Source organism: Gossypium raimondii, chromosome 4 (assembly GCF_025698545.1).
Source record: "Gossypium raimondii isolate GPD5lz chromosome 4, ASM2569854v1, whole genome shotgun sequence".
Lineage (NCBI taxonomy): Eukaryota > Viridiplantae > Streptophyta > Magnoliopsida > Malvales > Malvaceae > Gossypium > Gossypium raimondii.
The window spans coordinates 5,004,804-5,076,892 of record NC_068568.1 but is presented as its reverse complement, the minus strand read 5'-3'; the positions used below and the strand labels follow the sequence as shown (position 1 = coordinate 5,076,892).

General features: G+C 33.1%; 3 protein-coding genes and 1 pseudogene across 3 annotated transcripts; 3 read left to right on the top strand and 1 right to left on the bottom strand.

The window, feature by feature from the left end:
* The first annotated feature begins 17,527 nt into the window (after positions 1-17,527).
* On the top strand, positions 17,528-20,345 carry LOC105780735 (probable terpene synthase 12). Its single transcript, XM_012605223.2, has 7 exons — positions 17,528-17,822; positions 17,904-18,171; positions 18,470-18,848; positions 18,940-19,158; positions 19,240-19,378; positions 19,469-19,717; positions 19,832-20,345. The coding sequence occupies exons 1-7, from the start codon at positions 17,559-17,561 to the stop codon at positions 20,126-20,128; spliced, it is 1,815 nt and encodes a 604-aa protein (XP_012460677.1). The 5' UTR covers positions 17,528-17,558; the 3' UTR covers positions 20,129-20,345.
* Positions 20,346-20,918: 573 nt separating this feature from the next.
* Positions 20,919-30,495, top strand: LOC128040400 (uncharacterized). Its single transcript, XM_052629138.1, has 4 exons — positions 20,919-21,110; positions 28,182-28,410; positions 28,684-28,770; positions 29,765-30,495. Exons 1-4 carry the CDS (start codon positions 20,919-20,921, stop codon positions 29,794-29,796), a joined length of 540 nt encoding a protein of 179 aa, XP_052485098.1. The 3' UTR covers positions 29,797-30,495.
* Positions 30,496-40,757: 10,262 nt separating this feature from the next.
* Positions 40,758-47,053, top strand: LOC105779106 (aluminum-activated malate transporter 2-like; annotated as a pseudogene).
* An 8,616-nt stretch (positions 47,054-55,669) lies between these two features.
* LOC105781044 (BTB/POZ domain-containing protein At3g22104) lies at positions 55,670-57,814 on the bottom strand. The gene is made up of 3 exons (XM_012605618.2): positions 57,458-57,814; positions 56,440-57,326; positions 55,670-56,357 (listed from the first exon to the last, which is right to left on the bottom strand). Exons 1-3 carry the CDS (start codon positions 57,534-57,536, stop codon positions 55,956-55,958), a joined length of 1,368 nt encoding a protein of 455 aa, XP_012461072.1. The 5' UTR covers positions 57,537-57,814; the 3' UTR covers positions 55,670-55,955.
* Positions 57,815-72,089: the final 14,275 nt, after the last annotated feature.

Below are 72,089 nucleotides of genomic sequence, written 5' to 3'. Positions count from 1 at the left end.
TATGGCTCTTTGGACCTTCCCTATTAAAGGCTCTTTCATGAGCTTCCCGATTAATGGCTCTCTGAAGTTTCCCAATAGTGGCTCGCTTGAACTTCTCGATTACAGCTCTTATGAGCTTCCCGTTACATGGCTCACATGAGCCTCTCGTTACATGACTCGAAAGAGCTTCTCGTTTATATACTCACATGAGCATTCCTGAAGATGAATTGATGGATTACAGTTGTATACACTTCATGTGTACTACCCGTGTATCTATCGATATTTTAAATGATTCAACGAGTAAAATCTTGACATGAGAAAATATATGAATTTGAAAGTGAATTATTACCCATATATACCTGAAATACATGGAATTTATATATGAACAAAAGATGTGGAAAGTTTATGCTCATAAATTTTCTTGATATTCATGTAAAATACATGACTAACATGCTTGATGAGGATATGTATTTAGGCATTTGGCCAAATTGGTTTGAGCATGTTTAGTTAGCTTACCTTGATTGTGAATTAAATGGTAAGTTAATTTCCTGTTATATAAACTTACTAAGCATTAAATGCTTACTCTGTTTTATTTCCTCTGTTTTATAGTACTTCGGAAGCTTGTTGGGTTGGAAGCTTAGCGAAGATATTTCACACTATCCATCAGCTCGTTTCGATATAAATAGTAAATTAAATTTTAGGTTATAATGACATGTATAAGTTAAAGGTGGAAAATGATGGTATGTATATGTTTGATTGAAATTATCCATTGGTATAGCTTGTAACTGGTATGTTTAATGTGTAAAAAGTGGGCTTAATATGTTAATATGTGTTTGAAATGGATAAATGATGGTAATCATATAGGCATGTTGATGATTGGTTTATGATAGTATAAATTTGGTAAAATATGCCTATATGTGTGTATCGTTAATTTGGTAAGTTTGGATTGTCAAACTTATGAATTAATATGTCATGCATAAGACTTAGTTTTGGTTTGGTTTGAGTGTTTTATATTGGCCTGTTAAAGAGTTAAAGTTTTAATGTAGGTGAAAGACAAAATAGGGTGAGAAATAAGGCTTAAAAATGAACTATTTTGTCTACACAAGCGGAGACACGGGCATTTGTCTCAGCCGTGTGTGACACAAGGCCTAGCACATAGGCATGTGACTTGGCCGTATGTCCCCTGCATCTTTAAAAATTGATAAACAGAATGCTTAAAATGTTCACACGGCCTGGCACATGGGCGTCTGGCTTGGTCGTGTGACCCAAGTCAGTGAGCACTTAATTTTGGACACGGGCTGGGACACAGCCATGTGCCCTACTTCGAATGCCTACACGGCCTTAGACACGTGCGTGTCTCTTAACCGTGTGAGCCACAAGGCCTGGCCACACGGGCGCGTGTCCCATGCATCTTGGAAATATTTTGAAGTTTTTCAAAAAATTCTCTTAGTACCCGGTTTTGTCCCGACTTGTTTCTAATGTATATTTTGGGTCTCAATGGCTCATATAAGGGACAATATGATTGATTATGATTAGTTTCTTATATGAATTTGATATGGTTTAAAATAATTGCATTTGATCTATAAATTTTTGGTAATGCTCAGTAACCCTGTTTCGGCGATGGATATGGGTTAGGGTTGTTACACAATCAACATCAGAAAAACCTGTTAAGGACACATTTGAAGGTTGAAATACTAGTCGATGATTAATTGTAGCTTAAACATATCTTAGGATCTATTTGATAGCAATCTAACGAAAACATCATGAGGCATATGCATGTGCTAATTGCCCTTGTTGACAACAAATACTATGTCAGATCTGGTTAAGCACAAGTACTACAAACCACCAACAACTTGCCTATATTTGGTATCATCAGTAATAGGTGAGCCAACCAAAGATGTTAGGGTGGGAGAACTCACCATAAAAGCGTTTATAGGTTTGGAATTGGCCATGTTAGCACGTTCCAATAACTCTCGAGCATAATTATATTGGGATATATGCACACACTCACCATTTCAGGCGATTTCAAGGCCAAGAAATTAGCTCAACTCTCTTAAGTCTTTTAAAGAGAATTTCTAATCAAGGTAATGGATCATTTCATCTAGTTTAGAACATGAGTCACCAGTCACAATTATATCATCAACATGAAAAAAAGAGAAGTACACAACCATATGAAGTCTATTTGAAGAACAATGATAGATTAGCTTGTGAAGTCTGAAACTTCAAATGCTAAACTAAGAATTCACATAATTTCTCAAACCAAGTTCTTGGTGCTTGTCTGAGACCGTATAGATATTTGTTCAGTTTACAAGCTAAAGGAGTCCCATTTTCATCTAGGACCTCGAACCAGGTGGTTGCTTCATGTTCACATCTTCAGTCAAATCTCTATGTTCACATCAACCTGGTGTAATTTTTATTTTTTTTGACACTGCCAAAACAAGACCTATTCAAACTGTGTTGGCTTTGACAACAAGACTGAATGTCTCTTTATAATCCATTCCAGCAACTTGAGAGAAACCTTGAGCGCTAAGGTGCACTTTATTACGAGCTACACTGCCATCTAGATTTTTCTTGACATTAAATAACCATTTGCAGACAACAAATGGTCGATTAGGAGGTGGAGAGAGTAAACCCCAAGTATTGTTTTTTACTAAAGCATGTAGTTCATCATTGACAACATCTTTCCATGAGGGAACACCCATAGCTTCATGGATGTTAGTTTGTTCAACAGAGTTAGTTGTGGCAGCCTTTTAGCTTGTAGATACCAACTTTGCTCCGGGTCACCATAGGATGAATGTTACCAAAATCAAGAAAATGATGATCTGCACCTTTATAGGAAGATGATGAAGGAGTCATAACATGTCCACTTGAAACACCGAAATTTGTTTCTGGTGAAACTAGGGCTTCAAAGTGAGTAGAAATAGGAGAACACTAAGGTAACAATGTGATAGAGCCAGAAGCAACAGACGTAGGTGGCATAGGATGAGTGTTCAGAATTGGGGGAATCATAACAACTGGGAGTGAGATAAATGAGCCAGAACTATTTGGTATTATACTGGAATTTGAAATTGAAGCTTTGGTAAAGGGGAAAACACTGTACACATGACCAATCTGAATCATGCACTTATAGCCTTTATGGTTAGGGGCATATCCCAAAAATATACAAGGTGTGGACCTATACTGGAGCTTGTGCCAATTATATGGTCGAAGTAGGGGATAACATAAATGTAACAACCCGTTTTTAGTGGTACAATAAATGGTGGTATTGGAACCCTATTTTCCAATGATAGAGTCAGTAAATATTATTATTTAATATTTAAAAGTCTATTTTAGTATTATATTGAATTTTGGTGGAGGAATTTTATTGAATAGTTAGTTATTTAAGGTACAAGGACTAAATCGTAAAAGTCTAATTTTTTATCGCTATTGTTATTTATTGGTTAAAAGGCTTGAAAAGTATTAAATAAAGGACTAAAATGATAATTAAACCATTGTGAGTATTAATAGACTATTGGTGGCCCTTTTATTGATTAAATTTGTTTAAACTTATGTTATTAATTAGTAAATAATGATAAAACATTATTATGGATTAAAAATTAAAAGAAAAAAAAAGGAATCATTCATTATCTTTTCTTCCTCCAAAAATCAATTCTAAGAGAAGAAGAAAACCTAGCTCACATCCAAACTTTTCCCTTCAATTAGTAAGCCAAATTTTCTTAGTTTTGTCATCATTTTTATGTTTTTTAGATCCCAAGAGCTTAATTCAGCTAGCTTAGGGACTATTTTGAAAATTTGTTAAAGTTTAGAAATGTTTTCGTTGTTGAATCTTGAGGTTTTTGGTACTAAATTGATAGATTTTGAGCTTAGATATGAAAAAGGACTAATTTGTAAAGTGAAAGTTGTTAGTTTTGAACATAGGGACTAGAGTGTAAATATTTAAAAATTGAGGTTAAATTTCTATAAATTTAGATATTAGATGGATATATAAGGATGAAATTGAAATCGATTTCAAATCAAAACTCAAATTTGAAAGTTATGACAAATTTTATTTTAGAGACTAAATTGAATAAAATGTAAAACTTGAGAGAATATCTGAGAAATAAAATTGAATTGATATATAGTTATAATATATTGTTAAATGATGTTTGGGATTGATAATTGAATTAAATTATTATTTAGATTGAGATTTAAATCAATAAGAGGATATTCGTGAAAAAAAAGGAAATTATGGATTAGTCCCTAATGCCTTATCGATTGCTATTTTTGCCAGGTAATCACCTATGGTGTAATGATTTTTAAATCCTTTTAAATGCTATATTACAGACCTATGTATGTTTTGTTAAACTTTGAATTAATTGCAACTTAATGGTATCAAATTTGGACTAAATTGTAAAATGGTTAAATATGAACTTACATGATGGAATTATCCCGATGAAACTTCGTAAATGCATCGTACACACAGTTACAAGTTGATTTTCAATGATTTTGAGACCAAGCATTTGTTACGGGCTCAAAGATATATGTGACACAAGTTTAGCTCAGACGAGTAACTTAATGTTGTTTTATAAGTTTAGCTTGGACGAGTAACTTGATGTCATTTTATAAGTTTAGCTCGGATGGCTACCCTTACATGTATATACAACTTTGACTAACTCTCTGATGTGTCAATAAAGAGAGTAACTTGACACTAATATATATTTAGCTCAGACGAGTAATCCAAGGTCGTTTAAAGGTTTAGTCCGGACGGGTAACCTGACCTATACATAGCAAATTTGGGCAAGCTACTTGACATGTCAATAAAAGGTTTTGTAACACCCCTATACCTGGTTCGACCTAAGGAACTTGGTATAGGAATATTACATTTGGTGCCAAAGTGATTTTGGCTAATCACTAATAAATTTAAACATAAAAAAAATGATTTCATTAAATTAATTCAATATTATCATTCTCAAGTTCATGGACATTACCGGATATCCTACTATGCCTGTAAATGCTTAAAATATGACTTTTGCACAAAATAGGGGCAAAGTATCGATACTGTTGGCCTAAATATCGATACTAAAAGTGCATTTTGTTTTGGACAAAACACTTGGAAAATTTGCTAAAACCCCCTGCATTGTTTTCAAGCCATTTCAAAGTTTAAAACCAATTCAAAGTAATCCCAAATTAACCTTATTTAACATATATTCAGTCAATTATGCATGTATGCATTTAGATTTTAATAATTCAATGGAAAGATCACAAAATTTCTTCTTTATACTCTAAAATAAGTAAAGTTTTCATAACTTATAATTCAGTCCCTACTACTTGGAAACACACTTGATCTTCCTAAGTACATGCCATTCTATTCCAAAATATGAAACATACCCTCTTGGCACTTGGAGATGTGATGAAACGGATGTCCACAACCTCAACTACGACTCTTCAAAATCATTGTACTTACGCGTTGAAAATAAATGTGTTAAGTCAGTGAAGACTTAATAAGTACCCATGCTATTCAAAATATATTAAATTCTTTAATTCCCAATGTATTAAATTCCTTAATTCCCAATTTCTTATTATCATATTCATTTGTAAATTTTTACTTATTTCATAATTTAATCCTTAAGTCCTCACATCAACCTATAGAAATTACTATTCTTTTAATACATTTATCATGTTTCACCTTTTAGTACAAATTTTCATAATTTCATCACTATTTCTTTCGCAATTTATTTTTACATATTTAACTTACTATTCATTGTCTTTCTTATACTCCTTCAAATACATTCAATTTGCTTATGTCTTCACTTTACTAATTCAATATTTTGAACATTAATTGGAGATAAACCTTTACCTTGTCACCAAAATTGTTTATCATTTTAGCAGACAGCCAGTAGACTAAATAGAACACTTAGGATATACAGAATTAATACAGAGGTGCACTAAAGTGCACTAATAGAATAGTAGGCATCGAAGTGCAAATTACTAAGCACTGAAGTGCAAAATAGTGACACTAAAGTGCAGAATGACAAGCACCGAAGTGCGAAACGGTAAGCGGTAAACCACAAGATGATAAGCGCGCTAAAATTTCCTTAACGTCATGCCATCTATATCCCAATAGTTCTAATCTCGTCTACTTGGGAAAATTATATCATGCACACATATCACTTTTACACTTCCATATAATACTTTTACATCTTTACAATTCAGTCATTGTAACAATAATCTATATACTTATATCTTACGTTATCTTTACTACATGTAATATATCTCTAAACTCAATATTCATCTATAATTCACTAATAATCCTTATCATGCATTTCACATATCACTTTTATATATTTTTAATTTAGTCCTTAGCACAATATTTCATGTAGCAATATATTTTACTTTTAATAACACATATAACATAATTCAATACTTATTAATATTCCAAAATTCACCACAACATCGAATTTTCTCATTTTAAGTGTTATGCACTTCACTTTTCTATTTCTAATATAAAATTTCCCAAATTTAAGATTTAACCCTTAATTTCCACAACTTAGGAAATAATTGTAGTTTGGATTACAAAATTCATATATTCTTTTATTTTTCACTATGTGCTTTATTATCAATATTTTCTTGTAAACTTTTATAACTTTCCAATTTAATCACCTTTTATCATAAAAGTTCTCGATTCATTATTAAATAAATTTTCTTTCACATCTCACTTAATTCACATAATTAATTCGACTATCTCATTTTCCACATCAAATTTCTATGTATTTCACTTGTATTATTTCCACCACATGTATTTCTCAAGTCTTTTTATAACACTCTGATTTTTGGGGTTAGAAGTTTTGAGGTTTTAAGTAAGGGTCAATGAGTAGGTTGAACTATTGTGTTTTCTTTCGCATTCTAGTGTCAAAATGAGCCTATTGATTTGGTGGTTTGATATGTGTTAGTTTACCTCTGGGTTTTGGGTTCGAATCCTCATGTGTGATTTAAGAAAGTAGTTTTATTTTAGATTTTTTTTAAGTTTTAAAATATTTATTTATTTTTAATTTCATTTATTTTGAGAGAGGAAGTTATTTTAAAAACACATTTTTATTTCACATTCTTCCTCATCTATTTTTCTGGTCTCCAGTATCCTCTGTTATTTTATTTTCTGTTCATTCCCAAAACTCAGTTTGCTTTTGGTTTTCTTGTTTTCTTTCATTTTATGCTTTTGCTATCCATCGATCTGTCAAGGGTGGGTGTTCTCGTGTGTCTCGTTGATCGGGTGTGAGTCAAGTTTCCAAGCAGATTGGTGGAGTGAATTGATCAGTTTTTGGTGCCGGTGTTCTAATTTAAGGTGTGTATTCTAAATTGTGTAACTCGGTATCGAAGTGTTGTGGAATTTGGTAACTTCTTGTGTGCTTCGATAATTGAGTAATTGAAGTGTTGTGTTGTTATTAAATTGCATGAAATTTGATATATTATGGATTATTTCTGAGTTACCAAGGGTTGGTGATCGTTTTGACAACAAAGACACTATTTGCAACCTGTTTCGGTGTGGTTTCGTGACCACACAGGTGGCCACAGGGGCGGGCGCGGTCCACACGACTGTGTGCTTTTGGGAAATTAGGGTTTTTGAAAATTTCTGTTGCCACATGACCGTGTGGCTATTGTTTAAGAAATTTTTTGATTTCATACGAGCATGTGCCTTGGACACACGGCCATGTCCCTTAACCACACGTGCATGTGATATTTCTACACGATCGTGTTTACTCTGCACATTATTTTGGCACTTTTGGATAGTGAGTTACGCGGGCTGCTTACATGGCCATGTAGCTGGGTCACACAGGCATGTGCAACTTACACATGGGCGTGTAGACCACCACACAGGCGTGTAGACCTCCACACGATTGGGGCACATGGCCGTGTGGCCCTACTTCGCAGGTTTTCGTCTTGTGTCATAAATTGATCCATTTCAATTCTTTTGTAGCCCAATGTTCTTAGAGGCCTCTGTATTTGTGTTAGGGATTCAGTTTCGGCTTGGAATCGTGTGAGAATTCGTAACTTTAGCGATAGTTTTATAGCATGTCTAAGTGTTAATATGATGTGATTTATGAAATTGAGACACCATTTAATGATAGAATCTGAGTTAATCTGATACTGATCCTGTGCAACTGAATAAATGTATTTATGTTTGCAAAATCTGTTTCTATATGTTTTTCTGCAAATAGTGTGCATTTTGCATTTGCATGAAAATTTTGGGATTTTGGTTGTAAAGAGAAAGGAGTCTATTTGGGCAGTTTAACTACAATACTTTTGTACAGCGGTACGTCCGCAAGAAATATATGTCAGCTTAGCTGTATATTATTATCAGAGTGGTTTAGTTCCACCATTTGTGGTGTGTAGGGTGGATGGACCTAACATGGTCCTATGTGGTTTGCAGGGTGGATGGGCTTGATATAGATCATGTGTGGTGTGCAGGGTGGTCGAAGTGGTGTACGGATGGTTGGGTGGGTTTTGACGTGTTGTATTCGGTTTGCATTTGAGCATATGTGTCTGATTAAGATTTTGTTAAAATTGTTTGCGAATGTTTATACTTATTTGATATGTCGTACCTCTGATTACCACTTCAAGGTTTTTATACACTAACTGTGGTTCTTGTTTGAGTTAATTGTTTTTGAAACCCCGCCTTTTTTCGTTTGTTTACGTTTCGAACTCACACTAAGCTCGCATAGCTCACCTTTTAGTTTTCTCCCTTTCAGGTACTCTCGTGTTCTATAGTTGGACTAGGCAGCTGGAGGTCTTAGATGGGTCTGATTTGAATTAATCAAATAAAATGATTCTTCAAATCTTAATTCGTAAACTATTTTGAACTGTTATTAATTATAAGAACTGTGGTATAATTTAATTTTGGGCTTTCGTAAATTGATACGCTAATTTGTTAAATCCTAAATTGTTAAACTATCTAGTGCGGTTTTAGCAAACTGTTTTGTAAATGAGTTTTGAACAAGCCTTTGTTTGCAAATTGCTTTTAGATCACTTCGGTGGTCAATGTGACCTCTGAGATTCGGTCAAAACTTCTAGGCTAGGTTTTGGGGTGTTACACTTTCAATTTAGTCCTTGTTTCCATAAAATTTCACATTTTCCCATAATTTCACTTATCCAATACTTTGTATATTTTTCACTATCAGATAACCCAACTTTTATACTTTTATTATAATTTCGCACTTCGCATAATAAATTATTTCACACTATTTTTTTACTTAATTACCACCTAGTTTACAAAGATCACATTTAATCCTTAAATAACAAGGAAGTTCATGGGTACTTATCTCTTTTCTATCAAAATCTCTTGTTTTATTCTTATCCTACCACTTGATTCACTTACTCAACCTCCTTCTTCATCAACATGTCAAAAACACAATATTTCCTCATGAGAAATCTTTACTTTAACACCATTTTTATGCTTTTCTATCACTACTAAACTTAAAAATAACATAAAACCTTAAATTCATACCTTATGCTCTTAAAACCAAACTCTAACTTGACTTTCTCTCTCATCCAACTTCTATTTTCTTGAATCTAACTTGGTATTCTAGCTCTCCATAGTCTCCTTATTATTTTTATCTCTTGGTGGCTATGGAAATTCTTTTGATTTCTAAGTGAAAATGGTGAATTTTTTTGTGAAAGGACCAAATTGTAAAAAAACAAATTTTCTTTCTTTCTTTCTTTTCTAATCACGTTGGAAGCATGGAAAGATGAAGATTTCCTTCCTTATATACTAAGTAAAAATTAATAAAACATAAATAAATGTCAAATTAAAATCTTAATAAACTAATATTTATCTATTTAATTAATCTAAAATATCACCAACATCATCATTACTCTTCAAAATTATCTTTCTTGCTAAATGACCATTTTTCCCCTTATGATTCTTCAAAATTCCTCCATTGAATCATCACTCATTTTAGTAAAATTGTGATTTAGTCCTAATTATTTGCAATTTGGTCCTAATTCATCCATTTTCCTTAGTTTCTAGATCCTTCCACCCTTAAAATATTTGCACCATTGGTCCTTCAACTTTTCCATATTTATACTTTAACCATTCAAATTTTGAGTATTTACTCTTGGGTCACAAAAATTTTCTCACTTTTACGATTTAGTCCTTTTTTGAATTAATACATCATAATATACTTCCTAAGCAGATTTTGTTGACAAAACTCAAATTTTCCTTTTTTATCACTTTATTTCCTTATTTTACTATATTAAGAATAGTATCTCACTTTCTTACTGTAGCAACTTTCGGGGTGTTACAGGTTTAGCCCAAATAGGTAACCTGACATAGATGGATATATATATGTTCAGTTCGGACAAGTATCAGACGTGATTGGTATCAATGTATTGAGTTCTTTTATGATGTTTCATCAGATAACTTATATGATAGGAAAGGGAAATTAAATGTTACAAATTAAATTATTAAAGATAGCAAAGTGAAGGATTTGATAACAAGTTTGAATAAATTTATATAATCGAATATGAATCAAGCTCACCTTGTTGTTATTATGTTTGGGTATGTTAGGTGAAATTGGTTATACACATTAGTTTAACCTTTGTACTTGTTATATGAGGTAAGTTAACCGTTTATATTCATATGAGCTTACTAATCATTCTATAATGCTTACCCCATTGCTTTTCATTTTTCTGTATATTTTGACTTGCGTAATATGTCGATTGGATCCTCAAGGAGCTTACACTATCCATCTCTTGATTTGGTAGACTTTTAGTCGTTTTAACTAGGTTATATGTGGGATGTACTTAGGAGTGTCTAGTTGTTTGAAATGTTAAATATGTTTTGTGGCATAGTTAATTTTGAACACCTTTGGAAACTTATGGTAATGTTGAATTGCTTATGTTCATAGTTTTGGTACATTGTTGTGCATAAATGGATGGACAATTATAATGATTTATGTGCATATGAACCAACATGTGGTATGGATTGGATAAGTGTTATGGGATGTTATAAATAGGTGGAATGGTTTGTATTGATTCATGTTACATTGTTGTGATTTGGTATGGATTAGATGATTATGTTATGTTTTGACATGGAATTGGTATGTTTTGAACAGTTTTAAATGAGGCCAAAAACATTATTTAGCCTATCTGGTTGGTTGGTTTGAAGCAAGTACCAAATGGTCAAATTTTGCTAAAAATAGGTTTCTTGTCCTGACATCGATCTTCACTCGTCATAATGTCGATCAATAGATTGTGACATCTCGACACTAAGTGGTCCAGAGTCCTGATGTGACATTCTGTTTGGTGATGCCACGATGTGTAGAAAATCTCATCATGACATCGACCCTGTATTTTTTAAACTTTGCAATTTGGTTCTTGTTTGATCCTGTGTTAACTCTAGAGCTCATGAAAGCTTGTATTAATCTCAAGAAAAGTTTAAAATTGTTTAAAATGAATTATATTATGATTAATAATGATTTTTATTCAAATTTACAGTTAAAGGTCTATAATTTTTCGTTTTCTACTGTAGCATTTTGTACTTTAGACCCGACAATCGGGACGTGTTAGGGATGTTACAATAAACACCCGAAAACTCTAAGCAACTGATACTTAGGTTGTTGACCAAAAAATCTCTCTACTAAGGACATCCCACTCAATGCCTTTGTAGAAAGCAAATTCATGAGGTAAACTGCAGAATAAAAAAGCATCAGTCCAATCAGAAAGGGGCAGAGATGCCTATGCAAGTAATACCAGACTAGTTTCTACAATCTGTTTATGATGTCGTTCCACCAGTCCATTTGTTCAAACGTGCTTGGGTAAGAGAGGTGATGTGCAGTGCCAAAATTCTTAAGATATGGATCAAAGCTTCTAAATTTACCTCCATCATCCATCTAAAATTGTTTAAGCTTAGCTCCCAACTGTAGTTCAACATGTGTTTTGAAAGAAAAGAAGGCTTGCAATGCATCAAAATTTTTCCTAAGAAAAATAATCCAAGTATGAATTGAAAATGCATCCACAAAGGAGATATAGTATCGATAGCCTGAAAAGTAACAAGGGGCCAGACCCCACAAGTCAGCAACAATGAACTCAAGAGGAGCAGAGTGCACTGATTTAATGGACATAAATGGTAGTTTGTGTCTATTACCAAGCTCACAAACATTACACAAAGAGAATAACTTATTTTTGGGAATTCTAGCATTCGAAGACTTCAATACTTGATTTACAACATTGAAATCTGAATTTGACTTTTGTAACGACTCATCCGCAACTGTATTTGTAGCAGTTGATGCAAGTTCAGTGGTGGCAGGTAGGAACTGATATAACCCGTTTGACTCAATGCCTTGAAGCAATATTCAAAATGTTTCCAAGTCCTTTACATAGGAACAATTCAAATAGAATTCAAAAAACACTCTATTATCATTTGCAAACTTTGAAATAAATAATAGATTTTTTTTGAATATCAGGAACATACAACAAATCTTTAAGAAGCAAAGTGTTAGAATCAAAAGATAAAACAAATTTTCCAACATAAGAGATAGCTATAGTATGACCATTACCTATACCCACCTTCCTTGACCCATTATGCAAGTTGCACTTAGTGAAATTTATAGGGTCACTGGTCATTTATGTTGTAGCCCCACTATTAATGTGCCATGCTTGGTCAGAAACAACAGATAGAGTGGTTGTCACTGATGCAACATTGGCTTGTATTATGTTTGAAGCACTTGTAGAAGCTAAAGAACTCTTGGAGGGGCTAGAAAAGGATAAATTAGGATAATGAGGATGAGCCTCAGACCGATAACACTCAAACAGTCCATGATCAGTATAACACATGTAGGCTAAAGCAGTCCTGTAACTCAAGTGAGTAGATGGCCTAATGGAACATGAGCCCATGTCCTCAGATCTAAAACTAGGGTTTTCATTGTCATCATCATCATAGGTTGAGTCATACCTGTAGAAGCACTAACGAGTAATGCGACCGATCTTGCCATAGGAGATATAATATTGATAGCCTGAAGAGTAACAAAGGGCCAGACTCCATAAGTTAGAAATAATAAACTCAAGAGGAGTAGAGTACACTGATTTAATGGACATAAATGGCAGTTTGTGGCTTTTACCACACTCACAAGCATTACATAAAGAGAATGAGTTATTCTTAGGAATTCTAACATTACAAGACTTCAATACTCGATTTACAACATAGAAAAGAGGGGTGACCAAGTCTTTGATGCCAATGGTTGAACTTGAAATCTGAATTTGACTTTTGTAATAACTCATCCTCAGTTGTATTTGTAGCAATTGATGCAAGCTTAGTGGCTGCAGGTAGGAACTGATATAGCCCGTTTGACTCAATGCCTTGAAGCAATATTTAAAGTGTTTCCAAGTCCTTTACATAGGAACAGTTCAGATAGAATTCAAAAAACACTCTATTATCGTTTGCAAACTTTGAAATAAATAATAGATTTTTTTGAATATCAGGGACATACAACAAATATTTAAGAAGCAAAGTGTCAGAACCAAAAGATAAAACAAATTTGGCAACATAAGAGATAGTTATAGTATGACCATTACCTATAACCACCTTACTTAACCCATTGTACGAGCTGTACTTAGTGAAATTGACAGGGTCATTGGTCATGTGTGGCGTAGCCCTACCATCAGGGTACTACGACTGGTCAGAAACAACAGGTGGAGTGGTTGTCACTGATGCAACTTTGGCTTGCATTATGTTCGAAGCACTTGTAGAAGCTAAGGAACTCTTAGATGAGCTAAAAAAGGATGAATTAGTATAATAAGGATGAGGCTCAGACCAATAACACTAAAACGGTCCATATCAGTGTAGGACATGTAGGCTAAAGCAGTCTTGTGACTCAAGTGAGTAGATGGCCGAATAGAAGACGAGCCCATATCCACATATCCAAAACTAGGGTTTTCATTGTTGTCATCATCATAGGCCGAATCATACCTATAGAAACACCAACGAGTAACGAGATCGATCTTGCCACAAATTTAACATTACAATTGCATTCCACCACCAAATCGACCACGCATTCATCTTTGAAAAAAATCAGTTGCTCGATTAGACCAAAACAATTAAGGTGGTGGTTGTGCAATATATGCAGAGAAAGATGGGGAGGAAGAAGGTTTACTTATCATAGCAAGATTTTTCAAGAATATGACCTGAGACAAGTGGGCTTCTTGACGTGCTTCAACATCCAACAACGCTATTGTGATTCCTTGTAGATCAAATAGTACACGACTCATTGTGATTATTGACACAACATGATCAAACTCCAAGGAAAGGCTATTGAGAATCGTTGATTGATGCTCTTCCTAATACATATATTGACCACAACCCACCAAACAATCACACAAATGTTAAATTTCGACCAAGTACACCGACATAGAAAGTTCATTTTTCTTGAAATGATGGAGAATATGTACCTTATGGGTTTGGTTGTGGATTGTGTGCCAAATATTCTTGTCAAAGTCTCATAAAGTTTATATTTAGAAGTGAAATTGCCAATCAATTGATTATGTAGCGGAACACTTACTGTGGAAAGGAGCCATGTCGATAAAGTCAAATCTTACTGTTCGTACTCGACATACATTGGCTTTTCAACAGAAACACCATCATCACCAACAATAAGTCATGGTGGCATAGTAATCAACCGATCAATGAACTAGTGTAATCGATGAGTCTTGATTACAAGCAAGACATGATGTTTCCAGGACAAAAAACTTACTATCATCTATAAGAATTGCCACTTTTTGAGAAGCAAAGGCAAAGGGTTTGAAGAACTTCCAATGTGTAAATTTTGTTGAGACTGCAGAACCCATTGAAGCAATGATCAACAAAAAAATAACTTTGATACCATACTAGAAATATAAAAGAAAAAGAGTAATTCATTAATCATACTCTTAGAATATAGGGGCCTTTGTGTATTTATACACTAGAGGCTTAACAGAAGTTATAACAAAAAAGGATAACATGAATGGAAACTACACATAACTAGATTTAGTTGAGCCTAACTTACAACAATTATCTAGTTACTTCCTCTAATATTCCATAGGCACAGGGAGGGGAACCAAGTAGCTAATAGTATGGTTGCCTTTGTCGGAAATCTCCCTTTACGCCTTCATGTTTGTGCATCTCCCTATGACTTTATTTTAAAAGGCTCTATATGATGTTTGTGGCATGGTTTTGCCTAGATTAGTTACTATGTCATTGTTTTATTTTCCCCATTTAAAAAAATAAATTCAATTATTGATATGCAATCAATCATAAAAAAAATTGATAAACTTTTTTGGGTGTAAATTCAAGATGTTTGGAAGTTACATTTAACTTGAGACGCAAGTTACTATCATCTACAAGAATTGCCGCTTTTTGAGAAGCAAAGATAAGGGGATTGGAGAACTTCCCATTTGTTGATTTTTGAGACTATAGAATCCATGATTGAAGCAACGATCGGCAAAAAAATAGCTTTGATACCATACTAGAAATATAGAAGAAGAAGAGTAATTCATTAATAATACTCTTAGAATACAGGGGCCTTGTGTATTTATACACTGGAGGCTTAATAGAAGTGATAACAAAAATGGATAACAAAATTGGAAACAATATAACTAGATTTACTTGAGTCTAACTTATAGAATTTATCTAGTTACTTCCTCTACTATTCCATAGGTATAAGAAGGGGAACCAAGTAGCTAATATCATGGTTGTCTTTGATGGAAATCTCCCTTTACGCCTTCATGTTTATTCATCTCTCTATGAATTTATTTTAAAAGGCTCTATATGATGATTGTAGCATGGCTTTGCCTAGATTAGTTACTATGTAATTGTTCTATTTTCCCTCTTTTAAAAAAAAAATAAATTCAACAATTGAAATGCATCCAGTCATACAAAAAAAAATTGATACATTTTCTTTTGGTGTAAATTCAAAATGTTTGGAAGTTACATTCCACTTGAGACGCAAGTTACTATCATTTACAAGAATTGCCGCTTTTTGAGAAGCAAATGTAAGGGGATTGAAGAACTTCCCATTTTTCGATTCTATTGAGATTGCAGAATCCATGATTGAAGCAACGATCAACAAAAAAATAGCTTTGATAATATACTAGAAATATAGAGTAAGAAGAGTAATTGATTAATCATACTCTTAAAATACAAGGGCCTTGTGTATTTATACACTGGAGGCTTAACAGAAGTGATAACAAAAATGGATAATAGAAATGGAAACTACTCATAACTAGATTTAGTTGAGCCTAACTTACAGCAGTTCTTCCTTTACTATTCCATAGGTATTAGGAAGGGAACCAAGTAGCTAATAGCATGGCTGCTTGTGTTGGAAATCTCCTTTTATGCCTTCATGTTTATGCATCTCTCTATGACTTTATTTTAAAAGGCTCTATATGATGATTGTAGCTTGGTTTTGCCTAGATTAGTTACTATGTAATTGTTCTATTCCTCCCCCCCCCCTTTAAAAAAAATTAAATTCAACGATTGCAATGCAATGCTATCATACAAAAGTATTGATACATTTTTTCCCCTTCATTTGACATCTATACGAATTACATTAACAAATGATTGTATGCAAATCTCTCTCACTCACTCTTTCTTTTATTTTTATTTTATTGTCTGATCAATTTTGTGATTGAGCACGACATTGAACAATCAAATTATACTTGCAGCAAACTAACATGTTTTTCAATATTCCCTTACTTTTTTTAGTACTTCTTGTGCTTCCTCAGAATTGTTGGTACATCCTCATATTTTATAGTATCCCCTTATAATTTTTTATGCATCCTCATAATTTTTTATACTTCCTCACATTTTTTTGATGTTCCTCATAATTTCAAAAGGAGGATTTTAAATGAGATATAATTGTGGAGTTAAAAAATATATTTTTGTATATTAAGAAATATCAATAAAATTTTCGAAAAAATTGGTAACTTTAAAATAATATTTTTCATTCTAATATTTGGTACAAACCAAATATCAATTTTTCCTATAAAATTTTTTACTATTTTTAATTTATCCTTATATATAAAATTTTCCGTACCGAATATTAGTATGCAAAATTAATAAATTTATAATGACCAATTTCTCGTCAACAAAATCCCATTAAAATTTATTAATATGAGAAATAAGTTTTTCACTAAAAAATATCTTTCCAATCATTTTGAAAGCATACCAAAAATATATTAGGAATTACAAAAAAAATTATGAGACTCTATTGAATATTGCTTTGTCTTATAAATTTTACTTTATTTATTTAATTTTTTATTTCTAAAAATTTATTAGTATATATAAAAAATATTAAAAATATTTTATATCAAAATTAATTTTCATGTCAAAATTTAATTTTGAAAATATACCTAAATTTTAATGGCATACTAAAATTTATGAAAAAATATTAAAATTATGAAGGAGTACCAGAAATCATTAAAAATCAAAATTATAAAAATGCAAAAAAAAAAAGTAATCTTTCAAAATTATTTTAATGTTAAGATTTTACTATAAAAGGACCAAACTCATCTAAGCAATTGTCAAAAAGAGTAAACAGTTGAATATTAAAAGAAAAAAAAAAGTAGAGAGAAATATGGCGTTGGCACCTCCCAGTCTCATCCTCTGCAGTCCCCGTCTGAATCCTAAGCAAGTAATGATCCCTACTAATATTTGTCGTCGGAAAGTTGAATGTGATCATCGTTCGTTGATGAGTAGCTCCCGTATCTTCTGTGCTGTGCCGCCGCCCACCACTCAAGTTTCTAATTCTGATCACCCAAAAGATGGAAGAAGTTCAGCAAATTACCAGCCAACTATTTGGAGCTACGATTTCCTTCAGTCCTTGAAGAATGATCATGCCGTACGTAATTAACCTCCCTCACACTTTGTGATCATCAATTTCCTTCTTTGTTTGCTTAATTATTTGGTGCTGAATTCGAAGGATATCATATACAAAGAGAGAGCAGCGAAGTTAGAGCAGGAACTGAGGTTTGCTCTTCATGATGAAAACGCAGAGCCAGTGAACTTGCAAGAACTGATTGATGACATCCAACGGCTGGGGTTAGGTCATCGGTTTGAGATTGATATCAATCGAGCCCTTGAGAACTTTGTGTCTTCAGATGACTATAGTGTCGCAACAAAGTATAGTCTGCATGCAACGGCTCTAAGATTTAGACTCCTCAGGCAACACGGCTATGTGGTTTCTCAAGGTAAGACCTGTTGTTGACATTTTTAGATTCCTTAAAGCTTGAAGAAGAGAATTTTTAAGTTTATTAAAAGTTGGTAAAAAAAAAAATTTTGACCCTTTAAAAGTTTCAAAAAAAATTTAAACCCCTTAAAAATTAAAAAACAATATTTTGGACCCTTTTGACCTTGGGCCATAGACGACCGCACCTGTAGACGACCCTAGGGCCGGGCCTGCTCAAGATAAGCTTTTTGCAACTTATTATATAATATATTTGGCAAAAAAAAAAAAGACAAGTGTTTGATAATATTGTGTGAATGCAGATGTGTTTAAAGCTTTCAAGGACCATAAGGGAAATTTCAAGGAATGCCTTTACAAGGATGTCAAAGGAATGTTGAGTTTGTATGAAGCTTCACGTCTTGCCTTCGAAGGAGAGTACGTAATGGATGAAGCCTTCTTGTTTACACGAATGCATCTCATGGATTTACAGGGTGGTAGTAATCTGGAAGAAGGTTTATTAGAACAGGTGATCCACGCATTGGAGCTCCCACTGCATCGAAGAATGGTCAGGCTAGAAGCTCGATGGTACATCGAAGCTTACAGCAAAAGTGCAGCTAGAAAACCAAACCTACTTGAATTGGCCAAACTGGATTTTAACATGGTGCAGTCAACGCTTCAAGAAGATCTTAAAGAGATGACAATGTAAGACGATTGATTAAGAACATAAGCTTTTCAAAGCATTTTTCTTTTATCACTTGCAACTCTGACAACATCGCTTTCACTTGTTGATTAGATGGTGGACTGGTACGGAGCTATCGAGCAAGTTGAATTTCGCAAGGGATAGGCTCATGGAATGCTTCTTTTGGTCTATCGGAATGGTCTCTGAACCTCAATTCAGGAATTGGCGAAAAAGTTTTACCAAAGTGGCTTCTTTCGCTACTATAATCGATGATGTTTACGATCTTTATGGCACTTTAGATGAATTAGAGTTGTTCGCTGAAGCTGTTGAAAGGTTTGAATTTTTTTTATTAGAAATACACAAAACTCTCTTATTATTCAGTACTAATAACATTTTTAATATCTTGAATTTCAGATGGGATTTATTTGCCGTAAAAGATCTTCCCAAGTGTATGGAGTTATGCTTTCTTGCTCTGTACAACTCTGTAAATGAGATGGCTTATGAAACTCTTAGAGACCATGGAGAAAACATCATTCCATACTTAACCAAAGCTGTGTGGCAAAGAATCCATATTTAAATTACGATTGCAAACACATTAAAATCGCTATCTAAATGTGTGATTTTTATTTTTATGTTTTCTCAGTGGGCAGATCTATGCAAAGCATACTTGAAAGAAGCAGAGTGGGCACGTAGTAAACATGTTCCAACATTCCAAGACTATCTTGAAACTGCATGGGTGTCTTCGTCTGGACATATTTTTCTAGTCTATGCCTATTTTTTACAGAGTTCAAACATCACTAGTGAAGCACTTGACAGCTTGGAACGGTACCATGACATCCTTCGTTGGCCATCTACTATTTTCCGACTTTGTAATGATTTGGTTACTTCGAAGGTATATATTGATTATCACCATTATTACATCTTGGTAGAATTTCATTTGGCAACTTCTAGTTCATGAAATATATATATATATATATATATATATATATATATTTGGGTAATATAGGTTGAGTTGGAAAGAGGTGAAAGTGCAAACTCGATAATATGCTACATGAAGGAAGTTGGTTGCTCGGAGGCAACGGCTCGCCAACATATAAGTGATTTGATCGATAATTATTGGATGAAAATGAACAAATGCCGAATTGAAGGTTCTCCATTTGCGAAACATTTGGTAGAAACAGCTACTAATTTGGCTCGGATTTCCACATGCATATGCCAGCATGGAGATGCACATGGATATCCAAATAATCTATCTAAGAATCGAATACAATCGTTGATTGTTGATCCTGTTTCTATAAATTAGAAAGTAATTTCATCGATGTACATTTGAGATTTTATATCCATAAGGTATAGTGTGATGATTGTTCACCTCATCTCTTAATTATGTGGTTAGATGTTCTATCTCCGTTCATGGGAATGGAGAATCTTTCATAGCCAGCTGTTTATCTCTTTAGAGAACATCCACGACGAGAAAATTAATCACTGCTATAGATACCTTGATTTTGAGAACTTCTTATTCCCATTGTTTGGCCTTATAAACTAATATTTGTTCAAATGTATCAAATTGGTTTTTGTGAGGTATAAAAGTTATTATAATCCAGACCTTAATAATCCTACGCCTTTTTCTTTTAATTAAAAAAAACTGGATATTGGTTGCACGCTTACAAAAATTATATAAATTTGGGATAAATTATATTGTTAGTTACTAAATATTAGAATATTTCTGTCTTGGTTACCTAATTACAAAAATTATTGAAGGTGATACTCAAATTTTCATAAATCAATCAAGTGTTCAACACTTCATGCATAACATACTTATGAATAAAATCTAGATAATCAAAATCAAAATAAACAGTTGAGTATAAATGAGACCCCAATGAAGTCTAGATGCACATATTGAAAATGCAAATACAGAAAAGCTCTCTGAAATGTACAAGCCTCAACTAAAAATTGACCACCATGGAAAGATCTCTCTAATTAGAGACAATGGCACAAGCATCTTCCTCAATGGTGCCATTGGAGTTGGAGAATTTTAGTGCCAAAACTAAGGCACTAACCTCTACCATATCTAGAACAAGTGCATCATGCACGTTATGTGCACATCCATCTACTACGAAGCCATCACAGTCGAACACGATAACACCTACACAACCAACTTTGTCCTCGAGCTTGCAATCAACATCAACGTTAAGTTTGATAGCATGTCCACTGGGTGGTTGCCGAGCTATCACCTTGGGTCGAGGGAGAATGATAGGAGGTCATTGTGGAGTGCAATAGAAGGTGGAGTACCTGAACATTGCTTCATAAAAAAAGTATTAACTTTTTCCCATAAAAAATGAATTTGGACCAAAATTTATACTCTTTTTTATTAATTTATTTATTTTTAAATATTATTAATTTTTTATAAATTTGTGCTTGTCATATGACACACTGAGAAATTATCACGTGTAACCATCAGATTGATCATCAATGCCACATTAGCATAAACTAACAATGTTAGTGTAAAGGTACTAAATTTGATGTCACAATAAAAATTTAAGTATGAAAAAATATTTAAGTATCAGTAAAATACTTACAAATTTAGAAAATAAACTTGTAAAATTGATTAATTAGTCCAATAGAATGAACCCAAGAAGCAAATTATATGATAATGGATTGCGGGCCTAAGCAGAAATTGTATCATCCATGGTTATTGTTTTTGACTATCAAAATTTTTACATTAATTGACCATTAAAATTAAACTTATCATTTACCATATTATTACGTTAAAAAGTTATTAATTTAAAATAATATTATTCTTAAAAATTACGTTGAAAATACATTAAACATTTTGTATTTGTAAATCCCATTTTATATGTAGTAAAATTGACTTTGATTTTATTATCTTGTTTTTACTATTATATTTGGAAAAATTAAATAATTATGATTTTATTAAAAACCAAAAAAAAAACAAGTTAAACATTTTTGCTTTTGGAAAGAATCTGTAAATAAAATATGATGTGGTTGTGATGTCATCATATGACATGCGACAACACATGACTAGTTGGATATCTCAATCGTTAGTTTTTAAAGTTCAAAAGATTAACGTGTAGTAATATTAGAGGTTGAAATGGGATACAAAGAGCTTTAAGAATCAAAGTGGAAAAAAATACGCTTTAGGGGCTAAAGTATGCATTAAGCTAATTATAAATTATTAAAATATAAAAAGTATTCAATTTTTGCTAAATCAAAATACTTTTTTAGAGGTTAGTGTAACATCTTAAACCTGGCCTAAACGTCCAGTCCAAGTTTAAAGAGTTACATCATCAATACTCAAATACCACACATATAACACAATAATACTAAACCATACGTCACATAATATTCATCACAAAGATTAGTTAAGTATATAATCATCCAAAAGTCATACTCTCATAGTTTACCGAAATTCATAAAGTAGTATTTAAATGAAAGATAAAAGCTTGATAGAGCTTCCGCGACATGGTGCCGACCCGTTCAAGACTGAGAACCACCTGAAATCCAACCAACAATAAAGTAAGTTGTGAACTCAGTGCATAAAGAAGTTTGTTCACATAAACACATTTACCAAACAGTGTCTGTATTCAAAGATTCGATTTGATAACAAAAACATTTCTAGTTCAGATCCAAGACAGATTAATTTTAGGTGTAGAAATAATTTCAATTTCATATACAAAATAAATTAGAGTCAAATGCAGATATTCCTAACTCCCATCCACTATACACCATATTTGGCCATCCCAACACACCATTAAGGGCGTTCAATGCCCAACCAACCCTACACACCGTAGAGTGACTGTTTGACACGTTTACAGAAACGCAGCTTAGCTGCTAAATCATAATCCGACGAAACGCTAGGATCATAATTATACATATGGTGGCTTAGCCACTAATTTAGAACAGATCACTTCTTTCTTCATAATATCCCAACCCATGCATATGCAGAGAACCAATATCCACAATATGTATTAAGTTATTCTAAATTGTTCCACAAGTAGATAGCATAGTTCAATATCAAACTAAGTATCACAGTGCACATACAGATATAGAATTCATGCGTCATAGGGTATCATAGAATTCATATTCAGTCAAATTCAGACCATTCATACCATGGGGAAATCAATATCAGTCTCAAGTAACATTTATGGCCTTAAAAATGGTTTTCGGGCCCTTTTATATATGCCACACAGCCTGGGCACACCCTTGTGTCCTTGCCCGTATGGTTTACACAGCCTGGGCACATGCCCATGTCCTTGCCCATGTGGTTTTAAAATATAAATCAAAGAGTTACACGGCCTAAACACACGGTCGTGTCCTTACTCATGTGACTCACACGGCCTGGGCACACGCCCATGTGCTCGCACGTGTTGTCCTAAGTCACAAACAGTGAGTTACATGGCCTAGACACTCGTTTGTGTCCCTTGCCCGTGTGAACCCTGCTCTAATATTGTCACACATGGCTTAGACACACGCCTGTGTGCCTTGCACGTGTGGCTCCAAATTGATGAACAGTGAGTTACATGGCCTACTGTGGCTCACATGGCCTAGACACACGCCTGTGTGCCTAGTCGTATGTCGTCAACAACCACCATTTTCGGTGACAGAAACTTACAAAGATTAAGGCTTTCAGTACGCACTGTGTGTAAAGGTTTTCGGTACACATCATATAATTTTTCAAATTAAATCGAGTTTTGCTCATCTCTACTAAGAATATGCGTAAATGTGGCAAACGGGGAGGTTCAAACGGGTTTAAATCGGGCTTTCAGATTCAAATTATTTTTGGATCAAATTATCTTGGGCTCGAATCAGCTCGAGCTTGGTTATTCAATGCTCAAATTTGTCTCAAGTTTGGATTTTTTCGGGCCCAAATTTCTAGGATTTGGATCAACTCAAGTCAACGAGTTTAAAGATTCAAATAATTTTATTGTTTTATAAATTATATTTCATATGTAATAATTAATTTTACTTTTACATGATTATAACACAATACAAATTCACTTCATATAAAACAACATAAATTTTATATAGATTTTTTTAATGGAACTATTGTATATAACATAATTTTAAAAGTACTTACAATATATCATGTTTATGGTAATATAATATATAATAATTGTATAGGCATAATTACTATTATTATATGATTTGTATATAAATTTAGGGTAAATTTGATAAAAATGTCTATTTTAAAAAATAATTAGGGTTTTAGTCTAGTTTTTTTCAATATTTAGAGAAATAGGCTAATTTTGGAGAGATAAACAGAAAACACGTCCTGCAGGGCGCGCTTTCAGCCCCCTGGCTGACACCTCAGTAGAAAACGCTTCTTGTAGGACACGTTTCTGTTTCTAAAAATTTTTTTTGGTAAGTGTTGGAAATTTAGGGAGAAAGATTTATTTTTGTTTGTATTTGAGGTATTTAAGGTATGTGTGAGTTCATGGTGATGCGATGACACTCGAAGACCCACACATTTCATCTGTCATGTTGGGATGTAACCATCACTTTAAAAGCCCATTGCATTGCAACTCAGGGTTCTAGTTCACGATAGTTATACGGTAACGGTTGAAGTATAACCTAGGCCCCCAATTAACAATGGTTATGCTGTCATAAGTTCAAGTTTCATGATATCAGAAAATGATGTTTTATAAACCCCAAACATAAGTTTGAGGCCATAATTATACGGAAAAATAAAGGGACTTTTTAGTATAACCAACTTATTCTTTTTCTCTATCTCCACCAAAGGTAGTATCCTTAACCTCATTATCTGAAACCTATGACAGAGTTGTGGGCAAGAGGACTTTCAGGGGGTGAGTGACTATAACGGTGGAGAAAAAGCTGAAACTTGAATCGGGACAATAATTGTTGTAATTATTAATAAGTTCTTTAATCACGACAATCGTTGCCGCCCAAGAGCGTGTTTCAACTTTTCTCCAGCGCCACTGTTACTCCTCCCCCTGAAAGTCTTCTTACCCTCAACTCTGTCATAGGTTTCAAACGTAGAGAGGTTAAAGATACTACATTTAATGGAGACGGAGAAAAAGAATAAGTTTATTATATTGGAAAACCCTTTAGTTTTTCCCTATAATTATGGTCTCAAACTTATATGTGGGGTTTATAAACATCCTCTTCTAGTGGCATGAAACTTGAACCCATGACTGCATAATCAACGTCAACTGGGGGCTCAAGTTATACCTCAACCTGTGACCACATAACCACCATCAACTGGGAGCCCTAGTTATACTTCAACTTCTGACCATATAACCACGGTGAACTGGGAACTCGAGTTGCAATGTAATGGACTTCTAAGATGATGGTTCCATTCCTACACGACAGATGAAATGTGTACTCAAATACACCTTAAAACTATCACACTGTCTCCCTCAAACACAAACACAAATAAATATTTCCTTCAAAAAATTTCAATACTCAACAAAAACAGAAATTAGAAAAGAATTTTTTATTTGGTACAATATGGTTGCTGAGTGAGTTGATGGAGTAAGGGGAACAAAACCCCCTTTTTATATAGGCAGTCGGGGGGAATAACTTAAAAACCAAAACAAACAATGAGGGAGCCCATGATTGAGATTCTCGGGTTTTGAAAATTTTTCACAGGTTAGGATTGAAAATGGGATGGAAGAAAACTCCTTAAGAGGCTAAATTTATATTAAAATTTTATTTGATAAATTAGTAAATATAAGTATTGGATATATTATGTTGTTAGATAAACGTAAATATTGATTTTTAAAAAGTTGTTTAGGATAGTTTTAGATGAAAATAAATACGGTAGTTTGAATATAACATTTTTCAACAAAAAAATTATTTTAATTTTTTAATAAAATAAAATCAACTTAATATTTTCTACCAATCCTTAAATAAGAGGATAATGTGCTTCAACGCACTTGAACCCACGTCCTCTTAAACTAACAACAATGTCGATACCAACTGAGTTAAGACTCAATCCACAAATGTAACCAATATTTTTGGATGTTTTAGTTGAATTCAACCACCAATTTGGGCAAGTCTTGACTTCAAAAATAAAACTTTTATTGCATACCAAATGTACTCTTGGATTTAGTACTAGTTGAGCTTTCATGAATTTGCCTACTCTAATAATACCAACCTCTACTAGATCACCTGCAAATCTTTAAGAGAGCTTAAATTTGATACAAGACTAGCAGTGTTGAAACCTTTTTTTGAAATCAACTTTTTATTAAAAAAATTTGAGTTGCCACCAATCCTTTTATTAGGTGTGATCGGATCACCTTGAAACTTAATCATTTTAATAAAAAATTTATTAAAACGATAATTTTTGGTCTACAAAATCCAAGAAGTGGGTTAGGGAGTCGGTTTCGTATGAGGAAGGATTAGCACCCTCATAACGCCCAAAATTAGTACCTAGTTGATTACTTGATGTCTTAGTGTAGTATATTGAAAATTCGAAGAGAATTTAAAATACGATCCCTTTTTGCATGATGTTATTAAAATATCACTAGCTAAAAATTAAATTTTAGGAAAAAGGCTCTATTTTGAGTTAATCGAAAAGAAAAGATCATGCCCCGTAAGTTAGGGCACGGTGTCTCGAATTCCCAAAATTAAGAATGCTCGTCGTTTGATTATTACTAAATCCTATGCATCTTGAATTTTTAAAAGGATTTTCGATTATTTAGGTTCAAAGAGAAAATTGAACTCCGTAAGTTAGGGCACAACTTCTCGAATCCCTAAATAATGAACATTGCCTCGGTTTTAATTATTTCCTATGCGTCGGGTAAAAACGAATATAACATTGCCTCGGTTTTAATTATTTGGGCATAGTATGAAAGTGGATAAATATATTTAAACATGATACATGGTATGGTGATTGTCGAAACCATTTTTTTGAAACAAAGGGGGGTCGACTTTTTTTTTTAAAACAAAAATGAGGTGTGATCGGGTCACCTCGTAAAACGGTTATTAATAAACAATTTGATTCATTAAAACAACGATTTTTGGTCTACGAAATTCAAAAAGACGGGTTCGGGAGTCGATTACGTACGAGGAAGGATTAGCACCCTCGTAACACCCAAAATTGGTACCTAGTTGATTAATTAATGTCTTAGTGTCGAGAACTGAGAATTTAAAAAGATTTTAAAAATACGATCCTTTGTTAAAACATTATTTAATTGAAATTTTTTGAGAAAAGGGCATATTTCACATTAATCGAGAAAAAGAATTACGTCTCGTAAGTTAGGACACAATGTCTTAAATTCCCGATACGCGAATAAACGCCGAAAAATTTATTTTAAAGATGTTCAACTATCTGGGCTTTAGAAGAAAATCAAATTCCTTAAGTTAGAATACGACTTTTCTTAATTCCCGAGATTATTAAAAGAATTAAAAAAACGTTTGTTTATTTAGATTTATCGAGAAAGTCGAAACCCCATAAGTTAGGGAATGACTTTTCGAATCTCAAAGTAGGAAATATCGCTTAAAAAAATCTTTTTGTGTATCGGATAAAAATTGTGATACAAATTAAGAAAATGGTAATGAAATAATATAAGATAAAAATATATGTAAAGTATTAAAATGATAAATAATAATAAAAATAGAATGCTATAATAATAATGATGACAATATTGATAATCAAATTGCAACAACAAAATAAATAAAGTAACATAAAATAAAATAAAATGGAAATAGGAAATAGGAAATGCATAATAATAAGAAAAAGTAAATAAAACATGAAGATATAATAATTAATAGAAATAATAAAACAACAAAATAAAAAACAAACAAAAACAATAATAAAATACACAATTAAAAAATATATATGAATAATCTATTTAAATTATATTTTTAGTGTAGAAGGATGAAGAAATAATAATAAATAAAAGTAAATAAATAAAATAATAAAAAATGCGAAAGAGTTGAAATTGAATTGCCCAGGATTAAATCGGAATAAAAATGAAATTAAAAGTAAAAATCGTGACAAAATAAGTAAATAAGGACTAACATATAAGGCATGAAAGTACGTAGGGGCTAAATATGAAATTATCCCAATTCTTGGGACACGCGTTCCTTCAGAGGACGCGGGACTAAACTAAATACAGTAAAAAAAATTCCTGGGCAAAATTTATAAAATATAAAAAGTGCAAATAGAACTCAATTAAAACAACCCAAAAAGGCAGAAGGACCGAAAGGACAAATAACCCAATTATAAAAAAGCGGATCCTCATTGCGAGTCCGGTCAGTGCGCGGGTCTGGCCTCAAAACGACGTCGTTTTAGTGCCTAAGAGGCCTGCCCAAAACGACATCGTTTTGGGGGCCTATTTAAATCAATTTTTTTGGAAAAAAAAATCATTTAGCCCCTTTGTTTCGAAAAAAAAAACTTAAAACTCTCTCAACTCTCTCTTACCCCTCCAAGTTCGGCTTTGGGCTCCAGCCGTCACCGGCGACGGCGCCGCCGTCCGCGGTGGCTGGAAAATCGAAAGAATGCCATTTTTTGGCTTTTCGACTCTCCGAGCCTAAATAATATCGTTTTTCATCAGAAACGACGAACCTCGGCCTCCCACGGCGGGGCAAATGCAAGAAAAGGTAAGATTCGACTCTTTTCTTTTCTTTTCTTTGTTTTCTTCTTTAAAATGAAAGCAAATGTGAGGCAAAAAGAAAAATAAAAACAAAAATAGAAAGGCAACCTTTTGGAACCTTTTTCTTTGATTGATTTCTCAGTTTTTGTATTTCAATCTCTGTAAAAAAAACAACAACTTATTTGTGGTGGCTTGTTATAGCCGAAAAAAAGAAAAAAAAAATTGTTACTGTTTTTCTCCTTTTTTGCCTCTATTTGTCCTCATTTTTTCTTATTCGCAGGTACGGAAGCCAGTTGTGGAGGTACGGAGGTTGACGTGGCGGTGGTGGCGCGCGATGGGCATACTGACATGCGGCGTTGGAGGCTAGGTTTCTATCTCTTTTTTCTTTTGCTGAAAATGTTTAGTTTTTGGGCCATATTGGGCCACTAGGATTTTTTTATGTTTTGGGCTGGTCTTGTTAATTGAATTGTGTTTAATTCTGGGCCTTGGGTTTGGATGTGGGTTTAATTAAATTTTTTTTTGGGTTTGGCTATTAAGTTTGAGGTCTTATTGGGCCCGGGCTAAATTGGGCTTGTATAGTGATAGTAAAATAAAATAAAATAGCTATGTGGGTAAAAAATGAAATGATGATATTAGAATAATAAATAAAAATATATATATATATAAAAACCATGCTAGTAAATAATAATGCAACTATAATAGTAATAAGAACATCAATTCATAATAATAATAGCAATAGTCATGTCATAGTTACTACCATAATACCAATATAAATAATAAAAAATAATAAGAAAGATAAAAATAAAATGCATAGTAAAAAGAAATATAAATAACATAAATTTCAAGTGCTAAAATAAAAGAAACAGTAAGTAAGAGGTGAAATTAAATAAACAATGGACTGAATCGAAAGTGCAATAAAATTTAAAGTATAAATAAAAAACAAAAACAGAACATAAAGGATCAAATTAAAATAAAATAGAAAAGTATAGGGACTCAAAGTGAAATTATCCCAACCCCATGTCATCTCCTTAGTTCAACAGTGGGTCAAAGGACCAATTTGCAAGGAAATTAAAATTATGAGGTAAAATTTTTAAAAAATAAAAAAGGAATAGGAAAAAACTAAAAAGGGGAATAAAGAGGAAGGACCAAAAAAGCAATTAGACCCTCCCCTTGAAAACACGCGAATCCTGGATGGATTCGGATCAAGTCATCGGGTCGGCCCCAAAACGGCGTCATTTTGGGACATTTGGAGCCACTGTGAAAAGATGTCGTTTTACTAAGCCTATATAAATTAAAAATATTTAAAAATATCATTTTAAAACCTGTTTTTTTTTAATATTTAAAAGTCACCCCCTCATCAGGCCAAGGAGCCGTCGCATGCCCACCACGGTAACCAGTCATTGGCGACCGTCGCCTTCGGTGGTCAGAAACCCCCAAAAAGAGCCCTTTTGATCTTTTAAACGCGTAAAACTCGAATCATGGCTTAGAACCCCAAAAAATCGACTAAAATTCGACCAGAGGCGAAGAGACCTTTCGATATCTCCCTTTTCCGATTGGGGCCTTCGACAAATCCCAAGTGATTCGAAGCCCTCTCAAGTTAGAGAAGGAGGCCTTCACAATAGAGGCGCGGCGAAACAGGTAAAAGAAACTCCTTTTCGTTTTTATATTTTTTTTATATTTGCTTCAAAAAAAAAAAGAATATAAAAGAACCACCTTTTTTTCAAGAACTTTTTTTTTTCGTATTCTTTGTTCGATTGGTTGGTCTTCTTTTTGTTACAAGCTATTTTCGGCCTTTATAACAAAAATATAATACATTATATTATTTGTTTTGTCTTTTCTTTCTTCTGTTTCTGTTTCTGTTTCTGCTTCTGTCCTTTGTTTTTGTTTTTTTGTTGTTTTGCAAGTGTTGGTGGCAGAGGAGTGAAGTCAACGGCATGCCTGCCGACGTGGTGAGACTGCGGCACAAGAAGGGGGCTAGGGTTTCTGATTTTTTGTTGAAGTTTTGGGTTATTGGGCCGTTGGGTATTTGGGCTTGTATTTTGTAAATGAACTCTTTTTGAACTTTTATTAATTTTCTGGTTTATTTGTTTTTTGTTGTTGGTTTGGTTTAGTTTGGGCCGGATAAAAGTGAAATTAGCAGCTTATATTACAGGAATATAGAATGAACGCTTAAAGAAAAGAAAGGACAAGATGGTATAAATAATGGGAAATTGGAAAGACTGAAAACCAAAATGTAAGAATGTTTATTCTGCTAAAATGAGTTAAGTAGCATGCCATGCAGCTTTTTATGAGATATTATTTTTATAGAGAACTAGGGACCGTTTAGAGCCCTCATGAGCATCATCAAAACTGAGTTAAAATTCCCCTAGAAAGATAGATGTAAAATAAAATTTATCTTCTTAACATACAGGTATACACAATGTCTACAAAAGCTGCAACATGCTTTCATACTTGTGATAATTCCCAACGTACCACTTTCAGCACCGTTAATAAATTATGTAAAATATGTGATAAGTTGAAAACATGATAAAATATAAAATAATCAAAATATGTAATGACACAAATATATTAGCGTGTTAAAATATATCACTGAAGTATATAAATTCATAATTGTTGGTTACCTGCAGTTGTTGATTCGTACTCTATCACACCCCAAATATAGAGATATTACCTTTTTACCCAAATACTAAAACACCCACCTCGGGAGAATTCAAACATCAAACTCTAATGGTTTAGAAAACAATTTGCACTCTCTCAAAATAGTTCTTCAATGAACAAATTAAAAGTGCTCTCAATATGGTATCATACATAACCTAGACAAGCTTTGATAGCATTTATCAATTATGGCTTGCTAACATAAAATCTAAATGAATACAAAGCAACTCCTTTAAAATAAAAATTACAATACATTTAATCAATGCATAACCGAATGAAGATATGGTCTACTAGGATCAGCAACTTAATCTCAATTAATTCTCCACACAACAAGAATAGTCTTGATTCATTCGAATCCAATCCAATCTTCAATACTCACGGATTGGTTTTCATAAATGAACTATAGAATCTTCAAAATATCAACATAATAACTAGTCCAAAAGGTTTGCTTCATTAAATTGTCAATTCAAATATGACAAGTATCTTCACTATCTCAATGGTAAAATGTCTTTGTACTATATTTCTTAAGTCGAATTTAATTTACTTGACTTTGAATTCGATATAATCATGTTTTAGTTATGGCTGAATTTCATATTAAATGTACATGTTTATTTTGGTTATAATTTATTATTGTTTTTAATCATCTTAGTATCACTGAGCCCTATTTCTCAATGTATGACTTTGTTGTTTCCATGTGCAGGTCTCAAACGAGAGCTTAGTCGACTCGAGGTCAAGCATCCAATTTCTCCCACTCAGCTTAGAAATCAACTCGTTACCATTTTGTATGTATATATGTATTTTGGTCACATGGCATGTACCTAGGTTTATTTTGGTTAGTTGTTAAATTAACGTTTTAGTACTTCTAGTGTCATAACCTATAATGTATGATTGGTGCATTTCATCTCTTAATCTGGAGTTAATTATGCATGTTTATAGATCTTTGATTGCATAACTAGTTTGGTTATGCTTTAATGAAATGGATGCTAGGTTTTCTTGGTAATTGAATGTGTTCAAGTTAAATGGATGATTTTTCATTGGTGTTAGGTGTGAGTATGTTTTAGGTACAATTCAGAATGATTTGAATGTTCGAATATGTGCATTTAAATTCATTTTGCCATTGAGTCCCAAGACAACAAGAGCATGTCTTGAGACCATTAGAACAAAATTTATTATATTGTACATTTGCTTTCTTGATGTCTCGAGACTTGTCAAGGTAGTCTTAAGACAAACTCATCTAGGTCTCAAGACTAGTAGCCTTGGTCTCGAGACAATGGCACATCGAAGCTAAATAACTTTTGCCCTGCTCCAGGTCTTGAGGCAAGAACTCCTTATCTTGATACATACAAACATCGAAGCTAAAATAGGAAAATAGAGGAGGCCTGTCTTGAGACTCAGGCTTTGTTTAGTATTGCTTCTCAAAAGTGCTTTTGGGGTCAAAGGCACTTTTCAAGCCAGAAGCAATGCTAAACAGACAACTTTTTGAGTCAAAAGTGTTTTTAAAAAGTGTTTTTCAACTCAAAGGTAAAAGTAGTTTTTTTTAACTTTTGTTTTTGGCAAAAGTGCTTTTAGGAATAAATAACAATTTTAACCATTTTAATGTATTTTATATAATATTTATATGGTATATGTAATTAGTTTCTTATTAAAATTTATTTTATATATAATATTATATATTTAAATTTTTATTGATCATATTTTATTATTTAAAATATAGTTTATATATTCGAATTAAATTTTATGAATAATTAATATTAATTGTTTAAAATATTTAAAATTTATATTCCATATATTTAAATATTAACAAAAATTATAATAAATTATTTTTATATTCTTACTAAGAAATCATAATATTAACTAATTTGAACATTATTTAAATGCATATTTATTACTTTATAACATAATGTCTAAAATGGACATTTTATTTATCAAAAGCACTTTTTGACAGCAATACTAAACATTTAAATCTTAAACCAAACTTTTCAAAATCACTTTTCCAAGGTACTTTTTAAAAGTACTTCTCAAAAGCAATGTTAAACTGACCCTCAATCTCGAGACTTGAGAACCTTTTTCTCGAGACATGAACTTTATTGTCTTGAGACATGTAGACATCGAAGCAAAATTTCAAAATTTATAATAAGGCCTATCTCGAGACATGTGTTGGTAATGCAAAAATATGGTCGCTGGAATCTGACCATTGCAATATGGTCGTTGAATTTTTTGGACCACTTTTCCCCTTAGAGAATCCTATAAATAGGATTCATTTCTCCTCCTCTTTTACAAGCAACAATAATCATAGCTTCTCTCATTCTTCTTGATTCTCTCATCTTTCTTTTCTTTAAAACTTTCGCATCTTACTAAAATTACATTAAAGGAAATTCTGTCTAGGCGATTGGATTTTAAACGGAACCGTCTGTGACCCATCCAACCTTTACTGGGAATTGAATCTAGTGTGATTTTTTTGACAAAGTTTTTCCGACCAGCTTTAAAGCTTTATTTTTATCTTATTTCTCGATTCCTTAGAGAAGAGCAATATCAATTGTGTTCTATCTTCCTCATTCGAGTGTATGAACTTGGAAGCACTGTGTTAACCTTGGGGGCGACGTCCATTTTCGATTACACCGATCAGGACGAAATCGCTTCTAAGGCAATGGTTCTTCATGACACAATATTTATTTATTTATTTTCTCTTATTATTTGTACTTGTCAGTGCTAACGTCTTTGTTTTGCAGTAGTAATTTTCTAACAACATGGAGTCCCTATTTTGAGACATATTGTTAAAACTTAACAAAAGAGTTTGGATTTGATACCTGAATTCGTATTAAAGCTCATTTAAACTCAAAATGATTAAATTGTGTTTATATAGTTTAATTATATGAAATGACATGTATATTTATTATGAGTTATTCCGACAACGAATATAGCATCTCATACTTGAATCTAACGACCAAATCAAGTAGTACAACATTAATTTCAATTTTTTTCCATAAGAGATGTGCAAAAGATGAAAATATAACTATTATCTAGATAGAAAACAACTAATTGATATATTTAAAACAACTAATCGATATATTTAGTAAGCCTTTATCTTGGAGTTAACAATTTCTAAAGCAATGAGGAGGGTTAAAAGTTGCTTGTAAACTACAATATTAATATATGTTTTTTAATTGTTTGAATGGCTACTAGTCAATTTAAGTTGTTAGTTGTGTCTATTCTTTTGAGTCTAGTTTGTGATTGTGGAATCATGACTTGATAGTTAGGATTACCATTTCTTACTGGTTACTTCAAGCACTATAAATATAGACAATAAATGTAGTTTCCTTTTATTGATTAGGCTATTAAATATTCTATGTTACATGTTTTAGTATATGAGTTAGTAATAAATTAATTTAATTGATAATATTTAATTATTTTATGATTTATTTTAGTAAAGAAAAGAAAAATTTTCGTTTATTTTAAAGATTTTATATTTTACAAGAGTGGTTATTTATATTTTAATCTCAAGTTTAAATTTATACTAACTAATTTTTATTTGATGTCTAATTGTTATAATATATATATATATATATATATATGTAATAAAAAAAATTCTCATATTAATAACCAAACGAGAAATTATTATTTTTAATGATTATGTAAAGCTATAACGGTATCCTTCCAGATCCATATTGAAGCACACTCTAATGGATTCACCAAGCTACCTCATTCTTCCCTTATCTTGCCTTCTTTTGGACTTTTACCTTACAAAAATTGAAGGCTTAGTCATATTAATTTGTACCACTTCTACTGCTAGATGCTTGGTTCTTTAATATGGTTATAAATACAGACCTTATATTGCCCCTTCCGAAGGAATATATGATATATGTTAGGTTCTTCTTTCTCTAACTCTTACTCGTGTTTCGTGCATGCAACCTTTACCAATTTTGCATTTGTCTCTTGAAAGCAATTCGCCTTATGGATTTAGATTCTGCAACATGTCATCAAGAGAAAGAAAAACAAGGCCAGTTTGGTCGTGGATGGTCATGCATTCCCTAAGAATGTAAAGATTAAGGTGTTCGAATTTGTTAGCAAATTAAAAAAGCTTGGCCAAGATGATCCAAGAAAAGTCATTCATTCACTAAAAGTGGGACTTGCACTCACTTTGGTCTCATTATTATATTACTATCAGCCACTGTACGACAGTTTTGGAATCTCTGCAATATTTGCTGTAATAACTGTCATGTTCGTCCTTGAATTTTCTGTGGGTAAGTTTTGTCACCCACACCCTTTATAGCTCCAAATTGATCAAAGATATATACATACGTACACTCATGGGCTACTCTTGGGAAGTGAGTGATAAGAGGACTGGCAACGTTGCTTCCTGGTGCTCTATGTTAAGATTCAACAATAAGGAAAATGGGAAGTAATTCTCTATTGTACTACTCAAACTAGTGACCTGTATTTAATACAAGATGAAGCTAACTAACTGCAGTTAATAACAACTTTATAACTAACACTAACTAATAATCGAACGTGTAGTTATTCCTAACATGCCCCGTACTTGTCAACTTTCCTTTCCATCAGAAACCTTCTGATTCATGGCAACAACTTGAAGTTGATCCCGAAACTTGGTGAACACTGCTACTAACAGTGGTTTTGTCAATATATCAGCGATTTGGTCTGAACCAGGTACATGTCCTACTTGGAACACCCCATCTGCAACCTTTTCTCTGACAAAGAACAGGTCCAACTCAATATGCTTGAACTTCGAGTGCGTAACAGGATTCCTTGCTACTGCAACCGCAGCTGAGCTGTCACACCATATCAAAGACTTATTTGGAACTGAAACACATAACTCAGTCAATAAGGATCGAATCCACACCATTTCTACAGCAACATGAGCAACACTCATGTATTCTACTTCTGTTGTAGACCTAGAGACTACTTGCTGTTTCTTTGAGCTTTAGGAAATTGGATTCCCTCCAAGAAACACACAAAACCCCGAGGTTGACCTGCAATCATCAACATCTGACCCCCAATGATTAAATGCTAAAGTTACATATTTTATGTAATTAAATTGGTTAATTTATGAGAGTGCACCACTAATTTTTCCATGTTTATGTTGAATTTTGTGCAGGGATGCAATTTGGGGCTAAATAGAAGAAAAAGGAAACAATTGGGCTAGATTGAAGAAAGAAGCAAAGAAGGAGGGCCAAAGTAGAATTTTTCCAAGAATAATTAGTTGAAATTGTTGACTTAGTGGGAGATTATTTTGGGATATTTTTTATATTATGGAATATTTTCCTTAATTTTCTATACTAGTTGACTCTTAATTTAGTAAGGCCACTAGTATAAATAGAGGCTACATTGTTCATTTTAATCATCAAGCAATAAATCAAGCATTCATCTTTCAATACATTCTCTCTTTTCTCAAGAATTTATTTGTTGTCTTTAGTTTCATTTACTTTCAATTCCTACTTTTCCAGCTTGTTACCACTTAAACCATTTTCAATTTCCTTTTCAAACTTTCTTTCAATCTCCAGTAGCTAATTCACTTTATTACTTTATTTCACCACCAAAATTTCAGCCCCCAAACTAAAATCACGTTTCCCATTCCTTTCACCCATTTTACCTTATTTAATTATTCCAATACCAATATGCCCCAAACCTTAGCCAACTAAACCCATTTTCAGCTTTAGGCCAGAATTAGCCTCGTCAAAACTCGTGAGTTACGAACCCGAGCAATTTAACTCTTAAAGTTCCAGTACTTATTACTTCTCCGGATTAAGAGTATGATTTTGTCAACTCACAAAGTCAGATCAACATTAAGTCAAAAAAGACGTCGTTTGATTTAGTGTGGTTAGACGTACAGTTGGAATTCCGAAAGGAACGTTCTAATCGGTTTTCTGTGAACACATTGGCGTGCCAAGTGGAGATTGTTGTTTGGTTCCGTCAAGGGAAGTAGTAACCGGATTTAAATGTCCCATGCGATTGAGGGCATTGGTTCGAGCTAGGCTCTTCTAGAACGCAAAGCTGCCGGAGTTCTAAATCACGAACGTTTTGTGGTTGTTCGATCGGTAAGGGTTAGTTATTGGACATTCCATAACTAATTTACACAAGGAAGAGTTGGTGTCCGAGGCGTCCTTGGTAGCTATAACTAGCTTATTGGAAAAGAAGAGTTCATCTAATTTCGAGGATCGGTTCAAAGACGAGAAAAAATACGTGCCTAAGGCTGAGCTTATTCTAATTAATTTTTCTTCAAATTCATTTAACTGCTTTTTATTATTTCATTTTCAACTTTTACTTTTTACGAGTTTTATTTATTTATTTCAGGTTCCAGGTTTTCGATTTTATTCTCCCCCCTAATATCATGGGCACGACAACTGCCCCGACATAAATCTGGTCAAGAGAGCAACAATTTGAAGTAAACCCAGTCTCTGAGAGATTGACCCTACTCCCTATACTGCTCAAATTGCAAACTAGGCATAGGTTTATATTGGTGGACTCGACACCCATCACCCAACTAGCATCAAAATATCCTTCAAGGAAAAATTTTGAGGCTCGGGTGAATCGCAACCCATAGTCCAATGTTCCTTGTAGATACCTCAATATCCTTTTCACAGCTTTGAAATGCAAGTCCAAAGGTTTATGCATGAACTGACAAACCTTTTTTACAAAGTAAGCAATGTCTGGTCTAGCGATTACCACGTACTGTAAGGCGCCAACAATACTTCTGTAATAATGCTTATCCTCAACAGGACTACATGTAGCAGCTGACAGATGACAAGTGGTAGCCATTGGTGTTAGTAAGCCATTCGATCTATCCATGGAGGCTTTTTTAAGTAGATCAAGAATATATTTTTTCTGAGTCAGGAACACACCTTCTGAAGTGTAGTTAACCTCGATGCCAAGAAAATAGCTCAAGCTCCCCAGGTCTTTTAAAAAAAACTGATCATTGAGCTGAGTAACAAACCAGTCTATAGCCTGAAAGTTATTCCCAGTGACGATAATGTCATCGACATAGACTAAAACATAAAACAATTGAGAACTTGATGAAGAATGAAGAGAGAACTATCAGCTTTGGAGACCTCAAACTTTGTGGTTACCAAAAATTCTTTCAACTTATAAAACCAATCCCGTGGTGCTTGTTTAAGACCATATAACGCCTTTTTCAGTTTACAAACTAGGTTCTCACCATTTGGCCCTTATTGTTCAAACCCTGCTGGCTGCACCATGTAAATTTCCTCACTCAGATCCCCATTCAAAAATGCGTTATTAATGTCAACTTGTCTAAGTGGCCAGTTTAAAGACACTGCCAACGCACCTATAACCTTTTGTGTTAGGAACACTGCCAAGAAACACACACTTTTGAGATCAAAATTGTAACATATGCTATTGGAATGGCCTTAAATCAGGAAAACAAGCACATCCAAACACCCGTAGTAAACTATAGTCAGGTTTAAGTCTGTGAAGTGCTTCATACGGACTAACTTGATATAGTACAGGAGTAGGTAGTCTGTGAGTCAAGTAGACTGTATGTGTAAAGGCATAGAACAAAAATTTTAAAAGCATATTAGACTGTGCTAAAAGAGACAAGCCCATATCAACTATTTGTTTATGATTTCTTTCAGCAACCCCATTCTGCTCTGAGGTGTAAGGACAAGTGACCCTGTGCTGCACACCAAGTCGAGAAAGCTCTTTTGATAAGACACGATATTCTCCCCCATCAGTTTGTAGCATTTTAATAGGATGACCAAATTTTACTTTAACCATCTGATGAAAATTCAAAAAAACACTAAACCACTTTAGACTTGTTTTTGAGTAAATAAATCCAAGTATATCTGCTATACATGTCGACAAAAGAAACGTAATAAGAGAAACCATTGGAAGACATATGAGCAGGTCTTCATACATCAGATACCACAAGTTCAAAAGGGGAAGAATACATTGTATGTGAAGAGGGAAAAGGAAGCTTATGAGTTTTGCCTAACTGGCAAGCTGTACAAATTCGCGACAAATCACTTTGTTTGAAAGGAATTCTACAAGATTTCAACACATGAGCAAAAGTGTTATGGCAAATATAGCCAAGTCTGTTGTACCATAAAGAAGAAGAGGAAAGCTAAACATTGTTCAATAAACTTGAGCTAGGCTTTGAGGAAAAATTAACTGTAGTGGAAGCAGACTTTGAAAACTGAAACATATATAAACCTTCATGCATGTGGCCCCCTAGCAGAGTCATCCCTACCTGAATGCCCTTCACAAAACACAGAAACGGGTGAAATTCAAAGTAGACACCATTATCTTTAGCAAACTGACCCATAGATATCAGATTCTTGCAAACTGTAGGAACATGTAAAACATTCTGAAGACGCAAGAGTCTAGAGCCAGCCAAGAAAGTAGATGATCCTACATTAGCTATAGAAACAGACTCAACATTTCCCATAGTGACATGACTTGTACCTATGTAGGGAGAGGCAATCGTGAGATTGGACACTTCAGGAGTAATGTGATTTGTTGCCCCAGAGTCAAGATACCAGATCGAATCAGGTGGAGAAGATGCAGAAGCTAGAAGAGACAGCTGACTGGAGGATTTCTGAGGAAATGACCTATAGCAATGAGACATAGGTGAACAAGAAGGAACTAAAGAAGAATAACCTTGGCCATGTAGCTGATGGTAGTTGACTGTCATCGAGTTAGTGAAACCAACACTAGAAAAGTTCTCATCAAACCTGTGATAACAAGTCTGAACCATGTGTCCAACCTTACCACATAACTGACACTGTAGCCTGGAGCGAGACCAACCTCGACCATTTCCACGAGACCTGCCACAATACCAACCATGACCTTTCCCTTTGTAGCCTTGCTTATGATCCTGAGAGTATCGGTTGGACTCAACAGACTGTTTCAAACCAATGTCAGTATCTTGCTATCGAGAAGCCAAATTTTCTTGGCAAGGAACTTCTGTTAATAACTCCAGTTGTCGTGCTTCACAATTAAACAACATTTCAGTCAACAAATCAAGAGAAAAAGGAGTTGCTGAGGCAAACACCCGAATAGACTCGAACTCAAGTGAAAGACCAGCCAAGATGACACTTACTTGTTCTTGCTTAGAGACAAAACTACCAGTAGTAGTCAAATTATCACTAAGATGCTTTACCTTAGATACATATTCTTTAATAGAAAGATTCGCTTTCTTGAGCGAGTATAGAGCATGACGCATGCTCGAGATTTTAATGGTAGATTTTGCACTAAATCTTCTCTCAATTGTCATCCATATATCAAAGCTTGTTTTGGCAATTGTAAGATGAACCAAGATATCATCTGTTACAGTGGACAACAGCCAAGAAGCTAGAAACTTATCTTGCTTCTTATGAATGAGAAAAGCTAGATTTTCAAGTTGCTGACCTTCAGATCCAATGATTAAAGGAGGAGGAGAAGGGACTGTACCTAATACAAACCCTTCAAAACCATAATCCTCAAGAATCAACAAAAGTTGATGCTTCCATAAAAGAAAATTGTGCGCATCAAGTTTGATGGTGTCGTGTTTGGAGAAGTAATGAACTGTAGGTACGCAGAAACTGCCAGGTCCTTGCGAATGTACAGCCTCCCCAGTGTTAGAGGAATGACGAGGTGTGTCAACTACTGGTACACCTTCTGGAACGGTTTCAGTGGCCATGGAAAGAAAAAAAATTCTACACCAAGAAAACCTTTGCTCTTGATACCATGTTAAGATTCAACAATAAGGAAAATGGGAAGTAATTCCCTGTTGTATTACTCAAACTAGTGACCTATATTTAATACAAGATGAAGCTAACTAACTGCAATTAATAACAACTTTATAACCAACAATAACTAATAACCGAACGTGTAGTTATTCCTAACACTCATGCGGTTGGGGCTCATCATCTAGATGCATAGGTGAGCCAATAGTACTTGGCTTCTTTGTCTTCCTCCAAGGTAAACTGAAATCATTTGACAAAATATTAATTCACAATTTTGCTTTCTCAATGGGATATAATATATGCATGCGTCTTTGTCAATGGCAGCCGGGGTGTTTACGTTTGCAAGATTCTTTCCCAAAATCAATGCAAGATATGATTATGGGTTGTTGATATTTACGTTGACATTTGTTTTCATATCTGTCGGGTTATCAAGACAATGAGATATTGGAACTGGCTTACAATAGATTATCAACCATCCTCTCAGGTAGCTTCACTTGTATCATAGTCTCCATTATGGTTTTCCATGTCTGGGCTGGTGAAGACCTCCATATCTTAATTGCTTCCAACATGGAAAAGCTTGGCAGCTTCCTAGAAGGTCCCCATTCATCTCCTCTACTCCACTAATTAAAATTAGCAGTTATTCTCCGTATTTATATTTTCCCTTTAACCAAACACATTTTTTTGCAGGTTTTGCAGATGATTACTTTGAAATGGCTGATTCCAAACAAGGTAAATCCATCTTACAGTGATATTAAACTGTTCTTAATTCTAAAAATAATGAAGATGCATTGGTAAGTGAATTAAAAGCTAAAGATAAGAAAAGCTTTGGGTTTTTTCTTGTCTTGATATCTGATATTAATTCACTTAGCCTTGTTAATTGTCATTTTTAGGCTAATTTTGCAAGATGGGAACTGATGCATGGTCGATTTCAATTTCGACATTCATGGAAACAGTACCTCAAGATTAGAGCTCTGATATGCTACTGTGCCTATTGTTAGTATATTAAATTAGTATATTGCTAATTTAATTAGTCGAAATAGTCAAAGTTTGTTAGAATTAACAAATTATAGTTTAGTTTGTTAATAGTCAGTTTAGTCAGTTTCCTTCTCTTGTAATTTGTATAAATACATTCATTGAATGAATGAAAATACAAGTAAAAATTTTACCAAATACACAATTTCCACATGGTATCAGACGTTTAAAGATTCTTCCGCATTTTATCTGCTTTTCTGCATTTTCTTGGCATTTTGTTGGCATTTTCCTGGATTCTTTTTCCATTATGCCTGTTAATTCATCAACGATTGAGCTTTCTGATCCTACAATTCCTATTTCCAGTCCTTATTATTTGCATCCAAATGAAAATCCTTCACTTATACTTGTTTCACCATCTCTCAATAGTTCCAACTATCATTCTTGGTCTCGTGCAATGCGTCTTGCACTTCTCTCGAAGAATAAGCTTCAGTTTGTTGATGGAAGCATTATAGTACCATCTGACACTGATTCTCTTTATCCTGCTTGGGAACGATGTAACACCATGGTAATTTCTTGGCTTAATCACTCTATCAGTTCTTTCATCTTTAGCAGTGTTCTTTGGGTTAATAGTGCATTTGATATCTGGAATGATCTTCGAGAACGATTTTCTCAAGGTGATGTTTATCGAATCTCTGATTTGCAAGATGAGATTTCATCTTTTAAGCAAGATGATCGGTCAGTTACAGACTATTTTACTGAACTCAAGATTCTCTGGGATGAGTTGTTACATTTTAGGCCTCTTCCTCGCTGTTCTTGCAATACACCTTGTTCTTGTGGTGTTTTGACTACTATCAAGTGTTATCATGATGATGACTATGTGATTCGCTTTCTTAAAGGTCTTAATGATAAATTTACTGGTGCGCGATCTCATATTATGCTTTTAGATCCTTTGCCATCCATTAATAAGGCTTTTTCTATGGTGATTCAACAAGAAAGACAGTTCAATACTGGAAGTTCAAAGGTGTTTGTTAATAATCTGTCTTCCTCTGATAATACCTCTAGTGTGAATGCTGTTACTAAGCGATTTGATGCTTCTTCTTCAACTGTTGACAAAAGATGGTGTATTTTCTGTCAAAGGCCTCGTCATACAATTGAAACATGTTTTCGTAAGAATGGTTATAATAATGGATACAGGGCAAAGGGTCAGGCTCGTGTCAACAATGTTTTTTCTGATGATGTTGCTGAGCCTCCACCTACTTCAACACTAAGTGATTCCTCATCTAATAATTCTGGTTTTACTTTGACTCAAGAACAATATTCACAGCTTCTTGCTTTACTCAAACCATCACCCTCTCCATCCATTCCCTCTTCTACCTCTTTAACCAACAATGTTATCCGTGACTCTCACTTTACTCTTGCTACCACTGAAGGTATATCTTTAACTCCTTTTTGGATCATTGATACTGCTGCTACTGATCATATTACCTATTCTTTATCATCTTTTGCCTCATATAAACATATTAAACCCATCCTTGTTACTTTACCTAATGGTACCAAACTTGAAGCATGTATATCTGGTACTGTTATTTTTCATGAACATTTATGTTTACATGATGTTCTTTATATTCCAGCTTTTACCTTCCATTTGCTTTCTGTAACCAAACTTACTACTACTTTGCCATGTTGTTTTACCTTTCATTCTAATGCTTGCAAGATACAGGCTCTCCCATCCTGGAAGATGATTGGTACAGCTAGAGCATATCGAGGTCTTTATCTACTTGACTATCCATCTCAAACTTTTACCCTTTCTACTACAACCTTTACTGCTACTACTACAGATGTATGGCATTCTCGTCTTGGTCATCTTTCAGACTCGAGAATAAAACTTCTTTTACCAGAAATACCTACTTTACAACTTTTTGATAATTCAGCTTGTAAAACGTGTCACTTGGCAAGGCACAAAAAGCTTTCTTTTCCTGTAAGCAATTCTGTTTCAATAAAGAGATTTGATCTCATACATGCTGATATTTGGGGCCCTAATCCTCTTGTTTCTATTAATGGCCATAAATATTTCTTGACAATTGTTGATGATTACGTAGTTATACGGCTTATTCTTTTAAAACAAAGTCCGAAGTTCGAGAACATATTCAAAATTTCTTCCAAATGGTTGAGACCCAATTTTCAGCCAAAATTAAAGTGATTCGATCTGATAATGGTTCTGAATTTGCTATGCCTTCTTTTTATGCTTCTAAATGAACCATACATCAAACATCTTGTGTGGAAACACCACAACAAAATGGCTTGGTGGAACGAAAACATCAACATATTTTAAATGTTGCTCGAGCCCTCTTATTTCATTCTCATACACCTCAATATTTCTGGGTATATTCAGTCTTACATGTTGTCTATCTCATAAATAGAACACCTACACCTCTCCTTTCCAACTTTACACCTTCTGAAAAGTTTCACCAAACCAAACCAGATTACTCTATTCTAAAAGTTTTTGGTTGTTTGACTTATGCATCTACTTTAACAGCTCATAGGCATAAATTTGATTCTCGTTCTCGAACATGTATTTTTCTTGGCCTTTCACCTACAGTTAAAGGTTATGTACTTTTTGACTTAGATACCAAAATCATTTTCATCTCTCGAAATGTAACCTTTCATGAACACCATTTTCCATTTCTTCACAGTTCCTTGTCTCCTTCATCACCTTCATTACCATTTTTAGCTTCCTCTCCTACCTATGATGAACCTATATCAGATTCATCTTCTTCTATTGAAACACCATGACCACCCACAAATACTGAACCACATATTGAACCACCACCCACAAATACTGAACCACATGATGAACCACATATTGAACCACCAACTCCAAATGTAACCCGTCCTACAAGAAACAGACAACCACCTCGTTATTTGAATGATTATCAATGCTCTTCTCTGCAGGCTGGTACCAATCTTCTCCCAGGTAATAATTACTCTCTTACTCAAACTTTTTCCTATTCAAACCTTTCAGCTACACATTTACACTATACTTTAGCCATTACTGCCACTACTGAACCAAAAACATACACACAAGCCGTAAAACATTTACATTGGCGAGAGGCAATGCAAGCTGAGATTAATGCTCTTGAACAAACTAAGACCTGGATTATTACTGAGTTACCACCTGGTAAGCAAGTAATTGGTTGCAAATGGGTTTTTCGAGTCAAACATAAGGCTGATGGCTCAATTGAGCGATACAAAGCTCGCCTGGTTGCTAAGGGATACACACAATGAGAAGGTGTTGATTTTTTGACACTTTCTCTCCGGTTGCAAAGATTACTACTGTGCGACTTCTTCTTGCTTTAGCTGCATCTCAGAATTGGTTTCTCCAGTAGTTAGATGTCAATAATGCGTTCTTACATGGTGAATTGAATGAGGAAGTTTACATGAAGTTACCCCTTGGATTTGAAGGATCAGACAAGAGCAAAGTCTGCAAATTACAAAAATCTCTATATGGCTTAAAACAAGCTAGCAGACAGTGGTTCTCCAAACTTACAGCTTCTCTTTTATCCCTTGGCTACAAACAATCCTCCTCTGATCATTCTCTCTTTGTCAAAAAGGAAAATGATTCTTTTACAGCCTTGCTTGTTTATGTTGATGATATGATATTGGCTGGTAATAATCAACATGAAATTTCTACAGTTAAGAGTTTTCTAGATCAGGCATTTAAAATCAAAGATCTTGGTGAGCTTAAGTATTTTCTTGGTCTCGAGATTGCAAGGTCAACTGCAGGAATTCATTTATCTCAAAGGAAGTATTGTCTTGAGATTTTGACTGATAGTGGCTTCATGGAATGTAAACCAGCAAAAACTCCAATGGCAACCAAATCAACCTCAAAATTGTGAAGTGATGACAGTGAATTACTTGCTGATAATACACTCTATAGACAGCTGGTTGGTCGACTCATTTATCTTACATCAACACGACCAGACATTTCATTTGCAGTTCAGCAGCTAAGTCAATTCTTGGATAAACCAACTGTGTTGCATCTTCAGGCAGCTCATCATGTATTGCGCTACTTAAAGAACTCTCCTAGTTCTGGAATATTTTTCTCAGCAACTTCTTCTTTGCTACTTCGAGGCTTTAGTGATTCTTATTGGGCTGCTTGTCCAGAAACCAGACGATCTATAAGTGGTTTTTGTATTTTTCTTGGTGACTCCCTTATTAGTTGGAAAGCAAAGAAGCAAACCACAGTGTCTCGCTCATCCTCTGAAGCTGAGTATCGAGCATTAGTAGCAGCAGCTTGTGAAATTCAATGGTTGCATTATCTACTTGATGATCTTCATCAACCAGTTTCTTCATCAACAAGATTGTATTGTGATAATAATTCTACTTTACAGATAGCTGCTAATCCAACATTCCATGAAAGAACAAAACACATCGAGATTGATTGTCATATTGTAAGGAGAAAGTTTCAAGCGGTGTGATACAATTGTTGCCTTGTTCTTCTAAAGATCGGTTGGTGACATGTTTACCAAATCCTTGGCTCTTGCTCCATTTCGAGAAATTTGTTCAAGCTAGGCATGTTGAATATACATTCTCTAGCTTGAGGGGATGTTAGTATATTAAATTAGTATATTGCTAATTTAATTAGTCGAAATAGTCAAAGTTTGTTAGAATTAACAAACTATAGTTTAGTTTGTTAATAGTCAGTTTAGTCAGTTTTCTTCTCTTGTAATTTGTATAAATACATTCATTGAATGAATGAAAATACAAGTAAAAATTTTACCAAATACACAATTTCCACACCTATCGAATTGAATCTCTTAATGGACACCTAAATTCTGGTCCCAAATTCTTCAGCTATTCTAAATTCTAACAAGACAAAAAGAAAATACAATAAAGTTTAGATTAAGTTATCATCTTATGTTGCAGGCAAAAGCAGAAATTCCAAGTAAAATCAAAGAGACATGGTGAAAATGAGCTTGGAATCTGGTAAAGCATTGAAGGAATTAGCACTCTCAATCAAAACAATGGTGAAACCATTTCCTGCTGATATCCATATCCAAAACTCAAAATCTGCGGCCAAGAGTTTGAACTCGTTGCTCAAATCATCTGTAGGTTTATGGGATGATAATATGGACCTCTCGCGAGTTGTACCAGTGGCCACTGTAGCTTCCTTGTTAATCGATGTGGTCAACTGTACCCAGGAAATCGCTGAAGCCGTTCATGAACTCGCATCAATAGTGAATTTCGAAGCCATGCATCCAGCCGACTGTCTCGCCCGAAGAACCCGAGACCGGACAAACCCGAAATTGTGAAATCTTCCAATGATGTAGTGTGATCATCGTAACTGGCGAGACAAGTTGGGAAAGTGGGACTTCTACAGCAACAACAATGGATAATTGTATTAGTAAACCTACGAATTGATTCTGCGGTTTAAATATTATATACTCCAGAAAAAATAAATTAAAGTTTTCAAAATAATATACGCTGAAGGAAAAATTTAGCCTTTGGAATTTTTTTAAAAAATAATTAAATATTTCCGAACTTCTATCAAATTAGTCTTTAAACTAATAAAATTGATCAAATATGCTCTTTAACTACGTTGACCGTTTATTAGTTTAAAACCAGTTTGCATGAGAAAAAAAATGATTTCGATATACAATTAGCCATTCATTTATTAGTAAGTTTTAGTGTTTTTATCTACCCAATTATGAAAAGTTACAAAAGTGATCACTAAAATTACCGGTTTATGACATTTTAGCCACTTGCCCGTGAACTCGGTTTTTAACTCATATCCTTAAAAGCTAATTTGATCGTTAAATTATAACTAAAATGTCAATTTAATACTTTTTATTTTTTTAAAATTTAAAAATTTTAAAATTTTAAAATATAAAAATTCATAAAATATGGAAATTCATAATTATAAAAATATTTTTAAAATTATAGTTATGCGAAAAATTCTTAAAATTTTAAAATGTTCATAAAATTTTAAAAAGTATTAAAAATCACCTAAAATTGAAAAAATGATATTTATGGATTAACGATTACAGTTTACTCCACAAATTATCACTATTTGAAAATTATTTGTAAATATCATATCACAATTTGAACCATTGACATCAGTGTACCCTTTTTAATGAGATTTGCTTCATTAATTAAGCAAACTTATTTGTGATGCTTTACTATAAATCTATACATGGTAAATGAATCATATGAAATCACTTTAAGAAATGCAAATTTAAAATTCATTTGAAATAAATAAAGATCATCAAATTAGGCATATAGCATTTTCTTTTTTGTAACATTTGTAAATATAACAAACCTTTCGAGTCAATTGGCCAAATAGATTCTTTGGCATGATATAAGACATTCTACCATTATGTCTTCCTCCTTGAAAAGTATTCTTCTCAATCTAGGTGAGTTCTCAAACATTTTTAGCATAATACTAATTGTTACATCCTCTCCAGCTTAAGACATGTGGCAACATAACAAGTTACTTGGAAGACACCTTTCCGCTTGCTACCAAATGACCAGTCACTAAATGATTGATCGATAGCCCTGAAGGCTTGATTCTAGCCAACCTTCTGTGTTCCCTGAAAGGGTCTTACTCAGTCATCCCTGCAAGACAACCACCCAACCTTCTGTCTTCTTTTGGAAATATCCTAGTCGACCATCTGTTTTCTATAAAGGGTCTTCACTCGGCACCCGCTCTTTTATTCAAAACCTAACTTTTTAGGCCACCAAACCCTACGTGGGCTTAACTATTCTACCATATGGTTTAGAAGGAATGATAGAATGTGTCCCCTCATAGACATCCTCCCATATGACCCACAATGATGGCATGATAACAGATCTACCACGCCAATACCATCGGACACAGAACCTCCCCTATAAATACGCCCAACACAATGAAGAAAGAACCAACTCTCAAGAATTCAGGTATTCTTATTGCATTCAGAATACCTTCTATAGCCTCAACTTCTTTGCTCACTTTCCTCCTCTAGCTCTTCATCGAGATTGGGTGAAGCGACCTCCATTAGTACCACCACATCCTCCTCTGTGTCTCCTCCATTGTTAATACCCAACATCAAAAATTGGTATGGCGAACGTGAACACCATGGCTTCTCGATCCCAGACTTATGCTCTCCTCAACCCAATAGTTAACCCCACCAACCTAGCCAACTCCTTTGCCCCAATGAACTCCACCGATCCAACCAACCCTAGATCTTCCTCTGGCATAAACATCACTCAAAGCATTCCATCTACTCAATCGTTGAACCAATATTTACAAGCAGCCTCTCACCTTCTAACGTTTCTCACACAATTCACTGTAGCACTTAAAATCCCTACGGCTTCCAACACTATTACTTCTACTCCATCTGTTGTGTATGTTCCTCTAGCAGCTTTTGTAAACTCCCCAACCCGGCCTACACGTTATACTCAAATTCGAGAGATTACATCAGCCACCGAAATGGCCTAATAGAATTATCAGAGTTTTAAAAACAGTTAATTTTAAACATTTATTTATTTTAGAAAGGAGTTTTGGTCTCTTTTTAGAAAAACTTAGGACTTTTAAGAAAAAAATATTAAGTTTAATATATTCGTTATAACGATGTTTACTATTGAAAACTTAGTTAAAAATCTGAATTACTTTCTTAAAAAAACACATTTACAATTTAGCAGCAGAATAGTGATATTAACATAATTTTAATAAAAGTCGTAAACTAAGTCTCTTTTCACAATAATATTAATATAGTTTCAAATAACCAAAATTATAAAATAATCAATCTAAAATACTTTTATATAGAAATCAATATTCCGAGCCGAATGCCTAGTCGGCATCCTAACCTTATAGGTTATCTGAAAAGAAGGAAAATAAGGGGGTGAGCTATGAAAGCTCAGTGTGAGTTCCATCACAAGACAACCAAAGCAGTCGATAAGCATATTAATTCAATTTACATAGCTTAAATCGCATTTAGCAAATTTAATATGTCAAAATAACATAACGGTTTTCACAATGTATAAGTAAAACACATATACCATGTCATATCAGAAATTTTTAGAATTTCAAGCACATGCTTTATGGATGCAAACAGATTCGGTTTAACAAATAAGATTCTACCCACCACGACACACTATATGAGCTCCTCAAAACTTGTTCATCTTACACATCGGGTTGTGGATGAACCACCAAATGTTGTAGGTTAATACGCTACCAGACGTTTGTGAATACACAACATTATTGCAGATAAAAGTTGCCAAATAATGGGTGGGTGAACCACCAAAGGCTGTAGGCTATGCTGCCAGATGGTTCTGAATACACAACCTTTTTTGCATATAAAAATTATCAGGTAATATGTGGATGAACCACCAAATTTACATGTTTATAGTCTGCCAGATGGTTGTGAATACACAACATTTTTGTAGATAAAAGTTGCTAGATAATATGTGGATGAACCACCAGATTTGCAGATTTATAGTTTGCCAGAACTTCCTCCTTACAAATCGTCTCAACCTATGCAACAAAATAAGGCATGCTCAAAATAGATTATAACAAAAAAAAATATTATGATTAAAAATAATCAAATATTGTAGCAATAAATATGCTTTTAATCAATTAGTCTAGTGTCAAAATCATATATTCTTCAAAGGTTCAATTTAGCGGTATCTTAAGGCATGTTATATGAAAAAATCGTAAGTACAGATACAATAAACATGATTGCTCACAGATCATGCAATTGGGTATATATTTAATATTAACGGTCAATTAAATAAAGGATTCAAGCATTATTCATACTATCAGGGACTTAATTGCATAAATTAAACTCTAAAAATAGTTTAGGAACCATTTAAGGACCAATCTGCACAAAACATAAAATTTTTGGAAAAATTATAAAATTTAATAAACAGAGGCACATGGTCGTGTGGCCAGGCCATGTAGAAGGGTTACATGGCCATGTGACCTGGCTATGTAACAAACTGAGGTCATGTGGAAAATACAAAAATTAAGCTATAGGAGAGACACTGCCGTGTGGCTAGGCCATGTGGAAGGGTTCAGGCAGTGTGAAAAGTAAAAATCCCAGGGTTCAAATGGCACGTAGTAGTGTGGTCTAGGCTAGGTTCGAATTTGCCTCGATTTTCTAGTAAAAGAACATACACCTAACTTTTGGGGTCTCATACGATGATCCTTACGTCCAAATTTGATTCGGTCACTTACTAGGGGTCTTTTCATCGACAAAAACGCAAGAATTATTATTGATTTCCAAGATTTACCAAATTTATCAAGATTTTTGGGAAAGTTTGTAAAAGATTCCAAATAAATTGAAAGATTGACAAGAATGTTATTTATTTCAGAATGCTAGGGTTCTATGAAATTAAAAATAAGAATTCTTACCGATCTTGGCGCGTTGGAAATGGATTTTGGCGGTGTTACGCTAAAATAATACAAAGAACGGATTGAACGGGGAGGAATTCGGGTTCGGGATTTCAACAATAAATTTCCAACAAAAGAATATGAAAATTTATGAAAAGAAAAAGTGAGAAATAAAAGATAAAAGATGTATTTAAAGAAGAGAGAAAAGAAATTCTAAATAGGGTTGAAAAAAAAAATCAAAATTCTATTATGATTAGGAAGAGACTAAATGGCTAGGTTAGGCAAACCTTAGAGGGCTGATTTGGTAATTAAACCATTCTATCGAAATTAATAAAAATAGAAGAAAATTGGCATGATTTAAACCTTGGTGCAAAGAGAAAATATGCTAAGGTCTTATCACTAAACTAACAAGCTCATTCTTAATCATTTTCTACCACACTAAATATATATACTAACTTGAGTTTGTTCCCTAGTTGCTGAAAATAAAATAGGTAAAATGAAAAAAGTGGGATTTGAATCTTGGCTCTCTAGGGAGTTTATTAAGCTCTCTTCCACCTAGACGAAGGCTCAAATTCTTAATGGTTTTATTAATTCTAACCCTATAATTTTGGGGGTGTTACAGCTTTAGTTCCTCAAGCAACCACCGAAGCTTAGGCATCCTTTGGCACATCTCCTTAGAATCCAAGGGAGTAAATAGCTCATCATCTACAGTAGGTCATTGCTTTCCTAGTTACATTGCCAACTCTGTTGACTGTCATTGTTATTCCCTTAGACCTAGCTTCTCAGCAATAGTATTTTGGGTCCCAATTACATTTTCCAGAGATGCAAGAAAAGATATGGTATACACATGGATTGTTATATGGATGTCACATGAGCAATTAAATTAATTTCAAAAATTTAAAAATTCAAAAAATTATTTAAAAATTAAATTTCAAAAATTCAAAAATTATAAAAAAATTATAATTGTTTTTAATTTTAAAAAATTAATTAATTACTCAAGTGGCATACACATGGATGTCATGTCAACAAAGTTAACAGACGTTAACTTTTCCATTCATTTTGGAGTGATTTGACAAACAATGTAAGTGAAAAATTAAATGGAATGTTACAATAACTTTGTTTTTTGTAAAATTAAAGAGCCAAACCATTCATTATGCCAAAAAATGCCAAAAATTAAGAATTAAATTTAGATTATAAAATTTATTTAGTACATCACTTAAAATTAAGAACCAAATATAATTAAACTGTTTGATATCAACTGAAATTTTAAATTTACTTTTTATCGTAATTTTTTAAAAAATGCTATTAACAAAATCAATTTTTAAACAATAGTTTTTTTTATAGAAGTATTTAAAGGATAATATATAATCTTAAAATAAAAGAAGTTAAATATATTTTTATTAAATGATAACTCTTTATCTACTTATCATTTTAACACTTTTCCATTAAAAAATCCAAAAGTAATTTTTATCTTGAATTATTAAATATATTGCTTAAAAATATAAAATATTTAAAAATTTAATTTTTAATTAATATCGAACAGCCCAACAGTTTTAAAACTGGTGTGAATATATGGAAGTAAACTAAAACTCCATGAACTTAATTATCTCATTGAAATTTAGGATCAAATATGGTCCATGAAACTTTGTTGCTTCCAATAAATGCCCCCGCCCTTTTTTTTCATTTTTGGTACATATTATTTATTTATTTATTTCTGTAGCATCACGATTTCTAATCTTTGATTTTTAATACAATGTTTAAAATTATCTATAGTTCTTTTCTAACCCTATCCTTAAATAATAGGATAATGCACTTTAGTATACTCGAACTCACGTCTTTTTATACTGACAATAATATTCATACCAACTAAACTAAGATTCAATTACCTTTTTGGATACACATTTTAAATCCCAGTTAACAACGTTGATATACTGCCACACAAAGTTGACTGGGTGTCTGAAGATTTGCTATTGGCCATTCAACAACGTACGATAAATGTTCTATAAAATGAATGCAACATCGGAAGGTAAAAGAAGAGGAGTGACGTTTAAGCAAAATTATGCTCCTTCAAGGAGACTAGTGGTGGTAGTAGTAAATAATTCTTTGAAACTATTTTTAATTGCACCTTGATTATCTGTAATAAGATTCAAAAAATATAATATTTATAAGATAAAATTAAAAATATTATAATAATGTAGTTCATGAGTCTAGAGGTATTTATGGGATTAGTCAAATTAGATTCGAGTTAAATTTAATTTATGTATGATATCATATCAAACATAATTGTCTAAATCTAATCCAACCTGTTTCAATTTTTGTCTAAACCTTTTCAAATTTATAAATGATTAATTAGAACCCATTTAGACCTGCCTATACTTTTTAAAAATAATATAGTTTTTACTTAATATTTAGTAATTATATGCTAAGGATGTGGGCTCGAGTACTCTGTAGTGCATTATCCTCCTATTTAAGGGTTGATGAGGGACTATAGGTAATTCTAGGCATTGTATCAAAAAGAGCATATATGATAAGAATCTATAATGCGCTTCAGCACACTCGAACCCACAACATCCTATATTGACAACAATATCGATGTCAATTAAATTAAGACTCAATCGCTTTTATTAACTTTTCTAAATACAAACAACTAACATATTTTTTATAATTTTTATTATTGTATAATGTATGTAATTTTATATGATATATTTTACATAATGCATAAAATAAAATAAAAACATATTATAAATGTGAAAAACAGGTAAAGTTAAGCTAGAACTATAAATATTCGAACTCGAGCATTATACATATTTTTAAAGACCTTAAATAATTTACTCTCGCCCAATTTTAAGCCTAATATTCTTATTTAAATCATCTTAACTATTAAGCAAACCGTTAACCTAACTCTTGAATGAACAACTCTTACTTTTATATATATATATATATATATATATATATATATATAAAGAGTTGAAATTATTTCTCAATAACCAAGGGAAGCTAGTTAAAATTATTTTATTTATTAATAATTAACTCTAAAACGAAGTGTTTTAAGATTTAATTTATTAGTAGCATGAAAGATTAGAAAATTTTACAAGGCTTATTTAGGTTAGATTACACTTTTACGGAACATAAATTTTACATGTAGTTTATATAAAATCATATTATTTGTCACAAGTATTAGAATAATTAAAAGAATTACGAATTTAACTATTGATAAATATTCTAAGTTATCAAGTATAGTACCTATATTCAACAAACTTAAATATTTGTCATTAAAATATATGTAAATACTAAAAATAAAAAGGAAAATCAATTGAATTTTATAAACTTAAAAGCAAAATTTCGAAATCTCTTTAGAAAAAAATTAAACAATTAATGTTGAAAAGAAAATACAAAATAAAATAATAATGTATCTCGCAATCCTAAGAATGTGTATTATTTATAGGTCAACATTTGCACAAATACGGAAAAAACGAAATCACCCTCAATGAATTAAAACGATTTTTTAAATTTCATGGCAATTTTCTATTGCAAACATTAAGGTTATTTTTGGGCACCTATCAATGTTTAATACTCTTTTCAATGTTCATGGTCGGATCAGGTTTGAGTTTGAGCTGAGCCAAGTAAAAAATTTAGGTCCGACTTAAAAAATATTTTAAAATTTTACTTAAGTTTAGCACGAATAAAAATATTAAAATTCGAGCCTGACCCGATTCACTCGTATTAAATTTTTAAAATATGATAAATTAAATACACTAAAAATATTAAAATAAATGTTTCCCAACAAATGGAAAAAAATTTAAAAATATATACTTAAATAACACTATGATAAGTGTAACTTAACAAACAAATAGGTCTAAAATAGTAGCAAAATTAATAATAAGACAAGAGTTATACAATATCCAAACAATAACAATAAAATAGTAACAATATAATAACGAAATGATAACAAAATAATGAAAAAAGTAAAAAAAAAAGTAGCAGTATTTTTTTTCTGCAAATTCGGGTCGGGCTCGGGACTAGGCAAAAAAAAAGCTTACCGAAGACCCTACTCTTTTAGAAAACGGGTCTTATTTTTTTGTCTATACCCATTTTTTAGGCCTATATTTTTGCCCAAATTCTTTTACTTTTCGAGTATAAACTAGAGTCAAAGTTTATCAAAATTCATCTCCAAATTCCTTTTGGTCTAATTCATTCATCTATTCCATTTCAGAATTAAATAATTAATCATTCAAAACCATAAAACACAAGGGAAAATGTCATATTAGTAATTAGAGTCTAATTCCGTATTCAGTATCATATTGTTCTATCTTCACAAAACCCTCTACTAATTATTCTTTAACAAATTTCATATACGCATCATCACCCAACCAAAAACAAAAACTAATGAAAATTCATAGTGCAATTGTAGAAACTAGTAGGAAGGATTGAAAATTACATGAATTGATATCACATTTTTCCTTTTAAATAAATAATTTGAGTTATTTTTCCAAGAATTGGAACTTTTAAATTTTTCTTCCATTAACCAAATTTAAGATCAGCCAATGGTTACATAAACATAGAAGCATCTATAAATTCAAAATCTGAGAAGATTTACTGAAGTATATTTGAGTTGTAACATCAAATAGGTAACCCCACCAAAGCAACTATGAACTAATCCATTATTGGGTGTTGGCTAAAGAATATATACTGCCAACTGCCACGCACCCATTTGCCTCAGACTGAGACCGACTGTGGAAAACGACTCAACCTTGGAGAAAAAATAAAGGAAAACTCTTATCACACACACCTCAATGCTATACATACACAAGTGAAATAATTAAAAAACACAAAGTGGTATATGCAAAAATTTCGCTTTCATGAACAGAGTCTGGGCAGGGGTCTTGCATCACTATGGGTTAATACTTTGGCTTTCATGATTTTGGCCATTTGGTTCTGCATTTTCTTACACACTTTCTCCAATTCCATCACCCTCCATTGCATCCCTTTTAATTGTGCTCTGAGCTTTTCATTGTAAACTACAACTTGTTCCCTGCCCCTATCTTCCTTTGCGGTGAAATCCGTATAATGCTTGGCATTGTGCATGCCCTCAAGCAAGTTCTTAAGCTTCCATTGCTGTGAAATAAGAGCTTGCACTGCGCTTGTTGATGGGAATTTTGTGTTTTGAGAAAGGTGCATGCAGGCCTCGCTAGAGAGCTTCTTATAGTTCAATCCACCACAGATCTTCATTTTTTCTTCTTCAGACAACCCTGTATGAACCTACTGAAAGCATATTTAATCCAAATGAACAAAAAAAAGTACATATATAAGGAACCTTTTTATAAATGATATCAAAGTCTACCTCCAAATAAATGTCCATGGCATGGTACAATTCATCCCATGAGTCCCTGGCAGAATCCGGCAGCACCATTACCAAAGCTGAAAACTTGGATGATTTTAGGCAACGATCCGGAGCTACTTCTGTTATATACAGATCTATCAAGCTAGCTACCTTTTTCATTCGTATCGGAGATGATTCCGAGCCTCCTTCACGTAAAAATGCCTTGAGGAACCTAAGAACAAGGTTTACATCATACAGATAACTTCTCCCATATGATGGAATTAGGAGATTGTCTATTGTTGCTTGATCTAGTTGAGAACCTATCATACTCTCCAACTTGTTCCTGCAACTTTTGCTTATGTTGGAACGCAGCACCGGACGAAGAACGCCAAACAAACTCTTGCACGAAATAGAACTCGGATCAAGAGTGTAAAGCATATCGATCACAATTTCTAGAACTTCACGTTTCTCTTCCGATGAGGCCGTATAAAACTTCGACTTCTGGTAATAGAAGAGGAAACCACTGACGATGACATGATTGTGCCCCCGAGACACCATAGATTTCACCAGCATTTCAATCAAATTGGGACTCAATGCCGAAAGGTCTTCGAACCACCAAGTTGCTCGAAAGAGGCCTTTGTTCGAGCTCTGGGTACTCCTAGTATTGAACGAAATCCGAAGCCCTGAGCTATCTGGAGAAGAAGTAGATGCACAAGGGGTTACTTCACTAGCCATGGCAAGCCTACCAACAAGTGAATCCAAGCATTTCTCAAGTACACCAGAAGAGGTAGCAGTCCGCGGTGAATCTTGGTAATGCTTCAAAGCAACCAAAAGATCAGACCGTGCCCAAAAACTGAGCTCATCAATGGAGTCCTTGGTTTTTTGTAATAGATTACAGCTCCCTGTCCCTGAGACAGAAATGTTCATCTCCATGGATTCAACAGCAGAAAATATGGCAATACAACAACAAGGGACAAATTATTAAAGAAAACATAAAAAGTCTAGCAATGATAAAAATTAGGATTCCATTTGATGCTACCTAACCAGACTCTTGGTTTGTCCTCAAGCATGCTTGTCGGCATGTAGCGGGGTATCAGCAATGGAATAGGATCCTCCATCCCGAAATTCAAATAATCCAAAAACAAGAATGAACCAAGAAAAGAGTAAAAAGGAGGATCAGAAATGAAGATGTCAATGTTAACAGTAATTCATGTTTAATGCTATGAAAGCAACCCTTAGTCCTTTCCCAAAATCACCCAAAACTACAGCAATAAATAAGAAAAAAAAAAGGGGGGAAAAAGTCTTGAACAAAGAGAGAAGGGGAAAAAAAGGGAAAATCTACTTATATGACCCACATGTAGATGGGAAATTAAATGATAATGGTACAGAAGAAGATAGTATCTATAGATTCCACATTTCTGAAAGGGCAAGAATCAAAAGAATATAAATATGATGGATTATGAATCACAATCACCCCAAACATTTATTCCCAATTTTAGTTCAAGCAATCTGGCATTTTAAATAATTGAATCAAACATTTTGTTTTTCCTCCAATTATGATAGTCACAAGTATCGTTTTGACTTTTGTGATAAGAAATATTGTGCAATATCCTATATTTTATTAGAATATACTTAGATGCGTGATCAAGAGAATTTAGAAATGTACTGAAAAAATGGTGTAAGAGGTCAGACCGAAGCAGACGTTCAAAGCTGCAGTAATATAATGATTTTTTTGATTTGCTGGCTTTACTTGTCTCTTGTTCCCTGTTTCTCGCTGCCAGTATCTAGACCCGTGCATAGGGTTGACAAAGATATCCTTAAAATCCAAGTTAATTTATATTTTAACTCAATACCGTTATTTAAACTGGGGAGTGGATGTTACAAATTAAGTGGATATCAACTTAGTTAAAAAAATTATGAAGATGTCTTTTTATAATACCATTAGAAGATATTTTTATTTTTTTACTTTTTAAAAATTAATAAAATATACATATGAGAAGAATTAAACCCCACGTCAAATATATTAATAAAGCATTTAATTTATCAATTAACTAAAACTTTATTTTAATATTTCTTTACATTTTATTTTTATTATCTATATTTTATTACCTCCCTCAGGTTGTATATCTATATTATTAATAAAACTTCAATGAGTTGATGTCAATACCAACTCGATTAAGAAATTATGGAAATATCTTTCCATAATTAAAATAAATTATATTATTTGAGGGTATTTAAGTATTTTTATTTTAATATCGTATTATACATTTTATTATTTATTGCATCTTATTTTTAAACATATATTTGTATTCTAAATATGTGGTAAGATATTTAGAATATTTTGTTTGATTTTTTAATTTATCATTTATCAGGGGATTAAGGCGTTAGGTACAATTGTAATTATAAAAATATAATTAGAATTACTCATCGAGGTGGTGAGTTAGGGAATAGGCATGGGCTTTCTTTCTCAAAATAAAAATTGTTCATTTAGTCCTTCTAAAATTGGTAAAACTTTAAGTTAATCCAATAATAAAATTGTATTTTGACATTCCAAAATTAAAATTCAATTCTGAGTTCTGACCCTCTAAATATGAAAATTTTATAATTTAAACCTTTGAGAAATTGTAAGATTTTATGTTATAAAATTATGTTTTAGCTCTCTTAAAAAATATAATTCAAATTTGGTTCCTCAGAAAAAAAATTGACTCCACCATTAATCAACCATTATAAGGCATGATCAAACATATAATCAAAATATGTTTGAATAAAGTCAGCATACATTGTGACTTAAATTAAAATAAAATTTAGAGAGAACTTGCATATGGTAGGATTTCAACCTAAAATTTTAAAGGTGTTGTAACAGTCTGTTTTTTAGTGGTATCGAAAATGGTGGTTTTGGGACCCTATATTCTAACAATCGAGTCAGTAAATATTATTCATCAATATTTATGAGTCTATAATAGAGTTATATTGAATTTTGATTTGATAAATTTGTTAATTGAAAAGTTAGTTAAAGTACAAGTGGTGCGACCCTAAAGTCAGTAATTTTGGAAAATGAGGTATCGGGACCTCATATCCGTAAACCAAGCCTTAAATATTTATGGAGTTGTTATTTAGGTGAATTGAATTTTAGATAGGTAATTTTTCCGAATTAGTGACTAATTAAGGTACAATGACTAAATCGTAACAACCGTAAAAGTTACTTGTTATTGATTTTTAGTGATTAAAAAGACTTTACTAGTGATTTTTAAGGACTTAAATGGAAATTAGGCCATTTAAGATGGTACTTGACAGATTAGTGGTTAGTTTAAAGGTAATATATGTTAAATTTTGTTTTAATTTTTAAAATATATGTTAAGTTAATGAAAACAAAACATTATCTTCTCCATTTTTCTTTCTCTCACCCTATTCCACCATTTAAACCTTGGAGTATTCGGTCAAGCTTCTCCCTTTGCACATAAGCTAATTCTAAGCCCATTTTTCGTAAATTTTATATTTTTGTGATCGTTGTAGCTTAATCTAGCTAACACGGGTACTAAATCATAAAAGTGTTAAAGTTTTGGAATGCTTCATTGATTTTTTTATGTTTTTCATGTTAAATGGTAGATTTAAAAGCTTACAAATGATCTAGGACTAATTTGTAGAGTGGACTTTGTTAGTTTTGAGTTTAAGGATTAAATTGTAATTATGTCAAATTTGACATATAATTTCTGAATTTTTTTTCTATAGAGTTATAAAAGTATGAAATTGACATCGATAGTAAAACGATGTTTAAACATGATAGATATGAAAGTTTCAGTTTTATGGACTAAATTGAATAAAATGTGAAACTTTAGGGAAATTGTGTAAAATGAAATTAAAAGGTCATATACATGTATTTGAGTATTATAACGTATTTGGAATTGATAATTTGGAATTAAGCGTCATATAGATCAAGATTTGGATTGATCGGAGAATAATCGAGGAAAAGAGAAAATTACAGATTAGTCCCTAACAATTCAATCGTTGTTACTACCTAGTAGTTCATAGGGTATAGTTATGTACTTATATGTATTGGTTGTGGTTGAATTTTGAAATTTATAGTGTTCGAATGTATTTTACAATGTTTACAAGTTAGTACGAAAGGTGAGAAATGGACTGATTTGTAAAGAAATGTTATGTTATGCTTACTGAGCCTGGATGAACATAAGATAGGATACAATTGGCATGCCAATAAGGTTACTCGTTCGTTTGTACGGGTTTGCAGTTCAGTGCCTCTGTACAGCACTACGGTACTCTCTGGTGTGGTGTAAATACCTAAGTATCTGACCCTTTTGTTTTTGTTCATCAGGCTATTCTAATTAAGTAAAAGAAATGAATAGTTTGATTGTATGCTTTAGACTTGAATGGATGGACTGAATTGAATGAAATGACAAATTGAAATATTTTGCTATATAGTAATATGATGGACTCGCCTGTCTCTTGTGAATTGAAATGTCAGGTTTTAAAATGTCTTGTAAATTAATTTTATTTGTGTATTTCTTATATTTCAAGGTAAGTTACCGTATATTTTATCTATGAACTTACTAAGCATATGAAATGCTTACTCTGTTTCATTTTTTGTTTTTTGTAGTTGGCATTTTGCGGAACGCGTCTATCAGATCATCCCCAGAGCTCAAACTATCCAGTATTTGTCTCGGTAGTCTTTCTTTCATTCTGGACCCGGTTATGTGGCATGTATATAGGATATGTTATGTACACATGTGAAATGTTAAAATGTGAAGTATTGAATCATGAATGTGGTTTGAATTTTTGGATGGTTTGATGTTTTGTACTTTGCTGTAATGGTTAGTAATGTCTCTAGCTATGAATGAAGTACGAGCTTAACAAGTTAATGGGAGAATGCTTGAATATGTGATACTTGTGTACATGCCTTAAAATGTTTAGATGTTATTTTAAGTGGTAATAGTTTTGAGCTTTAAATGATGCTTAACTTGATTGGTAAATGAGTTATGTAATAAGATGTGCACATTGACATTTTTTGTCAAGTAAAGGATGAAGCTTAAATGGCATATTTTAATTGTGTTTTGGTTCGGTTTGGAATGTTATAGGTGAATGTTAAGTTTTGTTTGAGTAGTTGATGAGTACATAAGTTGATAAGCTTAACAAAGCTTTCATGTCATGTGGGATAGCTTGAATGGTCTTGTAATTGGCTAAATGGATATATTGATATGTGTTTAGGATAGTTTTGTGTAGGTTTGAATGGCCATTTATGCACCAGTTTAGGCAAATAGTTTGGCTTGGCACGAAATAGGTATCAAATGGTCTTATTTTACCAAAACAGAGTCCTCGTTGCAACGTCGGCCAATAGCCTATGACTTCTTGACGTCAAGTGGTCCGACGTCGTGACGTGACTCACTGTTTGCTTACGTCACGACATGGGAATGGATTGTCACTACATAGAGTCCAAATTTTCTAAACTTTGTATTTTGGTTCTAATTCATGTCCGGGTCATCAATAGAGTTTCGTAAGCTCGATTTAGTCTCGATTTATATTTGAATGACATCATATGATCACAATTGATATTCGAATTATTATTGCATGATTATTTTTATGTTTGTAGTTTCAATTATAATAGTAACATCCTATAGCTCAATCTGGTGACCGGACCAGGTTAGGGGTATATAGGTGTTAAGATCTCAACCTTGTTATTGACAATACACTAAATTAATCTTAAATATTATAATTTAATCATCTTAGTATATAATATCAATTAAAAATTATGTAAAAATATATTTATAAAAGATTTTTTAGACAAGTTATACATATATTTAAATGAATGATAGATTTTTAAAAGAAGATAGTAGTTTAAGTTATTTTATTTTAAAATTTTATATAAAATTGTTAAAAGGATCTCATAAAATAATATTTTTTATTTTTTAAAAAAATTCTTTACGATTTTTTTTAATTAAGTTGATATATCATTAATTCAAGATAATAACTCAGTCGGAGTTTTATAATATAATTTATTATGGTGGCTTCGGTATTGGTGTCAATGCCAATGTACGAGGACGTAGATTCGAGCGCGTCGAAACAAATTTATTCTTCGATTTAAGAGTTAGAGGGAGATTATAAGTAATTCTAAGTATTATATAAACATATATATAATTTATTATGAAAATTTATAACATAAAAATAAATATAACTATAAATTATACAATAAATAATAATATGAGCTAACAATTATACATAATATTAAACGTATTATAAATCAAGAAAAAATATCCTTCTAAAAGTTGGGCTCGTTGGCTATATAGATGACAAATAAGGTCTTAAGTGAGGCCCACTCTAACTCATATCGACTCATTCAGATTGGATATGGGCTCAAGATGAAAAATGAGATATATAATGACTGCCTTTTATGAAAAGTGATTGTGTTGAATTACAAATTAAACTTAATGATTTTTTTTATATCAAATAAAGAGAAGGAGATTGGATTGTTTAGATCTAATCTCGGGGTTTTAAATTAATAGAAGTTTTTTACCACTGAATAAGTGGTTTTAATTGACTCTTACAAATAATCTTATTTAAGGTTTTAAGTTAAATAAAGGGGTAAGACATTGACTAAATGAGGGAAGATAGGTTGAAGGTACCGGGAAAAGAGTATGTTTTTGGACAAGTCTTGGGTTGAGAAAAGAGGAGTGATTACTTAGTGAGTATGAGTTGTAGCATGACCTTTTTATGGTGGAGGACAAGCTTAACTATGTGTCTTTAGATTACTGACATAAATGTCTAATTTGATATTCTTAGCAGTGACGGTGATGCTACATCTTAGGATGAGACACTTTAGGATGACTGGTAATCAATTATCCTAAGTCTCCACATGGCCCTCATACAATCTCAAGGGAGATACAGATGTGCTCAGCTTCCAAGTTTGCCAAACTGAGGTTCACAAGCTAACCCAAAGTCTATTGTGTTATTAGCTCCATTGAGAGACACGTGTTAAATTCTCTAGGAGTTCACTATAAGATCCATGGAGTATACTGCGAGGCCCATGAGATCCATTATATAAGGTATAAAAATTATTTTTTTTTTGAAAAAGTGTTAACTAAAATTTTTTTGAAAATAAAATTAAGAAATTTTTTCATAAAATTGGAACCCATACAATTTTTTAATTATCTTTATGCCTATAAAAGAAAAGCTAGTTGTTAACGCGTAAATAGTCATAATAATTTATTTGGTCCTCTAAGTATATAAAAGTTGTTTTAGTTTTCTATTTAATTTTTCGTCTTTTAATCCTTAAATTTATGCTTTTGTCAAATTACCTAAAATGAATTAAAAGTTAACGTCTATTGAATGTGCTAATGTGACATACATGTAGATGCCACATCAACAATTAATTAAACTTTTAAAAATTCAAAAGTTATAAAATTATTTAAAATTAAAATTATTAAAATAATTTAAAAATATAAAAATATTTTTAAAATTTTTAAAATTAATTAATTGCTAACATGAATACATGTGGATTGCTATGTCACAGAGTTAACAAACGATAAATTTTTCATTCATTTTGGAGTGATTTGACAAACAATACAAATTTAAGAGTTAAAAGAAGTGAAATTTTAAATAAAAACTAAAATATTTTTTATAAAATAAAAGGTAAAGTAAGTATTATGCCAAATATATATAATTATCTATTCTTACATTTTTGTTTTTTTAATAGAACTTGACATTTTTGTTAAAATAAAAAAAATAAAAAAATGTGTGTATATAATTAAACATGCCATCAAAGACAAGTGAAGAGCGACAAGAGTGATAAATAGGCTGCTCCAAATCAACGAAACGAATTGATGATTTGGGACATAATTAATTCTTATGACATGCATTTTGGGAGAATAAGGAAAGGGGATTGGTCGACTCCATTCCTGCAAACTGCCCTCAAAACCCATTGTCACGTCATAAAATACATACAAATTCAAAATATCCACAGTTGCCTTTTGGGACCGCCACCGCCATTCTTATTGATCCCTCTCAGGCATAGCTGAGTGGGGCAGCCACGGCCCCGCCCTCAATTTCTTTAAAGTTGCCATTGAGCATCAAATGATTCTGACGCATTGCATAATAAGATTAACCCATCAACTCTAGACCTAACACAGTTTCAAATAATTCTATGATGAAGGCTGTTAAAGATCCTCTCCCTTTTCTCTTATTTTTTTATTTCTTTATAGTCTACACAATTTCTCCTCCTAATATGAGATTCTTCGAAAATCATTTTCTTACATAAAAATATTTTAAAATTGCCATATAGGATTAATTATAACCCCTTCAATCTGTTGATCATCGCTTAAAAGATTCCAAGCACTCGGCCAAGTTGTCAGTGGTCCAACAATGTCCCATAATTGTTGATAACCCCCCCGCCCCTCCCGGCAATCCACTCATTCAAATAATTCTTGATTCCCCAAATTGGATTCCATGCTCTTCGTCTTTTTGTGGTAGCATGAAAAACAACCTTGTATTTTGCTCTCCAACAGGATTCCAATTTAATTTAAATATCTGTAGCAAAAATATCTCCTCTTGTTCCTCCAAAAGTCTGAGTTGTTCTAGTAATTCTCTCTTTACCTCTACCTTTCTCAGAATCGAGTTTTTATTGGGCCGACGCTAACATTAACTCAAGTTTCTTCCTTCTTATTCCACTTTTGTAGTAAAAATTTACAATTTTTTAGCTTGTAACCACGGTACTAGGGTGAGTAATCCATATAGCCTTGAAACGATACGACCTCCTCTAGAACGATTGTCTTCCTTCAATAAACACTAACGAGTGTTAAACTATAACAAGAAATGAAGAAAATAACAGAAACTTTATTAATCAAGAAGAATACATTTTGAGGATCGATATTATGTACAGATCAGGTTGCTCATGCTTTTATATAGCAAAGCATGCTATCTACAGAGAACAAGTTAACAAATTAACTAACAGCTAACTAATAGCTAATAGATTAATTGACTTATCAGTTACTCTAACATTCTCCCAGTTTCTTTGAAACTTGAACATTAAGATCAGCATCACTTGAAAGAACTCGAAGAGCATGTCGAAATGAGGCAAACTGTTTGGGTGTGATGGGCTTTGTGAGTACATCAGCTATTTGTTTTGTTGATGGAACAAAATTAACTTGCAGTGTACCATCAAGAACTTTTTCACGAACAAAATGATGATCGATCTCTACATGTTTTACCCTAGCATGATGTGTGGGGTTTGCAACCATTGAAGCTGTGGAAGTGTTGTCGCACCAGACCACTGGTAACAGATTAACCCACAACAACTTAGATACACAATTGGCTAACAACAACTCAGATACGCAACTGTTTAATCCACTGGTAACATATTGGCATACCAATTTCACCTAGCAACTGTTTAACCCACAACAACTCAGATACGCAATTGGCTAAGCTGCAGTATCCTGCTTCAGACGAGGACCTGGACACTACTGCTTTCTTCTTCGAACACCATGCAATAGGGTTAGGTCTTAGATAAACAACATATCCTATGGTGGAACGTCAATCTTCAACAGATGAAGCCCAGTCAGCATCAGAGTAGCAGACTAATTCAAACTGACCTTTTGAGAAGTACAAGCCATGATCCATAGTTCCAATGAGATATCTCAACACTCGTTTAACTGCTTTCCAATAAGTGTCACTTGGAGAATTCATATATTAACTAAGTTTGTTAACATAGAATGACAAATCAGGGCGTGTAATGCACATATACTGAAGCATTCCAACTACACTTCGATACAAATGACCATCAACAAATGGTGGACCACCATCTGAAGCAACTAATTTAGGAGTGCTTACCATGGGTGTAAGTGTGGCTGCTGCTCCTATCATTCATGTTTTGTGGAGTATCTCCGAAGTGTACTTTTTCTGATTAAGTAACAGTCTCCGAGGTGTATGTTGAACTTCAATACCTAAGAAAAATTTAAGTCTTCCTATGTCTTTAAGAGCAAACTTATTGTGAAGTTGATGCACCATGTTGTCTATATCCTCACTTAAACTGCCTGTTATAAATATGTCATCTACATAAGCCATAAGCAACAAGAAATTTCCTGAATATGCTCGAATGAACAATGAAGGATCAGCTTTAGACACATGAAAACCAAGTTGATCAACTAGATACTATTTAGGAGTGTGGAACCATGCACGAGGAGCTTGGCCTAGACCATACAAAGCTTTGTTCAATATGTAAACAAGCTTCTGTCTATTGTTACCTGACATTTCAAATCCAGGTGGCTGATCCATGTATATCTTCTCAGTCAAATCCCTATTGAGAAATGCATTATTGACATCAATAAGCTTTAGTGACCACCCCTTCATGACAGCAATAGCAAGTACAGTCCGAATGGCTGTTGCTCTAACCACTGGACTGAAGGTGTCTCGAAAATCAAGTCCAACATGCTGAGAAAACCCTTTAGCCACTAGTTATGCTTTATACCTTTCCACAGTCCCATCAGCTTTCTTTTTCACCTTAAACAACCATTTGCAGCCGATGGCCCTTCGATTAATAGGAAGTGAACAAAGGCTCCATGTGTTATTGTGAAGAAAAGCCTGTAACTCACTATGCACTGTTGTTTTCCAACACTCATTGCACATTGTTTCATGGATGTCAGTAGGAGTATCTTAGAGAAACAAGTTACTTTGCTCAAGTATACCTTGGGTTTAAAAATGCTAGCTTTGATACGTGTAACCATAGTATGAGAGTTAAGTGAAACAGAAGGTTAAGGATGTGGCAGGTCTGGCGTATCAGTACTCGACATTCTAGATGTAGAGTTATCACAAAGAGAATGTGCTGGACTAGATGAGCTGGACCGAGGGGCATCATTCAAGAAGTTGACTCGAGGAGTGGTTGAAATAATAGTTGTTGGATTAGCATGTGGTATATGGCCTGGGGACAAGACGAGCAGCTTAGACCTAGACCGTGGAGAAGGCATGGAGGGAACAAATTTTGAGTTAGTGGATTTAAATGGAAACACAGTTTCATGAAATGTGACATACACTCTTCCATCATTATCCCGACAACGATACTTTTTGTGTAATGGGGAGTACGCTAAAAACGTGCATGGAGTTGATCAAAACTATAGCTTATGGGTGTTGTAGGGTCTAAGATTGGGAAAGCACAAGTAGCCAAAAACTCGAAGATATGAATAGCTTGGTTGAACCTAAAAGAGCTTTTCATACGGTGAGATGTTGCCTAAGGGAAAATAAGGCAAATTGTTTATTAAGTATACTGCACTACTGAAGGCATCATTCCAGTAGGTTAAGGGCATAGATGCATGAGCCAGTATCGAAACTGTAGCTTATGGGTGTTGTAGGGTCTAAGATTGGGAAAGCACAAGTAGCCAAAAACTCGAAGAGATGAATAGCTTAGTTGAAGCTGAAAGAGTTTTTCATACGGTGAGATGTTGCCTAAAGGAAAAGAAGGCAACCTGTTTATCAAGTATACTGCACTACTGAAGGCATCATTCCAGTAGGTTAAGGGCATAGATGCATGAGCCAGTATGGAAGGACCAGCTTCAACTATCTGTCTGTGTCTGTGTTCAACTAGTTCATTTTGCTTAGAAGTACATGGACACGTAAAACGCTGCATGATCCCTTATTGAGATAAGTACAACTTCAACACTTGAAATTCTCCTCCCCCATCTGTTTGTAAAGCTTTAAGTTTGCAGCCAAGAGTTCTTTCAACTTGCCTATGAAACTGTGGGAAGACAGTAAGCACCTCTGACTTTTTTTGCAGGAAAGAAACCCAAGTGTATCTTTTATATGCATCTGTGAAAGCAACATAATAACAAAAATCATTAGAGGAGACTGAAGCTAGTCCCCAAACATCAACAACCACCAGTTGAAGTGGTGTAGTATACTCAGATAACAACTTATGAAACGACAGCTTATGTTCTTTTCCTAAGTGACAAGCAACACAACTAAGAGATTCTTTATTTGTACCAAATGGTATGTTACAATGGTGTAGACCCTTTGTAAGTGTGGCATTACAAGGATGCCCTAACCTAGAATGCCATATACTTAAAGGAATTATTATATTAGCAGTAAAACACTGAGCTGAGCCAAAAGGCAAGACAGTCTTGGAAGAGCCATTTACATGGAGTTTGTACAACCCATTATGCACCGAACCTCAAAGCAGTGTACACTCCTAACCCATATCTATCGTCAAAACAGGGTTACAGAGCATTACCAAAGTTTACAGATCAAATACAGTTAATTCATATCTGTAACACCTCTAACCCAAATCCGTCGTCGGAACAGGGTTTGTAATAGCCCAATTTAGACACTATTCAGACAGTGGTTTTGGGACCACAAATCCGAGTCAAAAAATAATTTAATATTATTTTATGTGCTTATAGTATGTGAATGACATGTGTGAAATTTTCGTGATTTAATTTATCCGTTTATGTGCTTAATTTGTGAAATAGACTTAATCGCGTAAAATGCAAAAGTGACTTGCTAATTGTTAAAGTATTATATTGCTATGGCTTTCATTATGCGGGGCCTTATGTTGAAATTATACCATTGAAATTATGGATGGACATAAAACCCTAAGGTTAGTGGATTTTAAATGAAATTATAAAGGTTAAAAATAGAAATTGATAAATAAATAATGAAATAATAAAATAAAAGTATGAAAAGAGGCCATTATGTTCATCTTTGGCCAATATTAACAAGAAAAGAAAAGAAAAAAACTAAGCTAGGGTTCAACTTTCATTTTTGGTGATTAAGGTATGTATTTTGATCCATTTTTGATAATTTCTATATTTTTGTGATTGTTGTTTAGCATTTTATTAAGCCCATGCCTCAATTTTTGATTTTGATGACGATTGTAAGTTAAGCCATTGATTAATTTGTGATTTTAATGTTGTTAATTGATGAATTATGAAAGATATGTGCTGGATTAATATGTTTTGTGTTTAGATTTTTGGTGAATTTGAGTATTTTGGGTTGAATTGAAAATGAAAAAAATTGAGGGGATAACATGTGAAATAAATGAACTATGTTGGCTTATATGAGCTAACGAAATATTCGGCCAAGCTAGGATATTGTTAAATTATGTGTATTTTGTTTTTTTGTGAAATAGTGACTAAAATGTGAAAAATGCAAATTTTAGGGGCTAAAGTGTAAACTACCCTAATTATGTGTTTATGGTTTGAATTGAATAAAATGTGTTATTAAATAGCTACATTTGAATTTATTTAGATCAAGAACAAAAGAAAACGAAATTAAATCGGGGAAAGTCAAAAGTGGTCGAGTAGTTGATTTCATCTGTTTGTCTTCGTCCGAGATAAGTTTGTAAGTGAATAATTGATGTTAAATTTAATGCATTTATTTTATACATAGCTGAATTGAAATGTATGTATACTGCAATTCCGAATTGTATTTAACGTAGGATAATTAATTACGAGTTTAATTTGATTAATTTATGACATCCGAAAGACATACGAACCACAGGAATGCTGAAATGTGATATCGTGTAAGACCACGTCTGGGACGTTGGCATCGATTTGAGATTTACGTGTAATACCATGTCTGGGACATTGGCGTCGTATATGATTACGTGTAAGACCCTGTCTGGGACAGTGACATCGTTATTTGATTACATGTAAGACCACGTCTGGGATGTTGGCATTGTACGAGCCCTTTGAGCCATCCGAGTATCTTTTCTTTGAATTTGAATGGTATAACGGGAATTTATATGGAAAAATCAAATGTGAGTTTGAATTAAGAAAGTCAGGTATGTTTGAGTTATATGAAGTTGAAAGTAAAGGTAAGTGTTATGTATAGCATGAAAAGGTGAATTAATCACTTAAATGTGAGTATAAATGTATGTGTACAAGATTATTAGAATTCGGTCTACTTGTATAACTTATATGTGTTCTTTGAAAACTATTTGCTTATAACTTACTAAGCTATTTAAGCTTACTGTGTGTTTGTTCATTCATTGTTTTATAGATTTTGGAAGCTAGTTACGAGCTTGAGAATCGTCAAGGAAGTCCGCCACACTATCGATCTTTATCTCGGTATTTTGAAAGCTCAAAACTTGGAACATATGGCATGTATAGACTAGCACTCGTCTTGTTTAGTCACGAAGTGTGTAAATATTTAGCCATGTGAAAATGGCTTAAGTTGATGTTAATGCTTATGTGAATTTGGTTGTGCTTTGAATTTATTTTTGGAAGTATGTTCTATGGTTTATTTTATGTGATTTATAGACTTATAAATCTGTTGAGTTAATGTTGTTGCATTTGATGAATGTATTTTCGGTTGTGGATGTGTTGATGAGCTAAGTTATGAATATACCTTTACTTGTGTAATTGAATTTGTTAGTGTGGATTTGGAGACAAGAATGATAATGTCTCATTGTGGAATTTTTGGTTATATAGTCAAGTATAATGAGTTTAGCTACTATGACTATTTGGCTATGAAATTGATATATATTTCTTCTTGTATAATTATTTTACTAGTCGAATAGATGATAATTAAATTGTTTTGTAAATAACAATTTGGGTATGACGCATAGTATATGGAATTTTGGCATTAATATTGAGAAAATGAATAATGATAATCAAATAAGTGATGCATGAATTAGTCATATATATTATTGAAATTCGGTCATATGGTAAAGCATGTTTAAGGTTGCATTATTTTTGCCTTTGAAGCCGTGTGGGTAGTTTGATTTAAGTCAATATACTATGGTGTATAACAGGTGGAATGGTATATTTATTTCTTAGTAAATGGAATATATAGGACAATATTAATGTGGTGTTTGTGCATTGAATTGGCTTTGTTTTTTTTTTTTTTAGGTAAAGTTGCATAATAGAATAACTTTTAAGGGATGTTAGGCTGTGCTGTAACATTATAATGTTGCATATTTAAAGGCATATTAAGTAGTGTAATACGATTTATTATCTTTCATGTACCCATGTGCAGAAATTGTAATTATATATATATACTGTCGAAACTATCTTTATTTTGAAAAACGGGGTCAACTTTTAAAACGAAACTGGAGTCACCACCAATCTTTTTTTCGATGTGTGATCGGGTCATCTTGAGATTAATCATTTTAATAAAACATTTTGATTTATTAAAATAATGATTTTGGTCTACAAAATTCGAGAAAATGGGCTCGGGAGCCGGTTACGCACGAGGAAGGATTAGCACCCTCGTAACGCCCAAAAATTGGTACCTAATTGATTAATTAACGTCCTAATGTCGAAAATTTGAAAAGATTTTAAAATACGATCCTCTTTAAAAACCTGAATAAATCGAATTTGATGTTAAGACCTCCTTGGTAATAAGATGTCACATCCAGTAAGTTAGGATACGATATTTTGACCCTCGAAACTAAGCTTGTCTCATGCATTAAAGTTTAAAAAAGATATTCGGTTATTTGGATCAAAAAAATCGAATCCCAGTAAGTTAGGGCACGATTTTCTCAAAGTACCAAATATTGCCTTATTTTTAAAAGTTTTCTTTTTTAAAATTGGGGAAAATTGACGCAATATTAAAACGATACGTAAAAACTTTGATAAAAAACGGCAATATAAAAATACAAATAAACAATTTATAAAACACACAATGGAAATTATTTAAATACTATCATCAATAATCAAAGACCAATGAATTTAAAACAA

Excerpts from the sequence above, each read along its gene's own strand:
- LOC128040400 (XM_052629138.1), top strand. The coding sequence starts at position 20,919 with ATGTGCACATCCATCTACTACGAAGCCATCACAGTCGAACACGATAAC. Across the intron at positions 28,411-28,683 it reads CGGGGCAAATGCAAGAAAAG|GTACGGAAGCCAGTTGTGGA; the intron begins GTAAGATTCGAC and ends TCTTATTCGCAG. Across the intron at positions 28,771-29,764 it reads CATGCGGCGTTGGAGGCTAG|GCCAAGGAGCCGTCGCATGC; the intron begins GTTTCTATCTCT and ends CCCCCTCATCAG.
- LOC105781044 (XM_012605618.2), bottom strand. The coding sequence starts at position 57,536 with ATGGAGGATCCTATTCCATTGCTGATACCCCGCTACATGCCGACAAGC. Across the intron at positions 57,327-57,457 it reads CAAACCAAGAGTCTGGTTAG|GGACAGGGAGCTGTAATCTA; the intron begins GTAGCATCAAAT and ends TTTCTGTCTCAG. Across the intron at positions 56,358-56,439 it reads CCATGGACATTTATTTGGAG|GTTCATACAGGGTTGTCTGA; the intron begins GTAGACTTTGAT and ends TGCTTTCAGTAG.
- LOC105780735 (XM_012605223.2), top strand. The coding sequence starts at position 17,559 with ATGGCGTTGGCACCTCCCAGTCTCATCCTCTGCAGTCCCCGTCTGAAT. Across the intron at positions 18,172-18,469 it reads CGGCTATGTGGTTTCTCAAG|ATGTGTTTAAAGCTTTCAAG; the intron begins GTAAGACCTGTT and ends GTGTGAATGCAG. Across the intron at positions 19,159-19,239 it reads TTCGCTGAAGCTGTTGAAAG|ATGGGATTTATTTGCCGTAA; the intron begins GTTTGAATTTTT and ends CTTGAATTTCAG.